The 69,602-nt window shown below is 59.3% G+C and overlaps 1 protein-coding gene across 18 annotated transcripts; it reads right to left on the reverse strand.

Annotated features, from left to right (window-relative positions):
- Window positions 1–3,957: 3,957 nt before the first annotated feature.
- BIN1 (bridging integrator 1) lies at window positions 3,958–59,595 on the reverse strand. 18 transcript variants are annotated; one of them, XM_033860296.2, is made up of 19 exons: window positions 59,367–59,585; window positions 31,023–31,103; window positions 25,493–25,547; window positions 25,173–25,267; window positions 24,617–24,712; window positions 23,470–23,577; window positions 22,530–22,622; window positions 18,617–18,702; window positions 18,345–18,420; window positions 16,912–16,994; window positions 13,898–14,045; window positions 12,494–12,622; window positions 9,349–9,456; window positions 8,775–8,798; window positions 7,773–7,880; window positions 6,931–7,020; window positions 6,601–6,711; window positions 6,254–6,355; window positions 3,958–4,608 (listed from the first exon to the last, which is right to left on the reverse strand). In XM_033860296.2, the coding sequence occupies exons 1-19, from the start codon at window positions 59,448–59,450 to the stop codon at window positions 4,501–4,503; spliced, it is 1,785 nt and encodes a 594-aa protein (XP_033716187.1). In that variant the 5' UTR covers window positions 59,451–59,585; the 3' UTR covers window positions 3,958–4,500. The 18 variants fall into 18 exon arrangements, with proteins under 18 accessions (XP_033716187.1, XP_073663916.1, XP_073663917.1 ...); XM_073807815.1 differs by lacking the exons at window positions 8,775–8,798; window positions 22,530–22,622 and adding an exon at window positions 15,565–15,609; XM_073807816.1 differs by lacking the exons at window positions 8,775–8,798; window positions 22,530–22,622; window positions 59,367–59,585 and adding exons at window positions 15,565–15,609; window positions 49,555–49,683.
- Window positions 59,596–69,602: the final 10,007 nt, after the last annotated feature.

Here is a 69,602-nt window from a genome sequence, read left to right on the forward strand (position 1 = left end):
ACTCTGCCCCATAGACCTCCCAAAGTAAGAATGGGGCGTCACATCAGGCTTCCAAAGGAGGAATGCCACTGCCTCCATGCTGGGATGGTCTCTATGTGCGAACCTTGGCCCACCACGAGCTTATCACCTCTTTGGGGGAAGAGCTGGGCCTCCTTCCTGGTCACCCCGGCAGTTCACACAAGGCAGGTCACTGTGGGGGTGAGATGAGCCTCTGCCCACCCTGGGATTCCAGGACTTGGCATCCGTCTCTGCCCACTGTGCGTTGACCTTGGCGGGCTGGGAGGCCAGGAAGGTCTCTCACCCCCTCCCCCATCAGCAGTCGGGCTCCTCATCTGTAATCAGGGGCTGGCTTCCTGCCTCATTGTTAACTATCCTTCTTTATTATACCGAGAAGTGTCTTCCTCAGTGATTTGCTTGTCCGAACAACCAGAGCCGGGCCTAAACGTTGTTGTTAGTGGCCTGCCCGTGTTCTCTGGCAGGCCCACGGCAGCCTCTCCCCGGAGCCCCGGGGACCCAAGAGCAGCCCAGGCAAGGCTGTCTTGACTGCCCTTCACATCCTCTCTGGCCTCACTGGCCACAGTGGCTTCCTTTTTTTTTTTTTTTTTTTTGCGGTATGCGGGCCTCTCACTGTTGTGGCCCCTCCCGCCGCGGAGCACAGGCTCAGGACGCGCAGGCTCAGCGGCTATGGCTCACGGGCCCAGCCGCTCCGCGGCACGTGGGACCTTCCCGGACCGGGGCACGAACCCGCGTCCCCTGCATCGGCAGGCGGACTCTCAACCACTGCGCCACCAGGGAAGCCCCACAGTGGCTTTCTTGACCAGGGAACTCTTCTTAAAGGAAGGCATTTCGCAACTCCGTAGCATTCTGTGCCCGCAAAACTTCTTCCTCCCTCCTCTTGAGGCTGTGCTCAGGCCGCACCCCCAGGGCCCTCCCCCTCCCAGGTGCCCTCGTTTCTCCCCCGGGCCATCTCCACCTCGCTGCCCCTCAGCCCAGACCTCTCTCTTGAGCTCCAGGCCCCCTGCGAGAGCCTGAGCCCTCACAGGCCCCTCCACCTCCACTGACCTCACCCCCAGACTCACCTACTCTTCTGCCCGCTTCTCTCTGCCTGAGGTAGGCCCCCCAGACGTCAGCTCCTGGGGACCCCCGTTAACTCTAAAGGCTCAGCGCAGACACCCCCTCCCGTGTGAAGCCAGGTGGTGGCGCCTTTCTGTCTCTAGAACCTTGGACTCACCACCACGAGAGCACCTGTTGTGGTCTTAACTGTACCCGTCTGCTTCTCCCCAGACTGAGCACAGCGGGGTAGGAGCTGCACTGAATGATCTCTGTAATCTCCTGTGGGAGATGCGAGGAACGAATCAGTGACCGGATGAACAGTGAATGAACAGTCAGGAGACTGGATCTATGCAGACACAGGCGCATCCCCAGCCACACGTCTCCAAGCGGCTGGGGAAGGTCACAGTCTACACGGGTCTCCAGTAGTGGGACAGGTCCTATCTCCAGCGGGAGAGCGGGGGACGGTCGGTGAACATTACTCCTGGAACATGGAGGAACAGCCCTGCGTGGGTTGTGTTCACCGGTCACACACTGACCTTGAGATAGATTGGATGTGGTGAATAAAGCCAGGGTCTCCCAAAGGTCACACACATACACTTATGGTCTCCATCAGGTACGTTCCCTGGTCTCTCGGCCCTTTCTGGAAGCCACCGTGGTGTGCACAGTCACTGGTTCCAGTTCCTAGAAACCATCCCTCTTCTCCTTGGAAGCTATATCCAAATTTTTGTTCAGGTGTCCTCTCTCCCCAGCCCCCCAGCCCAACCCCACCTCCATCTCAAGGCCTTGTAAGTTTGGGGCCAATCCTGAGGTCCCACCCCTGGCCACACGGCTGATTCAGCACTGGGGACCTGACCCAGTTCTGGCCAATGAGACAAAGGAGCTTTGCTGAGGTGCTTCTGGGAAGGAAGTCCCCCGCCGCTCTGGGTGGGGTGTGCAGACATCAAACCTGAAACTGTTGAGGATGCAGCCCAAAGATGAAGCTGACCCTCAGGGCACAGGGGAACCGGGAGCATCTCGGAGGGCCTGAGCTGCAGCCCAACTGCCCACCCACCTCAGGCGCTGAAGACTCTACCAGCTGAGGTTTGCTGAGCCAACAAACCCAACGTTCGGTCACAGAGTCCCTGCATAGAGCCTGGTGTTTGGGGTGGTGAGGCTAGAGGTGTGAACACTTGAATTCCCAGAGGCAGAGCCGAGGGTCTGCAGGCCAGTGGAACCAAGAGAAGCAATGCCAGCCTGGTTCCCAAATCCAACCGAGGAGGAAAAAGAGGAGGCCAGCCGGCAGGCTGGACAGCGTCCGAGTCACTGTGGAAGGCCTCCTGGGGAGCCGGCCGGAAGGAGGGGAGGCCAGGGGAGTCCATGAGATGAGCCAGGGGCGTCTGTGGCCTCGAGGATGGGGAGGGGAGGCCGACAAGGTGTGAGCTGACTGGCTCTGAGCTCTCTTGGACTGACGCACACCTGGAGATGTCCCAGCTCCCAGACACTCGGCGCAGCCCAGGCCTCGAGCTAGCTACTTATTCGCTTGGGCTGGAGCTGTCCCTGCAGGGCCGGCTCCCTCCCCACACCCACAAGGAGCTCCTGTCCCTGCAGGCCCCACCCGACACAAAGCAGGGCTCTTCCTGCCAAAGTGCCCCAGCTGCAAGGGAGGGGACCCCCTTGAGGGTCAGCCACCAGCTGATACCTCTCTGAATCTCACCTTGTGAGAAATCTAACGCAAATACTTTCTCCTGAATAATGTCTTTAAATTTCTCATCATGAAATAAAAGTGAAGCCTCTCGTGTTGGCACCGTGGCTGCAGGCCTCCACAGACCCCAGGGCACACACACCCCAGGTTTGGAAGCTCAGTGGAGCTCGCCTGGTCTGGGCTTCAAGCTTGGCTCCAACAACAATGATCTGAGTGGCTTTGGGCAAGAGAATTAACCTGTCAGCCTGGAAGGGAGGGAGGGAGGGAAGGAGGAAATGCTAAAGCTTGCGAAGCAGGGGCAATAGAAATCAGCTTCCTGTGCCCCACTCTCACAATTTCCTTGCTCATAGAAATTTTGGTTGACAGAGCAGACACTGTCAGACACAGGACAAGGCAGAACCACGGCAGTGACCATCCCGCCACCTGAAACAAAGCTCAGGAGTTATATCCAAAAATAAAGCTAAGACTCCAACATTCAGCCCTTTCACCTGCTTTTTCTGCAGAAGAGATTTATGCAGAGATAAATCCTTGCCACCTGGAAGTCCAGGCTGGTCCCTGAGCCCAAGAGCACAACTCCAGCGGCCCCCGGGAAGGACCCAGGCCACTGCTGCATGTGCCACATGCCACTCAGAGCAGCCCGCGTCCACTGATGGAGCTGGAGAGCCGGGCTGCGTGCAGTGGGGGCCTTGATGCCAGAAAGAGAGGCAGGTGGGGAGCGGGGCGGAGCCAGCCCGTCAGGCCTTCCCGCGCCCGGGGGCCAACTGCTCCGGTTCAGCCCCTGCCCCTACTCCCGCCCCTGTCCCACCACTCACCAGCAAAACCCCCAAATCCCTCGAGCCTGACTCCTCACCTGTGCAATGCTGCCCTGGTACCGCCCCCGAGTTCTCACACGCACTAAATAGGGTCACTGAGGGCGGCACCCAGCAGACTCCTGGGCACAGAGCTGGCTCTTCGAGCCCCTTGTCTGCCCTTCCCGTCACCTGGCCCCCATCTCCTGCATCCCCACCAACAGCCAGTGAAAACATCACAGAACAGGGCCGAAGCCCCTGCCGGGTCCGGGCCCAGATGAGCCCCAAAGGACATGGAGGTCACGCACGGGCAGGGGTGCTGGTCAGGGCAGAGGGCCTGCTGGGTGGGCTGTCTCAGGACAAAAGCACAGATAATCGCGGCTGCACTGCATAGCAGACAGAAATGGAGGGACACACACACACACACACTTTGAGTACTTTTGTCATTTTTGTTTGTTTCATTTTGTTTTGAACACTAAGATTTATTTTCAAACAGCACACAGACGTCTGCGGGGCAGGGCCAGGCCAGGCTGGTGTCTGGGCCCGAGGTCTCAGGGGACGCTGGACGCCACCCGCGGCAGCTGCCAGGAAAGGAGGGCCCCGGCCCCGGCGGCCGGCCCAAGCTTCAGGCAAGCGCGGTGCGCGGCGGCCCCCAGGACCCGCCCCGCGGCCGGGCACCCAGGCGGCGGCAGTGGCGCCACCCAGCGGGCGCGGGCGGGGGAGGCGGCCGGGAACTCAACTAGGGGATACAGCAGCTTCAGGAACACTGGCGATTCCGCCGGACTCGCCGAAACCAGGCTCTTTGGAAAACCACCTCATCTTTGGGAAGACACCTCCTGGCTTAGGTCTCTCCCCTCAATTTCCCTTTGCTTTTCAAAAGTTTAAAAACAAAAACGGAAAAAAAAAAAAAGAAACACACATTTTTCGGGAAAAGGTGCTGCTGTTCACGCATCCGCAGCACCACCAGCCGCTCTGCTCTCACTGCACCCTCGCGGTGAAGTTCTCGGGGAAGACGCCCCGGCACTTCTCCAGTTCCTTGTGCAGATTCCAGTCGCTCTCCTTCACACCCATGAGCCAGCCTTCATCCTGAGGGGAAGCCAGCGCGTTGCATGGGGCTGGGGGAGGACGACGTCCACCCCGACAGGGCGAGCCCTCCTTCTGGCCGCTCATTTCCTCTAGACCGTCACACCCGCCTTAAAGGACGCCTCCTCCAGGCAGCATTCCCTGCTCTTCTCTTGAGACCCAAACCGGGCACCCCAGCCCAGGAGCCATCCCTCCCTGCAGTAGGTGCATTTAACTCTTTATTGTTTGGTGAGTCCTCAGGCGGGAAGGCAGCCTGACTGCTGCACTGGTCCAAACGCCTCTAAACGACTCCTTCAATCCCCCACCAAAGAGCTTCCCACCAGCTGGTGCCCACAGAGGCCACATCACCGAGGAGGACATCAACTGTTCTTCCGGCCTTCCACAAACAATGCCAGAAAGTTCTGCTGAGCACTGACCACTTGAAAGCTTCTAGAGTGACCTGAGGCCATCCCACCAAGCCCTCGGAGTCGAACCTGACCTTTGCTTTAATAGTGACCCCTCAGAGGGCTCATCTACCCAAGCCGTGACAAGCCCTGACCCCTGGGCCTGCAGTGACCACACACCCCCTGCCATTGCTGCCCCTGCAGCGGGGCTATGCCTGGGACCCACCTGCAGGATTACCTGCCTTGTCCTAGACCCTGAGCCACTTCCACCCATCCCAGATGGCTCCCACTGTGGGCTGGGAGACCAGCAGTCTGCTCCTACAAACCCCACCTAGCCCGGGGCTGGCCCACTGGGGAGATCGGCGGGGACCTGGGGCTTTAGGAAAATGGGCTGATTCAGCGCCAGGCCCAGGAAATCCTTGTCACTCAAACCTCCCAGCCCACGGTGGCCTCAGTAAGTACCTGCTGTCCTCAAGCCCCAGCCCAGGACGCCCCAGCCAGGTTGGCCTCACCCCAATCCAGCCCTCCTCCCACCCTCGGCCACTCTGACAATTCCACCACAGGGACATGGTGGTGACTGAACGGACTAGAGTCCCACTAGGTCCCCTCTGCACTGTGGCTGCCACCTGGATACCCATGTGGGCAGCCCCACTGGACCGCCAGCACCCCACAAACAGGGGCTCCTGCTGCGGGGCCCCAGCGACCTGAATAAAGCAGCCCATCCAGACCTGGGGGGGAGGAGAGGGGGCAGTTCTGCTCAGCAAAGCCCACTCTGAGGACCTTCACAACAAGGAGAGGCCACAGCACAAGAAGGGTCTGCGAGGCACAGGGTGAGGACCAGCTGGGGACAGGGCTGTGGACTCGGGGGTCTGTCACATGGGCAGGGAAGGGCGGGGCCAGCCTGGAGGGTGGCACCTGGGGCCAACAGGAGGCTGCAGAGCGGCGGGTGGGGGGCAGCCTGGGATGCAGTCCTGGAGGAGGGGGGCCCGGGTTGGGGGGGCCTGGAAGGGAGAAGGGGCCCAAGGAACTAGGATGCAGAGAATCGAGAGAAAGGCAGACAGAGGCTGAGGAAAGGAGGAAGCAAGAAGCAGGAAGTGAGAAACTGAGGGGGGCAGACAGGGTGAGAGCAGAAAAGGGGAACTGTGCCGGCCGCAGGGAAGGGAGGCGGAAGCAAAGGCGAGGCCGTGGGGAGAGGCCGCGGGTCGGCTGGCGTGGCTCTGCTGCCCCCTGCTGGCCGCGCCGCCTCCCTGCAGACCGGGCCTCACCTGCTCCTCTGGGTTCTGGAAGGGGATCACCAGCACCACGTCCCCAGCTTTGAGCTGCAGCTCGTCCGTATCAGTGGCCGTGTAGTCGTGCTGGGCCTGCACCTGCAGAGGGTGGGGAGAGCTGACACCCCTTTCCTCGGCAGCCTCTGTCCCACCTGCAGCCCCGTGGGCGCCGGGAGAAGGTGAAAGTAGCAGGAGCGGGGCTCGGAAGCCACCTCGCGGATCGGGGAGCAGAGGGCGGGTAGTCGGGGAGGGACGGCTTTGGGCCCCCCACATAGCCTCGGGCCCAGCGTCCTCCCCCCCCCACGGAGGCAGCCGAAGGCTGCGGGTCAGCAGGCCAGGCTCACCTTGAACATGAACCCCGGGGGCAGGTCCAGGCGCCCTGCCCCGCTGCCGCCCTCCACAGTGCCGTTCACAGCTGCCGAGAAGGTCTCCACCACCAGCGCGGGGAGAGAGCTCTGGCGGGAGGGGGCGCAGGTTAGCGAGGGCGGGGAGTGGGTCCCGGAGGGCGGGGCCGCGCGGGCAGAGAAGGGGGTGTCTGTGCCCAATGCCAGACCAGCCTGCCTCCAGGTTCCTCACCAGGAACCATGACCTGGACCAGCACAGAGCAAGACACGGGGCTAGGGAGCCGCGGGCGGCGGGGAGAAAAGACAGGGCCTTGGTCCCTGTCATCTTACGGAGGCTGCTTCACTCGCTGCCGTCTCCCCGGGCTCCTGGGCTCCAGCCGCAGGGTGGGTCCCACACGTCACCTCCGAGGCCTCTGCTGGCTGCAACATAAATGGCAGCATGGGGTCAGACACAGGATGGGGCGCTGAGACCGGGACAAGGAGAGGGGCCACGGAGAGCCAGTGCCTCTGCCTGGTACAGGGAGCCCCTCAAAGAAAGGCTCCGGGCACGGAAGCGGCTGGAGAAGGTGCTGGCAGACACACGGACCCCGAGTGACATGCTGCTGAGAAGCCCAGCGCAGGCCCCTGGCTGCCACCCCTGAGCCTCCCTCACAGGCCCTGCCCTCTAAGCCCAAGCCCTGGCCAAGCCTCGGCTTCCTGCCACCCGCCTGGTCCCGCTGGCCCCTCACAGGTGGCTCCCGTGGCGAGGGCCCAGGCAGGGCACCCCGGACGCTGCCCGGCTGCAGTCAGGCTGCAGCCACTTCTGAGCTCTGGGAGCAATCACTCGGCCCTCCCAGCCCCCACCTCCTCATCTGCAGGAGGAAATGTCTAGGTCAGGCTGCAGGTTAAAGAATTCTGGAGAGTGCCCACCATGGACCTGGAGGTGCTCGAGACATGCCTCCCTCCCACCGTGGGAGTCCTGAGCTGGGAAGCTGGGGCGGGGGTCGGCGAGCGGGTGAGGGGCTGACCTGACTGAGCCACAGCCCTGCCCCGGGGCCTCCTGGCTCAGGGCCCTAGCCTCACCCTCAGTCCCACGGTGGCCTTGTCCGTCCTGTGCCCCCTCCTCCGGGCTCTTCCTCCATGCTAGACCCCCAGAGGCCGGGGGCGGGTGAGGGGCTGGCGGGGGCACTTACTTGGGCAGGCCCCGGCTCGGCCGTCTGGCTGGGCCAGGCCACGGCAAAGGTGCCCTCGGCAGCGCTGGGCTCCCTGGAAGGCAGGCTGCCAGCTGGACTCTCTGTGGGCTAGTGATGGGCCACCAGGGAGAACAGGGTGGGAGGGGCGGGGGGCGGGGGGGGGGCGGGAGACAAGAGAAGAAGGTCGTGAGCAGCCCAGCGTGGGCCCACGGGAGCAGATGGGCACCTGCAGCCTGGCCGCCCCACGGGGCACAGACAGAGACTCCCCAGAGGGACACCTCCTCCCACCACTGCGCAGGGGACAGGAAGGTGTGAATGTGTCACACGCAGCTCAGCACGTGGCTCTCTCTGGCCTCCTCCAGGGAAATACCCTGGAGCTTGCGAGCCCCGGAGCCTGGGCTGCAGGCGCCTTCTCGCCAGCCCCTCCTGGCCCTGCGGGAGCCGCGTCACCAGCTGTGGGGTACCCCGCGTCCTCCCTGAGGGCGTGGATGTCTGAGCCACCAGGTGATGGCAGCACCTGTCGGGCAGGCGCCTGGCCTCGCTCTGTCTGTCCTGTTTCTCGAATCATCTCTCCCCCCTCCTCTGTCCCAGCAGCTCTCTGGTGCCACTGCCCTGCGGGGCCCCTGCTGACAGAAAGCTCCTCGGAGGCAAGGACCCTCCACCCCAGGGCCCCCCTACCCAGCAGGCCTTGGCCCAGCACGGGGACACCCCATCCACCCTCGGGGACCAGTTGGTCACTGTCTACGCCACTCACAGGCCCTGACAACTGGGCTGCACCACGGGGGACTCTTCAGAGGCTAAGCTGAGGAGCCTTTTCCCACAGGGCCTGGCTGAAGGCCCAGTGTCTCCATGGGGGGGGGGGCCGGGGGGGGAAGCAGACGAGCTGGAGGCCCGACAGCTCCCTGTGCGCGTGGGCACGGCCAGGCGTGCGTGTGCGTGTGCACCTGTGAACCAGCCAGGTGCAAGACGAGGCAGGGTGGGCACAGAGCAAACACAGCTTACCTCCCAGAGGTCCCACGGAATTGACTGAGCACAGCAGAGGGGAGAAGGACAGAGTTAGCACGGAGGTTAGAGGCGGCGGCAGGCAAGCAGTCCCCAGGGACCCCCACCCCGCACCCATCCCAGGGCCCTCGAGCCCAGCAGGCACAGGGCAGGCAGAACAGAGCCGGGCTCTGCGGTCCCCAGAGCACCAAGTCCTGGACACCTTCCAGGCTACTGAGACCCCCAGGCCAGGGAGTGCCCGAACCCGGGGCTGCCACCATGAGAGGGGCAGGAGGGTGCTGAGATGGACCGTGTAAGCTGCCAGGTGAGTGTTCAGCTGACCTTGTCCCGAAGGTCCTCTTGCTGACCTGTGTCCGCCCTCTTCCCTTTCCCATGGTCAGGACCAGGGGAGGTGACAAGAGCTGGGGACCAGGGCTCCAGGGGAAGGGCAGTGAGTGGGCGGGGAGCCTGGTGACCCCAGGACCCCCAAAGGCCTGGGCCTAGATGGGCCCACGTGGCCGGAGGACAGACATGAACCCAGGCCCCGGGGCCCAGAGGCCGGTGGGCCCGTGGGCAGTGGTGGGCTCACACCAACCTGACCAGAGGGCGTGGGCGCCTTCACAGGGCTTGCCACAGGTGGGAGGGGGTCAAAGTCCAGGTCCAGCAGACTGGCCTGCTCCGAGAAAGGCCCCGGGGCCTCAAACTTGGCAACAGCGGCAGAGAAGGAAGGCAGTTAGTGCCAGGCTGTGAGCACTCGGCCAGGGCAGCACAGCAGGCTCCGCTCCCAGACACACCCACCAACACGAGGACACGCCCCACACCACACCCCCGGCAAGGCTCCGCCCACACGAGGACACACCTGGGGCGGGGCCAGCCGCCAGGCAGCCACCCGCCAGACCAAGGCCGAGCCCCCAACTGTCTCGCGTCTGTCCCATCCTGCAGGCCGAGGAGGCCTCCCCGGGCCTGCGCCCCCCAGCAGCGGCCCAGGCCAAGGCACGGGCTGGACAAGACCACACTGAGTCCCCCGGCTCGGAGGGCCCCTGGACGGGTACAGGCCTCCCCTTGCTGCCACAGACTGAGAGGCAGTCCTGTGGTGACACCCACCCCCAGCCAGCTCAGGGCCGAGCCAGCACACAGAGCCCAGGAGCCCCGTCGTAACGGAGGGGGCGGGGGGGGGGTCCCCAACACCTGAGCACCCGTGTTCACACTGCACGTCCCTCCCCAGCGCCCCCAAGTTTCCCATTCAGCGGGGCTGAGTGCAGCCCTGGGATGTGCACGTAACAGGAATGGCCCCAGGAGACGGGCCGCAGTGGCCCTGTCCACACTGTGAGAAGCCAGCCCCTCAGTAAGCTGGGCCAGACGATCGTGGAAGAAAAGCGTCTTTCCCAGAGCCACCCTGGAGGGCAAGCCGCCTGGCACCAGTGCCCAGCAGACACGCTGCCTTCCTGGGAGGAGGGCTTGCTCCCCTGTGGCCCCATCTCGCACAAGGGGCTTCCCTGGGGACACGCCTGCCCTGGCTCAGCCCAGGGTCCTCCCCTCAGGCAGGGCTGGGAGCGCCACAGCCCCGCAGGCCCAGGCCAGCCAGCTTCCCTCCCCACGCCCTTGATGGGGCCCAGAACTGACGGAACACACTCTCCAGCCCAAAGCACCCGAGGTCCTCCATTTAGAAGGACCCGAGACCTGGAAGCATGGGCAGAGGTCTCCAGGGGGGGCCTTCCCACCTGAGCTGCGGCCTGTGTGGGGAGACCCAACACCCGCACTCCTGAGAAGGGCTGGTGCCGCCAGCGCACAGCTCAGGGGATAAGACGCAGAGCGCAGAGGGCCCAGGCCCAAGCTCAGGGGACTCACTCCCGCCCCACACTCATCCCCAGCCACAGACTCTCCTTCAAGTCAAGCCCTGTCCAACGAGCCTGGGAGGAAGGTCACTGCCACCTCTAGGGGACCGAGTGTCCGGGAGGCCGCGCAGGCTGGGCCTGGGTGCCCTCACCGGCTGCAGGCAGCATTTCTCTGCCCCTCACGGCCCCACCACCCACCCCTCTAAGAAGCCAGCCAGGCCCAGGCAGCCGCCGCCCCACCCACCAGACTCCAAGGGTACAGGGTCACCAGGCCAAGGGCAGACCGCGCACGCTCTGCTCACCTCCCAGCAGGCCAGCCTCCCACCATGCAGGCCCGGAACCGGCCTCGGGGGCAGGCACGCAGGCTACTCACCACAGCCCAGCAGAGCAGCGCTGTCGGCACAGCAGCCTGGGGGGACCAGCCCACCCCAGCCCCATGCAAAGCACCCTGGCGAGCGCTCTCCAACCCCGCTGGGCGGGGCCCCGGCTCCGAGGAGTGGGCGGAAGGACAGACGGGAGGCATGCAGAGAGCACGGAGGGGCGCAAGGGCCACGCTCAACGGGCAGCCTGGCTGCAGGTGAGGCCCTCAATTCCTCACCTGTGAGGTGGGGACAGCCCCTCCCAGAGGGGACTGAACCAGGCCCTGTAGGTCAGCGGCTGGCGCCACCCCCTGCACAGTGTCTACTAGCCCTCAAGTGCACCCCAAGGCGAAGGTAGGCTCCAGGCGGCAAGCGTCCCAGCCACAGGCTGCCCTGAGGCCACAGTTTCCCCAAGGCCCCGGGAGTGCCCGGGGCCAGCCTCAGCCAGGCTCTCCAGGAAGGCTCCCTCCCATCCCCCGAGGCAGGGCAACCCCCGCCCTCCCCCAGCCGCCCTGCACTGAAAGTTCCTAGCTCCGACCCGAAGTCCTCCCATGGGGGCTTGAAGCCCACTCACCCCACGGTCCCTCATCGCGGAGAGCACGGTCCTCCGCTCCTAACTGCCTCTCCCCCGATGTGCCAGCCCCAGCCCTGCCCCTCCCTGCAGACCTCTGAGCTGCACAAGGCAGGACCCGGAGACCCGGGCAGGACAAGCCCACAGCAGTGCTGCAACGTGGGCCCAGCACAGCCTGGGACTAGCCAGCCTGCACGAATGGCGAGACCCGGCGAGGACAGGGCAGCCCGGCTGTGAGGCCCGGAGGCCAGGCTTGGAGTGGTCGGCGCACTGCGGCCTCTGTGAGCTGACCCGACCATGTGCGGCCCACCCCCCTGCCACCACAGTGACCTCCCCTGCTCCGCCCTCCCTCCGTCCCCCTGGGGATGGGCATTACGTGCCTCCTAGGGCATGGACAGCAGGAGCCGGGCTCTGCGGCCCAGCCACAGCCCCGGCTCCAAGTGGGGTCAGCAGCTCTGGGAGCTAAAGTCTCAGCGCCTTGCAGGTGTTCCCAACCCTGCGAGTCACCTCCTCACCGCCGCCCAAGCAGTGCTCTCCTGTCGCGCACGGAACTCGCGGCAGATCCTGAGCCTGTCCCTCACCCGTCCTGACCTACACGCTCGCACGCTACCACCTCTGGCCAACGCACGGTGTCTGCTCGTAGGCAAACGTCACCTGCTCCAGGAAGCCTTCCATGATTGGCCCAGGTCCTCCGTGCTCCCTGCCCCTTTTGGCCACAGCATCAATGGAACGGAGAGGCCACTGTGCAGCTGACGGTCTCTACTAGGACTGTTTGCCCGTGTCCCTAGGTCTGGCCACGTGCTCAGAGATGAGGGATGACGGGTGGAGGGACGGAGGGACGTGCGAGAGAGAGGCCCAGAGCCGACCCCTGCTCCTGAGGCAGAGGCACCGGGGGTGGGAGGGGGGGAAGGTCATGCGCACCCTGAAAGAGCGAGAGAAGGGAGAGAGAGCTGGGCCGCGGCGGCCGCGGCTGACCTGGGAGGGGGTGGTCACGCTGATCTCAGGGACAGTTGTGTCCTCAAACAGGCTGAGGGTCTGCTGCTGCTTGACCTCCGTGCACGGGGTGTGTTTGGGAGGCGGAGGGACCGGTGGGCCTTTCCGGAGCTGGGGGTCGGCAGCAGTTGGGGGGCCGCACAGCAGAGCATGGGGGCCAGGGAGACAGACAGAGACAAAGCCACGTTAGTCACACCCCCAGCCGCCGAGGAGGACGAAACAAGGAGAGCCACTGCTCCCCGAGACACGGACACCGAGACCACAGGGGCCCCCGGGAGGGGCCGAAGCAGGCGGTCGGAAACCCTGTGCAGAGAGAGGGGAGGGCGGAGGGCGAGGGAGCGAAAGAAGAGAGAAGAGGAGAGAACAGGACAGAAAAGAAAGAAAGAAGGGCCTGCGGGGCCGCCAGGGGCTGGCTTCGGAGGATCTGGCCCTCACCGCCCTCGGGGGAGGCTGAGGAAAGAAACAGGAGCTGAGAGAGAGCCGGGCGTCCAGCCCCCTGCCTCTGCTCCTGCACGCCCGGGCCCTCTGCCCACCCCAACCCCTGGAGGAGCTGCAGCCCAGCCGCTGGCCGTCACCCCCGAGGCCAGCACACAGCCAGGGCCCCGCAGAGGGCCACGCACCTGCCCACTCGGGGACCTCAGCAAGTCACCCCCCCGCCCAGGCCTGGGTTTCATCGCTTGTCGTTGGGGTGATAACAGCGTCTGCCTTACAGGCTGGTTGTGAGGACAATGAATGAAAATACAGAAAGGCTGGCGCGGGGTCCGGCCCCGAGCAAGTGCTCGAGTCAAGTGCAGGCTCTCAACACCCTCTTAGCGTCGCTCTCCTAATCAGCTGTCCAGCGGGCCAGGAGCCGAAGGGCCAGGGGACAGCCCAGCAGGGCTCAGATGGTCCTGCCTGGCGGACCCCACCCCTCCTTCCTCCCTTTGCAGCCCCTGGGGACGCTGCAGAAACCTGGAGAAAACTGACGGGGGGAGCGGGCTTCCCCCTCCCTCTCCCCTCACTGAGCCCCTCCTCGCGATGCCCCTTTCAGAGTCCCATATGGCCCCCCGCAAGGAAGAAGGCAAGGAAGAGGGGGAGGCAGCCACCTGCACGGATCTGGATGCAGTCTCCCCTGGAGACTGTCTCGGGAGGAAAGGAAGACGGAGAAGGTCAAGCAGCCCAAAGGCCAGGGGAAAGGAGAGAAGGGGATGCTACAGCAGGTGCAGGTGGGGAGACACTTAAGGAGGAGACAGACGGTCACAGATGCCCCTGTGACCCTGGCAGGGGCCGGGGCCACGGAGAGGAGCCAGGGCCAGCAGGGACAGGGGACGGGGATGGAGGGGAACGGCGGCAGAGCAGGAGGCAGAGGAAGGAAGGGAGGGACAGGCCACCGAGACACGTGCCTACCTGAGACGGGGATTTGGGGAGGGCGGCCCCGGGGGTGGCCGCAGCAGCCGGCTCGGGCTCGTGGTTGACTCTGATCTCGGGGGTGGCGGCAGGGGAGCCATCAGGCGGAGGAGAGGGGCTCTTGTTCCCTTTCGCAGGGGCGTTGTCACTGCGGAGGCGAGACAAGAGAGGGGCCCGGATGCAGGGAGGCCGCGGCGTCCAGGAAGGTGTGCGTGTGACAGGGTGTGTGCACGTGCCAATGCCCCGGGGACCCGTGTGTGAAAATGTGCACGCACGTGTGTGTGTCCACGTAGATCCTGGGAAACTGAGGGTGTGTCCAGACTCACTGGAAAAACGTGACGCCCACGTGTGCACAAGTGTGTGTCCCTGTGCACCCACGTGTGAAACTGCACATTCGTGTGCAGAAGGACAGGTGGAAATGAGGCAACACAGGCGTGAGCACTGGGAACAGGCAGGTGTCCGCAGCAGGGCCTGCCCTGGACAACCACAGTGACAACCACACCCGGAGCTGAGGTCTGCGGGCCCCAGGGGTGGGGGTGGGGGGGAGCTGAGATCTGCGGGGCCCCGGGCGGGGGGACCAGGGCGGGAGCCGGGAGCCGCAGCCAGGGGCCGGCCAGCCTCCCTCAGGCCTCCACCAGGTGCAGGGGCGCCGAGCCCCACAGCAGGAGAAAGCCACGCATCCTAGAAGCAAGGTGAGTCTCACCCCCACGCGTCACGCAGCAGCCTCTGCGCTCAGGGCGGCCCCGCTCCTCAGCCTGAGCCCACGGGCCTCCGGGCCAGCTTGCCTGCCGTTCACCCCTCACGCCAGCGCACAGCCAGCCCCGCTCCCCAGGCCCCGAGCCTTTGCTCCCACGGGTCCTCCCGGGGAACCCGGGGAACCGGCAGAGGCAACGGGCAGAGGGGGTAAATAAACGGGGGGGGGGGTCTTCACAGCGGGGACGAGAGGGTGAGGCCCCCAAGTCGAGTCTCAGTACCAACAAGGACAAACGGTGTGCACGGCCCGCTACTGGGTGCAAAATAAAAATCTACGCTGTACTTGCCTAAAGAAACTGTAGAACAGTGCTGACTGAGACCAGCCACGAGCTACAGGCGGCTGTTTAAATTAAATAAATTAAAAATTCAGCTCCTCAGTCACCCTGGCTACATTTCCAGTGTCCACCAGCCACATGAGGCAGGCGGCCACTGTGCTGGACCGGGCAGGTCTAGAAGGACAGACAGAAACTAGTGACCCCATCACCTGCCCGAGCATGGCGGGGGGCCAGACAATGGCACAGATGCGTGGGAGACTCGCTGGTTCCTTCTCACCTTTACTGAATGTGTTTTATGGGAACGTCTTTGCCTCCTTAAAGAATACACATACATCCAGCATATGTACACACACGCACACACACAGAATTCCTACACACCGCGGGGCTACAGCAGCCCTCTCCCTGAGCCTCCGGACCTCCCTTCCTCCACTCCTGGTCAGGCCGCAGCCCAAGAGGAACGTGCTGAGGCGGTCTGCCCGCCCTCCGTTCCCACCGACACCCCTCTGCCCCCCAACACGCACACCACACACAGGAAGGCGAGTTAGGGGTTAGTGGCGCCCTGGGCAGGGCCAGGCGCATGCACAGGGGCCGGGGCGCTGGCCTCCGAGGCCCCCACCACACAGCACTCACTGCCGGTACCTGTTCTTCTTTCTGCGCAGCCGCGAGAACAGTTTAGTTTTCTTTCTGTGGGGACGGGCGGGACGTTGAGGCCTTTGTTTGGGGGAAATGCAGGTGTGGGCCCGGCCTTTTCCCTTCCCTCATCGGCAGCCCCTCTGCTCAGAGGAGGGCTAAGAGCAGAAGCCCTCCTAACTCCCGGAGGCCGGGAAGAGGGCCCAGTCCTGCCCACGGCCCCGGCTGTCCCGTCCTGGGGCCCCCGCTGGCCTCCGTGTCCTGCCAGGCACGCTGAGGTGGTGCCCACGGAACAAGCAAAAAGAGGACGCTGCCCTGAAGCAGGACCTGGCGGGCGGCAGGCGGCTCAGGCCGGGACAGCGCTGGCCACCCGCCCTGCCCGGGGTCCAGCCACAGGAGCTCTGGGGCCCAAGAAGGACCGGGGTCAGTGGGGGGCCCTGGGAGAGGTGGCAACCTGGCTGCCCGCTTTGCTGCAAAGGGGGCTCACGAGCCTCCAAGGCCCTTCCTCTGCCCTCAGACCAGCCCTTTCCCAAGGCGGCCTGGCCCCCGCTGCCTGCACTGCCCGGGTGGGCGGCGCCCTCCACCCCCCTCACCCATCCTGGACGCGCCACCATGACCTCCAGGCCAGGCGGTGACCTGGGAAACACGTTTTGGCCTTTATTGCCCCCAGGGCACCCTGTGGGCCGCCCCCTCCCTCACACATACTGTGTTTGCAGGGGACAAGAGGGACAGTGACGTTCGCTGAATACTGACTGCCTTCCTCCTCCTAGGGGACACCCTAATTACCCCAAGAACCAGATGCAATCACCCGCCTTGTAGCCGAGGAGGGCGAGGTGCATCGCTGCTCTCCACACTGTGCTGCGAGGCAGGGCAGCTCACGGACGGAAAGGAAGGGGAATCTCAGACTTGCCGTGGTTTCCCACGGGCCACGGCCGAGGCCCAGGCGTTTCCCCTCCTCCCTGGAGCTCTCCCCCCAGGAAGCAGGGCTCCCCTCTGGGCAGAGGGCAGGAACAAGGGCACCCCCCCTCCTCGCCATCCGGGGCCTCGGATAAGGTTGGGACCAGGCCCCCGCTCTACGAGAAGGCTCCCTTCCCATTGGGCTGAATCATTTAGTCCCCGGGCCCACCTGCAAAGCTGCACAGATAGGGAAGCCAGGCCCAGGCAGGGGAGCTGCAGGCTGCCCGGGCAGCTCCTTCCCAGAGGGGACACGGGGTGGAGGAGGAGGGGGGCCCTCACCTGCTCCCCTGAGCACAGGGAGGCCCAGCCAGAAAGGACCTCAGCAAACAGCCCAGCCCCAGACCTCACCTCCCTGAGCCCCCAGCGGCCCTCGGCAGGGGAGGGGGGGGCATCACACACCTGGGCTGGGCCTTGATCGTGAAGGTGTTGCTCCCGTGCTGCTTCTCCAGGCTGACCAGCACATCGTTGAGGTTCTGGTTGAGCTGCAGGAGGGACAGCAAGCCGGTTGGCTGGGGGCCACCAAACAGCCCCCCTCTCCCTAACAACATCCCTGATTCTCTTCCTCCCCACCAGCCCCTCCCCTGTGCCCGTGCCCCAACCAGGAGCAAGCTCTTCTCTTCCCATCACTGGGCGCAGGGAACCAGCACACCTGTCCCAGAAAACCCACAGGAAAAAAGGAGGAGGCAGTGGGCTGCCCTGAGAACAGCTACTGTTTCTGGGACCACCTTTTTCTTCTTCCTACTTACGGGGCGTTTCTTAAAATGCCCCATAGAGCTTGTACTGTTTTTAATTTTTTTCAATTGTTTTGGCAAATTAACTGTTGATCCTAATTGCTGAAGTCACTTGCCAAGATGCTTTCAGGCCACGTTACAACTGCCAGAGGTTTCACCAAAAGCCCGGGCAAGACGAGGGGCTTACCCCATGCACCTCGTGATTCTCTTTACTGAGTATACTTCCCTCTGCTTTAGCCACTAGGAAGCCCAGAACTGAATTTTCCTCCCACCTTACATAAATGTTTTCTTCCCAAAACACCTCTCTCTGTCTTTTTAAATTTTTTTACAAGTTGTCTCAAATCTTTGAAGGGAAGAAGAAAAAGTAGGAAGGAAAGGGAAGGCCTACCAGGCAAGAAACCATACTGAGGGTGGTCACTCAGGACAGGCCCCAAGCTGGCAAAAGCCCTCCTCCTGCCCTGGGCCTGGAATGCCCCACAATCACTTCATTCCTCTGGGCCCAGGAGACAAAGTCAGGTCCACCCAGGGCACAGGGAGGGAGGGAGCTGCCAACGCCACGTTTCTCCAACGCAGCTTTGCAGCTTAACTGCCAGTTCAATCAGGATGAAGACAACACAACATAAGAATTTAAGCTAATCAGACCCAGATTAGCTTGCGCCGGATTCTGTAGGTAGAGCAAACTTAAAACATTTTTTTAATTGGGAAAATTTTAGTAATTTATTTCTTATCTGCCTACAAATTAGGAAACTGCCACCATTTTCTGACACTGAGCTCCCTGGGCCAAGGCTGCCTGAGAGCACGTTTCCAGTTTGAGGGTGGTGGGCTCCACCCAGGCAAGGAGAATAGAACTGGGAGCTGGGAGGGGGCCGGGGCTGGACCCCTGGGGCCCACTCGCAGCCTCCCCAGAGCACCCAGCAGCTCCCACTGGGCCCTGACACTCTGTTCCTTGAGGACTGGGCCCTGACACTGTTTCTCAGGGGCCCAGAGGATCCCCCTGTGGTCACCAGCATGTGTCCAACCCCAGCAGGGAAGAGGAAGCTCGGCCCACCCATGCCTCTGACCCTGGCCCTTGGCAGGTGGAGCACAGCCCAGGGGCACTACCTTACTCATCTCCTTGTGGAAGTTCTCCTCCAGGCCTGCGATGCTCTGAAATGTGTTGACATAGAAACCCACACGGCTGCAGGGGGGAGGGAAGAAGGGCCAGGTGAACTGCAGACCAGGGCGGGCAGCCCAGGAGAGCCACACGGGCTGCTTCGCCTCCACCCTCACCGGACCCAGCCCTGGGAGGGCACGGAGCAGGGCACGCAGAATGGCCATGCCGCCTCAGGAGGGGAGGGCGGCCGAGGCTCGGCCCGCCACCCCCCGCCCCTCACCTGTTCCACAGGGACGGCAGCTCCTCCTGCAGATCCACATTCATCTCCTCAAACACCTTCTGGGCTTTGACGAGCTCCTCCTCGGCCTGGAGGGCGGGACGGGTCATTCCCCTCCGCCAGGCCTCCGTCCCAGCCCACCCAGGCTAGGCCACGCCCATTCCCAAGACCCGCCCCCCCCCCCCCCCCCCCCCGCCCCAGTGCACGGGGACCAGGGCTCGGGCAAGATGGAGGTTGAAGTGGATGTGGACGCCCGGGCAGACCTCCCCATGCAGCCCTTCGGGCCCCTACAGCCAAGCCCGTCGGGGGCATTCCGGGCAGAGCAGCCACGGCCAAAGGGAGAACCCGCCCCGCCCCCCCAGCATCTGGCCCAGATGCGCCAAGATGGAGGTGAGAGGAGCACAGCAAGAAAGCATGAGACAAGGGACAAAGGGGGCTGGGGCACAGGAAGGGCAGAGGCCCCAGACCCAGCCAGGTGGGACCCTGCTCACTTCCAGGGGAGCCTCTCTCAGGCGAGGAGTCCGCATGCCGCCAGCTCTCGTGCCGGCCCCTCTGACTCTTCCTTCCCTCCTCTCCCAGGTCTGGCCCCTACTCAGCCTCAACCACCAGCCTGACTTGGCCTCCCTGGGAGAGTCTTTCCTACCCTCTCCCGACCCCTCTCTCCTCTGTAACCCTTCCCCACCAGACTGAGGCCAGAGGCAGCAGATCGGGCACATCCACGAGAGGCAGGGGAGGAGGGAGCCGGGCTGCTGGGCAGGGGACCGGGCGCCGGCCGGGCGCCCTCCAGGCCTGCCCACACCCACCAGGCGGTGGCGCTAAGACCCCATCATAGAGCCCAAGAAAGGAGCTTGGCGAGGGCTGAGACGAGGGTAGGGGTGAATCACAGACCCCGGCCCCAGAAAGGGCTCGGCTAACACATTCCGAAGGACGCTGCAGGAAACAGTGACTCAGAGGGGGTGACTTGGATTCAGGCTCTGAGTCACAGCCCAGGAACGAACGTGGAGGCCCCGCCCAGGAGAAAACTCTCCTCCGGCAGCCTCACGTTCGCAGGCCAACTGGCCGGAACCGCCAGCTGCCACAGAGCACACCCAAGCTGCCCCATCCAACCTGAGCCCCCCCAGCTGTCCCATCCAGCTTCAGGCACCAGCATCAGCCCGAGTCAGGGCCTACCCGCCGCTGTGCCGGGGCCGAGCCCTGGTGAATGTGGGGGTGGGGTTTGGAGGGAAAAAGGGCCACCATGCCCCTGACTACATGGCCTTCAGGTTGCTGGAACTTGCTAGAGTGAGCAAGGGCTCCTCGCCTCACTTTTTAAAATCTCATTTAAAAATTAAAGGGAGTCCACAGAATACTAATAAAAACAAATATTATCAAAAAAAAATTAAAGGGCGAATAGGAAATAAAAGAAACGTCTCTAAGCATGCATGCCTCAGGCCACTCCTGGAATGGGTCAGATCTGCGGTGCCCTCCAGGCCTTGGGCCGCATCATCCCTGCTTTAGTCCTCTGAGAATCCCAGTGCCTGATGGGGGGCCACTACCCATACTTCCAGCCTCCAGCACCTCGCACTGTCACGTGGGCCTCCCACCCAAGTACCCACAGGCCAGCTCAAGTCCCACATCCTCCAGGACCACCTTGACCGCCCCGGCTCCTACAGCCACAGAGACCACCACTCCGGTCCCCACGATGCTCGTCCTAACTCCCCAAATGGACAAGCGTAGCCAAGACGGTGGCGGACAGCACAGCAGCTCATAGCTGTGCACCAAGCGCTGTTCACACACCCAGCAATGCTGGAAAGGACAAGGTGGCTCCGTTTCAGAGTTCCTAGAAGTCAGGGCCTGTGTCTTTTATTCCCTTTGAGTCACATTCCTCATATCCTGGCTCTTTCAGAAACACTAGGGGTGGCAGGAGGTGGGGGGAGACCCTGCAGCCCTGGCGGCTCCACTACACGCCGCTGGCGGACATGGAGAGCAGTGGGAAAGCTCGCCATGCAGCAGGGCCCCGGGGCCCTGCAGGCAGGTTTGGGGAGGCCCCAGCACACATGGGGAGCAGCTCGGAAGCAGCCCAGGGGACATCCGGAGCTGGCCGGCTCAGGAGAGCACAGCCTCAGGAGGTGGCACTGTCTCCCCAACGTCAAGTTAGCCAGCAGGGCAGCCCCGGGACCCCAAGTGCCCCAGCTCACTGCCAGCCAAAGGCCTGAAGGCTCCCCAGCCTCCAGCCAGGCGTGAGGCAGGGTGGGGCAGAAGGAGGAGAAGCTCAAATGAAAAGGATCCAAATGGGAATGTCAATTTGGCCGAAAGGCGAAACATCTGCAATCCAACATGCAAAGATGAGATCCCAGTGCCTTGGCCTGCCCCGGCCATCCTCCAGGACCGATCCTCCAGGGCGGGGGCTTGGGGGCCCTCCAGCAGGATCCCCAACCACACCCATCCCGGGAGCCCCAAAGCGGCCACGGCCACCACCCCAAGCCCCACAGTCTCCCAGGGGCTTCTCCCACAGAACAAAAATGTTCACCTGGCAACTGTGCCAAACCCATCTCAGGGAAAATTATGCAGAAATCCTGGCTCTGGGTGAGTGGCCCCATTCCCCCTCCAGCCAGAAGTCCTGAACTCTACAGGCAGGACAGGCCACTCCAGCCCCTCGGCCCTCCTCCACCTCCTGCAGCAGGGGAGGACACGGGCCTGTCCAAGATTCCCCCGGCCATTTACCGCAGACCCTGGAGAGGTAAGGCTGTCAACAGCTCAGTGCCTCCAAAGTCGGCCCACAGCTTTGGCCTAAAAGACATCGGGCAACAGGTAGCCACGAGCCCACGCGGAGCCCAGAGTTCTCCATATCACAGGCATTCAATACGTGTGGGCTGAAGGTGAGGAAATCAGAAGGTGGCCCAGATAAAAGGGGGCAGCTGCCCAGAGCGAAACCCCACCTCCTGGGTGGGGCCTCTGTCACCTGCCCCCACCCCAGGACCACGAAGGGGTGCTACAGCCTGGTCAGTTTCACCGGACTGAGAACCACGAGGCCACCTCTCCCAGGACACTGCATCGTGGTCCTCACCACACTGTGTTCACCCAGGGCCCGGCCCATTCCGAGGTATTGCCAGGATAGTAGTCATCACTCATGACTTTCGTACAAAGAGCCTCCTCCAGGAAGCCCTCAGGGACCACTGTGATGCGGACTGTTTGCCCTCCATGAAATTCCCAAAGAGCCAATCCTCTCGGCCCCAGGTCTCAGCATCCCAGCCAGGCTGAAGAGCCTTCCCGGCGTCCCCTCCAGGGGCACCATGGGGCCTACAGGTCCACTTACAAGGGTCACCATGACTCTGGCCAGCTGTGGCAGGACCACCCACATGGAGCCCCGGGCCAGGGAGCCAGGATAATGACCCAGGGCTTGAGTCGGGTGAGCCCCAACTCAGACACTAAGCGGCTCTGAGACCCTGGGCAGGAGATTCTGCCTCTCTGGGCAGGTTTGTCTCCTCTGTACATTCAGGGCAACCTCACAGTTCTTATGAAGCTTGAAGGACAATGCATTAACGACACCACATCCCTCCCCGCAAGAGCCCTCACAGAGGACAAAGGTTCCGAGGCTTTCCTGGGCTCCTGGAGGCTAGGATTTCAGAGTCGGTCCCAGGACGACCAGAGCCCCGGGCACCACGCAAACAGAGGTGGGCCCATCCCAGGTCAAGCAGAGCCCCCAGCCTCTATCCGCTTCCTGCATTGGACCTCAGATCTCAGAAGCAGGAGCTCTCGCAGCAGAGACATAATGAAAACAGCCCTGCCTCCCAACCCGGGAGGAGCCCGCCCCCGCCCCCGCCCCTCCCCCCCCCCAGGGCGTCTGGGCAGATGGGCGCCCAGCACCACCCAGCACCAAGGACAGGACGACAAACCAGAAGGCGCCAGCACGTGCAAGGTTAGAAGCCAGTGTCACCTGATTTCGGAGCAGGTTAGTTTGAGCTACGAGATGAGCCTGCAGTTTGCCTTGGCACCACTGGGGGGCGGCTTTCTCAAGCAGCGAGACAGGCTGGGGGGGGAGGGGAGGTCAAGGTCAAGGCCAAGGAGCGTAGAGAAACAGGAGGGAGGTGGGGAGAAAGAAACAGAGACACAGACATTAAACACCACGTCCAAACAGTCTCCAGTGCAGTGACAGACACCTGCCACCCTCCAGAGGGCCGGCCCCCCAGAGCAGGTAAAGGCCCCGAGGCTGAGAATTAAGGGGTGCCCCGAGCGGGGCGGAGAAGGGGGTGAACTCCAACTGCAAAGCAAAATGTGAGAATCGTTAGCAGGGGCAGAGGGGCTCAGCAAGCACAGTCCTGCCCCGGGCTGGGCGGGGGGCTCCGCCCGCAGACCCTCACCTGGAGAGTGTGTGTGCAACCTCCGCCCCACCCCCGCCCGGCTTGTTCCAGCTGTGGCAGGGTCGCTTGGGATCCGGTGAAGGAATTCCAGCCAGAGCGCGCCAGGCCGGGAGGGGCCGGGCCAGTGAAACCCCAGCCAGGCCTGTTCTCATCTTGGAAAGCAGCCTCAGAGCAGGCGGAGGGGCCAGGGGACAGGGCGGCACTACAGGAGGGGCCAGGAGGGGGGCCTCGCCCAGGGGCCCACAGGAGCCTCTCACTCAGGCCCTGGGCCCAGCGCCGTCCCCACCCCAGCTCTTCGGCCAGACCTACCGGGACTAGTCCCCAGCCGTGAAGCCATCTGGCAAGGGGGTTGAGGATGCCCACGGGCCAGGGCGCAGTGACAAACAAGCCCGCCAAGGGTGCGGTGAACGCAGCACAGGAAGCAGGCTCCCCGGGGGAGAGCTTGGGACCCCTGCGGCCCTGCTGCCTGCCACTCCCTGAAGACTCCCCGGCAGCACCCAACACCCCCAGCCTTACCTTAGCAATTTTGGCTTCATCCTTCTTCTTGGCGGTTTGGAGGGACTCGTAATGGTGCCGGGCACTGTCGTAGTCAACCAGCTTCCGCCCACGCTTGGCGATGCGTGACTGGGGGACAGAAGGAGGAGGGCGCTGAACAGGGCCTGGCGCCCATGCTGAGATGCTGACCCGGGGAAACTGGGTCACGGGCACCATGACCTAGATGCACCCAGAGGTCTCAGGGCAGCCGACTCCAGGCTCAAGTCCGTCTAAGACGTGCCTGCGACTGTCTCTCGGACATTCCTGGTGGCAAAGAGCTCACCCTTCGAGGCAGTCCGTGCCCTCTGCGGTCCTTTCTTCTCTGGAGGTCCTCGCAACAGTGAACCATTTTTGTCAGTTCCTGCCAGCCGCGTCCGACGAGCCCCCTCCCTTGGCCCTCAGCTCCTTAAAGAGGCCTCCTGGGCCTCGGGCTTCTCTCCGCCCGGGCCACCACCACCTGCCTCCCTCCTACTCTCCCCGTAAGGCACCTGCGGGAGCCTGAGGCATCTGCACTGGGTGGCCGAGGTGGCCAGCGTGGACCGGGACCCCCGCACCCACCCACCCAGGGGATCGGGTCCAGCACTACGGTCACCACCTGAGCTCCAGACAACTCTGCCTGCATGTCCGGAGCACCTGGGGTCCCAGTCACCTCGGCGGCGATCCTGGCACACCGACGGGTCCTCACTCACCCAGGCCCAGCAAAGGCAGCTGGCTTTTTGAACACGCGAAGTCGCACAAACACACCCAGGTGAGAGGCGACACGCACAACTATACACCTTCCCTTCCAAGCACACAGAGCCTAACACGGGGCACACATACCCAGGCCTTCCAGCCCCCTAATACACCTCGTCAACCCTACAGGCACTCCACAGGGACACGGCCACACACTTACATGCCCCATGAGGTCTCTTTCCATAGTCTGGAGACCCAAAGGGACAGGGCTTCCAGCTCAGAAAGGCCCAGGTCTGGGGGCTGGCAGGCTGGTCTCAGAGGGAGCAGCCCTGGAGGACAACGTGCCAGGCGAGTGGGGGAGGCCTGCCTTCAGGCCGGGGCTGCCCTCTCTCCCTCTCCAGCTCCCCGACACAGGCTGCCAGGCCGCAGCAGGGTGGACAGACCAAGCGCCTCTCACCTTGATGTCAGGGAACTGGCCCAGGTACGTGTCCATGGTCAGCAGCGCCTGGTCCACCAGCTTCTGGTGGTAATCCACCCAGAGCAGGTCATTGTTCTGCGGGAGACGAGAACACAGCAGCGCGCACCAGGGGAGCCGGCCCACAGCCGGTCCGGCTCTCACCTCCCAGGGACCCGGGGGCCAGCTCTGCCCCATTGCTTCACGGCTGGGCGGCTCCTCAGAACCTCAGTCCCCTTATCTATGAAATGGGGTCACACCTCCTGCCTTTTCAAAACGTGACCCTGAGGATCAGATAGGCCCAGGGCTGGTGGGGCCAGGGAGGGAGGCTTCCCGAGCCGGGAGACACAGCGCAGAGAGGAGAGGTGCCTCAGGACCGCATCAGGAAACCCATCTCAGTGCGAGGGCTGTCAGAGAGGGAGGTGGACTTGTCCAAGAGCACACAGCACGTGAGGGCCAGAACGGCTGGTCCCAGAGGGCGCCGCAGGGTGCGACGGGCGGCCAGCTGAGGTCAGAAGGGCCCTTGGGGAAGGGCCCAGGCCACCGGTCCCGTACTCACCTCAGCGATCTTGTTCGCTTCATCCCTGCCAGGCCAGTCAGGCTCGTACACCTCCTGCAGACACTCGTTCAGCTTCTTGGAGGCCTCATGCATGGCTGTGGGGCAGAAGGGCCATGCTGCAGCTAGGGCCATGGGGACCCCTGATTGGGGGTGGTGGTGGGGGTTACCCTTGCCCCACCCCTGAAGTCCCAGGAGGTAGGTGGACATCCCTGACAGCCCTGCTGCCCCTTCCCAGCTCTGCGCCCATCAGCTCCACGTGGGGAGGGCCCCCTCTCTGCGTCCCAGGAAGCCCGCCCATCCAGGCCAGGTCTGCCCCTTACCTTTGACCGAGGCCAGGTAGGTCCGGAGATCCTTCTGCAGCCGGGTGCCCTCGGTCTGCAAAGAGGCAGACGAGAAGAAGGTGAGGGCCTGGGGCACAGCCCACACCTGCCCTCTGCCTCCTGCACCTCACGGACACCTGCCACGGATGGGCTGTCCACGGCAAGGCACTGGGGGCCTACAGGATACCGCGCCGGGGCACGGCAGCTATCTCCTCTCTGGCCACTGACACACTGAGCTCCCTCTCGGGAGCCTGTGCCCGAAGGAACATTCACCCAAGGGTGTCAGCACCTTCTCTCTCAGACAGTATTCTCAGCCCTGTAAGGAAGGCAAGAAGACGGAGACCCCTCCACCCTGGACGAGACACTGGAGCACGGCCGAAGGACACACACACGCACAGCCCAGGTGTAGGATGGGACCAGCGTGTGGCAGGCCTGCCCTCGGGTAACCATGAACCAGGCGACCAACAAGCCCAGGAACACGACCGGGGGTACAGGAGCCACCCAGCACCTTGTCCTGAAAGCTTAGGTGGTTGGTACCTGAGGCCAGCCGACTCCCACTGCATCCCACCAGGGTCAGGAGGGTTCTGATGGGGAGAGGAGAGGTCCGGAAGGGGAGGCCTTTGGAAGGAGCGCAGAGAAGTATGGGGGTCATGTCCAGGCCTCTCGGGACACTGGCCCAGCTGAGAGGGAAGATGCAGGAGGAAAGGGTGATGAGGGAGAATGGGCCAGGGAGTGAAGCACCCTGAGCTGGGAGGGCAGCTTCCGGGGCTTCCTGGAACAGCAGGCAGGGCCAGCAGAGAGGGTGGAACCACAGGCACAGCCTCAACTCCCTCTGGCCATCAGCACCGCAGAAGGCAGGAGCAGGACAGCTGAGCTCCAGGTGCGAGGAGGGGCGAGCAGGCCGAGGCCAGCGGGGAAAGTCTGAGACCACCGCCAGGGAGATGCTGCAGTTTTCAGAAGCCGCGTGGAAAGTGGGAGAAAGCACACAGAGGCTTTGGGGCCGTGAAGACCCAGCTCTGTCCCTTACTAGACACGTAGCCTCTCTGAGCCTCGGTCTCCTTGCCTGCCAACTGGGTCGAACGACCCCAGCCTGGGAGACCACAGGCACATGTGCGTGGAGTGCCTGCAGGGGCGCCTGGCACATCACAGGCCTTCAGGGAAATGGCTTAAGTGAGCTGGGCCGGGCCCGAGGTCGTGAAGGCCAGCCTCAGGAAGTGGGCTGTACACTGAGAACAATGATGGGGGACCTAGGGGGACACAGGAGACCGGGGCCTCTGGAGGGCCGTGACGGCAGACCTCCTGGGCTCTCCCTACCCTGACACCAGCCTACGCCTCAGCGACACCTTGTTTTGAAGTCCCTCCCCCTGGTGGAGGGTTAGATAGATGACAGCATCGAGCCACAGTCCCAGGAGACCTGAGTCCCTACAGAGCTCCACCCGGCCAGCCTGGAGCTCCCGCAGGAGACGGAAGGTGGTGGTCCACCCCTGCAGGTCAAGGCTCCAGCCGAGGGCAGGCAGGGACCCAGCCCCCCTGCACAGGCTCACCCCCAGCACCCTCAAACCTCTCCTATCCCCCTGCAAACAGGCCCCCCCTCTTTACAGCCAGAGCCCTTTCCTCCTGCCCTGGTGTCCTCAGAGCTCTGGGCAGCAGCTCCTCACTGGGGCCGGCACTTTCCACACACCAGCTCTCAACACCACGGTTTCCACCTAATGAAGGGGAAACTGAGAGGTTGCATGACTTGCCCAGGGTCACACAGGCACTGGGAGAGCCGGCGAGAACCCCCAATACCTGGCCACTCAGGCCCCAGTCTGCCGAACGGGTCACGAAGGGGCCGGAACAGGCAGCTGCCTGTTCGTTATGACGACAGCAGAGACACTGTGCGAGGAGGGTTTCAGCACATCGCATTTCAAAGAAGGAAACCCTGGCCACATATCATCTTAGGAACATCCAAGTTTGAGGTGTGTGCTGATTAAAGTACGAAACAAAAGGCCAATCCACAAGCATTCAAACCTCTCTGGAGTTCCCTCAGGGATCGCATGTGGACCCCATGGGACGGGGGAACGAGGAAGGGTCCACCCCATTCCTGATGCAGCCTTGATGCACCCGCCCCCAGTCTTCACAACTCAGTGCTGTGGTGGTAGAGATGAAGACTCGAGTATGTTTGTGATGTGATGTTATTGTGTTCATCTGATGTCACAGAACCTTCCAGACCCAGCTTAGCCTCCATCCCAGAGGCCTCCCCTCCCCAGAGTCCCCCAGCGTCTGTCTCCAATGCACCCTGAGAAAGGGGTCGCCCGTGGGGGGGGGGGGGGTTGCCACGCTTGCCCAGGCTTCAGGCCGTACCAGGGCCCCTTGTGCTTCCCAAACAAGGCCACGCTGTGAGCAGGCACGCTGGGTACAGATGTGCAAGGCCCGCCCTGTGCCAACTGCAGCTGGGCCCAGGGTCGACGCCCCCCGCCCCGGGGCCCCCAGCCAGCTGTCTCCTCAGGCGGGCGCCCAAGCCACCTCCCCTCCACGCTGGCTCTGACAAACAACTCGGCGGAGGCTCCTGGGCGCTAACAAACGCCCTGCAGAGCAGCTGGGGAAGGATAAAGTCCTGGAGCCCCTGCCCCTCAGCCTGCTCTCCTGGCTCCGCACTTGGGAGTCTCGGAAGGGCACCACAGCCTGGGACCGACGGCAGGGGCGGCTCCATGGGGCGGCCAGCAGGCAGCCCATGTCCCCCGAACCTCCCTCCAGAGGCTCTCCCTGCCTCCCTGACGTCAGCCCCCATCATCCCAGGGAATCCAGGGGGCAGGGAAGTCCTCCCCCGCACGGACCTCTCTGGCTCCAGCTGACTCTTGCCCCTCTGCAATCAATGCCACAGGAGTTTCAAACGACAGATAGCCAGCAATGCCCCCTTGGAGCAGAGGCCTGGGTGGATCCTGGGGGATGAGAAGGAATCAGACCCGCCCCACCTCAGTGACAGATACACAGCAATGATGAGCCCTGGGGTGCAAGGTCCAGGTGGCTCCTAGGATAAAGAGCTTGGGCCACCTGGAGGACCCAGGATGGCTTCCGGGAGGGCCTGAGCTGGGTTTGAAGCACTCAGGTGGGCGGGAGTGTGAGTGGGCCCTCCAGGGTTTCACAGTGCAGGGACGGGACGCAGGGGCAGGGATGTCGTAACTAACACTGAGCAGGCCCAGAGGAGCTATGTAAACTGGGTCCCTGTGAGAGCAGGTGACAGCAAGGTGACCGACACCCTCTCCTAGGACCCACCTCCATAGGAAGGGGTGGGAGATTCACTTCCTTGAAGCCCAAACTCCCTGCCATCCTGAACTCAGCTAGGGCTGGCCCACCAGGCCTGGTGTTCCCAGGTGAAAAGCAGGGTTCCCTGTGCTCAAGCTTCACCTGGCCTTTCCCAAGCCGCCCGCCCCCGCCCCCCGCCAAGCCCTGCAGCTCCCCTGAGAATAGTGACCCTCACACCTTTGTAAATCCTGAACCCCACCCCCAGGTCCTAGTCATCTCCACACACCCATCAAATCCAGAACTGCCCAGCTGCCCTAACTCCTACGGGAGGGTTACCCCAAGCCTCAAACGAGACCTTCAATTTGCCCGCCCTGCTTCCACCCTTGGCCCCTGAGAAGGCGACCACCCCACCCAGCCTGAGGGCAGAGCACCAGCTCAAATGACCGCCCATGTCCACAGCCAGGGAGCCACCAGCACTGGCTATCTTTAGCCCTGGCCTCACTCCCCAGCCCCTCTGGGCAAAGATCAGTGGGTGACTCCTTGCCCAGAGCCAGCGACCCAGAGGGAACCTCAGCGTTCTTGTCCAAACCTCTATTTTGCAAGTGAGAGATGTGAGGCCCAAGGGGCAAGGGCTCACACAGAGTCACACAGCCAGCAGACGTCTCTGTTCTGGGCCTTGAAACGTTCCTGGCCTGGGGGACAAGCAGCCATGGGGGCTCCCAGCCCTTTCTGGGGAACCCCTCAGTTCAGCTTCTCTGGCAGGTGAGGGTAGACTTGGTCCTGGGCCCTTTCCCAGCTGGCACCCCGGCCCTCTCCCAGCAGGCTCCCCGGCCCTCTCCCAGCTGCTCCCCTGCCCTCTCCCAGCATGCACCCCTGCCCTCTCCCAGCTGTTCCCCTGCCCTCTCCCAACATGCTCCCGGCCCTCTCCCAGCATGCACCCCTACCCTCTTTCAGCTGCTCCCCTGCCCTCTCCCAGCATGCACCCCTGCCCTCTCCCAGCAGGCTCCCCGACCCTCTCCCAGCTCCTCCCCTGCCCTCTCCCAGCATGCACCCCTGCCCTCTCCCAGCATGCTCTTCGGCCCTCTCCCAGCTGCTCCCAGCCCTTGGCCAGCGGGCTGTCAAGAGTTTTCCAGAGGAGGCCCCTTCCGCCAGAGGTTCCATTCCAGCCGCAGAGGCTGTGGTGGGTACCTTCCGTGCTTTCTGAGGCGTCAGGTGTGGACAAGCAGGAAGAGGCCTGGGCCCTCCCAGCCCCTGTCTAGGCCCACCTGGCCCCTTTCCTAGCAGAGCTGAGACCCTGACCTCACTCCCCACAGCCATGCCCATTCCTGTGGCCTCCTCTGGCCCCCATCCCCCTCTGTCACTCACTGGGGCTGGTCTGCAGAAGCCACAGAGCCGTGGCCCAGCTCTCTCTCCCTGCCTCCTTGGCCCTGCCCAGTGAGGGGACACTTGCCAGGGTCATTTCATTCCCCTCTTCTACTACACTCAGACACAGCCACCAAAGTAGCTTATTCTAGACTTAGCAGACCTGAGCGGGGAAGGTCTCAGGTACAACCCAGTCTGGGTATTTAGAGCCCTTTGGTCAGGAAGTCCTCCCTTGGATCTAACCACTGCCCCCAGGCTGCCAACATAATTAAGGCCCTCCTGTCACCGGCCCCTGGCCTGTAAAAGGAATTGCTAAGGATGCCCTTCAAGTCCCTTGCAGTTTTTGGAATCAGACAAGTATGGGTCTGAATCCACTCCCAAAGCTGGATGGCCTTGGGCAAATCACCCAACTTCTCTGAGCCTCAACTGCTTCATCTGTGAAAGGGGCACAGTGACACCAGCTGCCTTACAGGGTTGTTACAGGCACCCACAAGCCATCTACAAATGGCCAGGCCTGGAGCTTGCCACTCAGCCAGGCACGGTCGACACTTTGATCGAGGTGCCCAAACCTAAGCCAGTCTGCTCTGCTCCCGCCTTAAACCCTGCAGCTACCACTCTCCTCACAAGAAGCTTCTGGAGATCCCACTTGCCTTGACATTCAAGGTTTCCCAGAGCCTGGGCACAATCTAACGCCAGCTCCCACCCCAACCTGAAGTGTTACCAAGGACCTAAGGTATACCCCTGCCCCTCCTTCCTCTCCCCCACGGTCCACACCCAGGGCCGATGCTCCCTCTTCCAAGAAGTCTTCCGTGACCTCGCCAGCCCACACTGACGCTCTTCTCAAGTTCCCCTAGCCCACAAATTCAGCTCTTGACATTTTCCACCTGGCAGCCGCAGTTCCATTTTCACAAGCTCCCTGAGGCCAAGGGCCACCCACACTCACCAGCTGCTTGTTGAAATTCTGGACGCACTGTTCAAACTGCTCATCCTTTGTCTCATCCGCCTTCCCCAGTTTCTGGAGGACCTGCCGAGGCAGAGGGGGAAAGAAAGTGTGTTACTCTGAGAAGGGAAGTGGCCAAACCAAGAGGGCCCTGTCACCAATACCGCAGACCCCTCCCCACCCCAGCCAGGGTCGGGTCTGGGAGGCCCATGGCCAACATCACCCAGCCCAGGGCACCGGGACCATCAGAGGTCTTGTGGCTGCTGGGACCCCCAAGGGCAGGACTGAGACCCTCTTCATCCTCTACACAGGGCTCACCCATCAGTCAAGAGGAGGAACTTAGGACAGACTTGCTGTAGTAACCGAAACAGCAGTATGAGGGGTCGGGCGCCCCTCCTAGCTGAACTTACACTGCACCCCTGGGTGCTCCCCCCCAACCCTGGCAGCTGAACATGAGGGGGCCAGTAGGGGCAGCCCCACCTCCCCACATGACTCCTTTTCCTGGGCCCAAGGCTCATAAATACCAGACGGAGGGGCAGGGAAGTGACCGCCCCAGGACCAGGAGGGCAGGGAGGGTGGCTGGGCGTCAGGCTCTTGCGGTCCCTGGGAGTCAGCTCCCAATCTGACCAGAGTTTCAGTTATGACCCATTCTAGCCCATATCTAGACTCCCTCCCACCCCTGGCACTCACACTGGCACACGTGCATTCACACACACAGGCACACAAGTGCACACACACGTGGGCTCACGGCCACACACTCTACTCCCCAAATCCCAGAGGCAGACTCGCCCCTCTGTGAGTCACAGCTGTCCCTTCTCAGCTGTGTCAGCAGAGAGGGCATTGAGGACACAGATGGGGAGGTGGGTGGGTAAAGGCAGAGAGAGAGAGAGAGAGAGAGACCCAAGGCCGAGAGAGGGGGGAAAGATCTAGAAAAAGAGGGAGCCGGACCAGGAGCCTGAGAGGAAGCCCTGGCCCACCAGGTTCTCCCAGCTTCTGTCCCTCCAATCCCAGAGTTCTCTATGGGCAGAGAGAGAGAGCGACAATAAAGAAGCAAGGAAGGGTGAGGGCAATGGGAAGACAGCAGAGAAAAACATGAGATGGGGGTACAGGAAGAGGGAGGCAAAGACGCCCCTCCACAGGCCTGGGCAGGCAAGCAAAAAGGACAACACCGCGACGATGGTCGGCAGAGACGGCGGCCAAGACCCAACAAGAATAACAAGTAAGCAGGTGGTAGTGGGTGAGGGTGGCAGGTGGAGGAGACAAACAGGTGGGCCCCTGGCAGGGATGAGTACCAGATGGGGCTGGAATGTCAGGCCAGGGTCCTAGACCGAGGGATGCCCAGTCCCAGAACACAGCCTGGACCCTTCCCACCCCTGACTGACCCTAGGATGGCCTGTGCTGCCCCGCTCCCCCTCTCCCAGCTGCCCAGGAGCCAGGGCGAGGCCAGTCAGCTCTCAGACCCTCTCTCTCATCATGCAATGCATTCGGCCATCTCTTGCCAAACGCCCGCTCTGTGCCCAGCCCTGTTCATCTCTGCTGGGTCAGCAAATCATTCAGACGTGTGCCCAGTCCCAAGAGAGAGGGAGGTACATGAGTCTGCGGGAGCCCAGGTTGGAGATCCTATCCAGGTCGGGCAATCAAGGAAGACTTCCAGGGGGAAGGGGCAGCTCAGAAGGAGGGGAGAGCTTGCAGCAAAGGCGAGGAGGACCAGAAAGATGAGGTCCATTACCAGGGAATTTCAAGTCGCTCGAGATGACTAAAGGTCGCAAAGGATGGAGAGGAAAGGCGAGAGTGGCGGGTGCGGGGGCAGCGGCGCACACTGGGGAGCAGCCCGCCAACAACTTTGTGCTACAGCAGTCAGGACACTCCATGGGTGAAGTGCAGCTGGACGCCAAGGGCCGACAAGGGACTGAGAGGAGACAAGCAAAACCACGCGCAGGAAAACAGGCACTTGGGAATTCCCTGGCAGTCCCGTGGTTAAGACTCTGCGCTTCCAATGCATGGCGGGAGCGCAGGTTCGATCCCTGGTCAGGGAACTAAGATCCCACATGCCGCACAGTGTGGCCAAGAAAAGATTTTTAAAAGGAAGAAGAAAGTAAAAGAAAGAAAACGGGCGCTTCCCTCAATCCACAGGCTCCCCATTCCCCTGGCAGCCACATCCGGCTGGCCCCATGGGAACAGGGTGGAGCTGTGGGGATGCCCAGCCCACTCGACACTGAGCACAGGTAGGTGACTCACCCCATCAACGCCCACCCCACAGCCCCGCCACCTCCAGAGAAAGAAATGGACCACCAGGTGGGAAAGAACCTGCAGAAGTCAGCAGGGGCCACTGGAGCAAACCATCAGGCAGGAGAACTGGAAAGTGAGCCTGTCCACCCCCTGCCTCTCCTTCTCCCTGAGGAGATGCCCTCCATCAGTGGAGTCACCAGTGCCCGCCCGGCTATCAGGGCTCCTGAGAAGGCCAAGGCCCCGATGTACACACAGACATGTACACCTGGCCCCAGGCATCCAACACAGCTGTGGGTTTCCCCCAGCCAGCGGAAGCCACCAGAGAGAGCTTCAGGCCTCGAGAAAGAGGCCAGCCATGGTGAGACTACACCAGGTGGTGAGAAGAACCCTGAGAAAAGGGACTCTGACCACGTCTCTCAACCTCAAGTGCCTTGTCGGAAAATAAAAAGGACGTTAGCGGGCTTCCCTGGTGGCGCTGTTGTTAAGAATCCATCTGCCTATGCAGGGGCATGGGTTCGAGCCCTGGTCCGGGAAGATCCCACATGCCGCAGAGCAACTAAGCCCGTGTGCCACAACTACTGAGCCTGCGCTCTAGAGTCCGTGAGCCGCAACTACTAAGCCTGCGTGCCACAACTACTGAAGCCCGCGCACCTAGAGCCCGTGCTTCGCAACAAAAGAAGTCACCGCGATGAGAAGCCTGAGCACCTCAACGAAGAGTAGTCCCTGCTCGCCACAACTAGAGAAAGCCCGTGCACAGCAACAAAGACCCAATGCAACCAAGTAATTAATTAATTTTTTTTTAATAAAGGACATTAGCGCCCACCTTAAGGCTCATGTCTGTAAAACATCTCTGTACCTGGCCCATAGTAGGTACCCAAGTACAGGTGATCCCCTAAAAGACTTTCAGAACAGCCTTCACACAGTTGATGGCTGGACCTGACACAAACCCACCCTCCCAGTCCAGACAGATGGCATCCCAAGATGTCAGACAGAAGGCATGCATGTGCACACAGCAGACTCCTATTCATCCTCCAAAACCTCGCTCAGGCGACACCTCCTCTGTGAAGCTGCCCCTGCCCTTTCCCTCCTCCACCCCACTCTGTACCACTTAGGGCCTGTACCAACTCTCCTCATTGCCTGAGTGTCTGCCTCTGGCCTTGCCCAAGCCTGCACAGCCTGAGAGCCAGGACAGTGTCCAGCCCTCTCTGTGTCCCCAGCTCCGTTACAGGGCTGGGCACAGGGTCGACACAAAACTCGTTCTCATCTGAGCTTTGAACTTTGAGATCAGAGTCTTGAACTTGAACAAAACAGTCCACTTCTCAGTTTCCTGTTATGCAAAATGAGAGGGTCGTGTATGGAAAGTCCTCAGCCTGACACGCAGAGAGCTCACCATGAAGGTGGCTGTTAGGATCAGGGTGAGATCTGGCATTCACACGAATTTGAGGTCTGGTCTTGGGTAACGTGTGTTGGCTCCAGTGGGTCCCAGCCCTGCAAAGTCAGTGTGGAGGGCGGTGACCAGCACGGCTCCATGTGACCTCAGGCTAACTGCTTAACTCGCTACACCTCAGTGCCTGCCTCTGACACGGGAGTAACTGTACCCACGGCACCGTCGAGGCTCAGGGCATCGCCCAGTGAGTGTGTGCTGGCCTTGGCCTTGTTTATGGCTCACTGTACCCATCCCACTTTACAGACAAGGGGAGGAGGGCACACAGCCTGGGTCCTCGTCCTCAGGGGGAGCTCCCAGTGTGGCTACTGGGGGAAAAACAAGCTGGGCACCTCCTGCCCCAGGCCAGGGACCAGGACAAAATTTGTTGCAGTACAGCTCCACAGCACCGATGGCTACCTGTTTGCCACCCTCCATAGCTGGGCCTCCTGCCACGCCCCAGACACTGGGGAAGAGGCCTTTCTGACCAGCCTCTGGGGTGCCCAGACTGCACCCGATCACCCTGCCAGCTAAAAGCCGCTGGGCCATGCCCGATCTGTCCCCACCCCCACAGAGGCCCCAGGGTGGCTCTGTCCAGCCCTCACATACACAAGCTCACAGCCCTCTCCTCGCCGAGAGCGGAGCCCCAGACTCTCCTGTGTCACGCTAAGCACACGCTCATCATGCATGTCTCCCCTGTAATAAACAAAGGGGAGCCTTTTGGACGATGCGACAGATGACACCAAGGTCGCAGTTGCTCAGCCCAAGCCCAGCGGTCCAGGAAGGCTTATCGGTGCCACCCCGTCTGCTCTCACCACATCCTCAGTGCAGCTAGATAGCAGAGGGTATGGAGAGCCTCGGAAGGACCAGCCCCGGGCAGGGCAGAAAAAGGGGAGCTGGTGGCAGAACGAACCTCCCCGACAGCGTCCCTGGGTCAGCCTGTCCGGGCTGGGCCGTGACCCAGGGCCAGTGGCCCCTCCCTGGCTGGGGCAGGAGGCTCACAGGACACGGCTGAGTGCCTCTAAGTGCCAGGGCTCAGCGACAGCTTCCTGTGGCGGGGGTGCTGCAGGGGGAGGGGGCGCCCCTTCCCCAGCCCCTCTCACGGCCCAGAGGCCTCGTCCGGGCCATCTCGCCAGGCCACCTCCTCTCCTCCTGGATGGCCAGTGGCCCCAGGGGACAGACCAGCTGTGCCACACACCCGGCCACCAAACCCAGAAGAACAGAAAGGGCACCCGGGGCCAGTCTCGTTCGAACTAGGGACCAATTATCGCTCACTGCCCGCCGAGCACAGCACTTTACAGACACCACGGGCCCCCTCCTCACAGGGAAGTGTCCTTGGCTCCACGCGACAGATGGCAGGCAAATCAGGACACACAGCCTAGGGCCTCACAGTCAGGCGTGAGCACAGGGCTGCTCCCAAGCTCCAGACTGGAGGAGGGGCACCCAGCAGACCTGGCCCCCTCCAAGCCACCCCAGCCCAGCCAACACAGCGCAGGGGAGCAAGCGTGCAGGCACTCACCCCTCGGCTGACCCCAGGGGTCCCGCTTGGACCCCTCCCTCCTCCCAGAGCGTGGCCCGCCCCCTGCATGTGTGGGACACATGCCCACATCTGAACATGCAGCACAGGGCTGGCAAGAAAAGCCCAGCCCAGGGGCCCAGGACGGAAGCCCTGGTCCCCAGGCTCTGGACCAGGCTAGAAAAGCCCTTCTAGAGACCAGCAGAGATGGAGACCTCCTCCCGCCTCCCCCAGCACCTGGAGCCCTCACGCTCACACACACAGAGGAGCGTTCAGCTCCCCCGGGCACCCACCACCCAGCCGCTGAGACCCCAGCAGGCCTTCACCTTCCTCATCATCTCCTCCGGCACCTCCACGGCCACGGCCTCAGTTGAGGCTGGTCACGGAATGAGCTGCGCCCGGGCGGCTGGGCCTCACCACTGCACTTCCTCCTCCGGGCAGGGCCTGCGGTCAGGGGACCACAGCGACAGGATGCACGTCCTTGCAGCCTCACAGAGGCTCCCGGGCAGGCAGGGGCACACAGACAGACATGCAGATGGGCAGGTGGAAGGCCAGGTTTTCCCAGGGGTCACACAGCAGGGACCCATTCGGATGGAGACACGCCAAGAGGCAAAAATGAAAAGGTGGCCATCAGAATTGGGCCAAAGGCCACCTGGTGGCTGGAGCTGCCCCCTCCCAGGATATTCTGCCCCAACTTTCCACAGCCTCAGGGTCTCTGGCTCATTCCCCGACACCCTGGGGTGACCCCCTGACTCCTGCCCGACGGCTCCATCCTCTGTTCCAAACAGCGGGATGGGCTGGCTTCATGGTCCTCGAGCCCAGATGCTGCCCGGGCCCACCGGGCCCCCTGTGATGGACGCCTGTCCCCACACTCCTCCCAACCCTCTAGTAACCTAGGAGCCAGGTGGGCAGGGCCTCAGCAGAGCAAGGAGGGAGAGGGGAGAGGTAAGCCCCAGCCCACCAGGCACGGCCACATTGCATAGGCCCCCTCCTGACTTCTAGTTTGAAATATAACCCACATAAATGGCAAAACAAGTTGAAAGAAGAGTACAACAGACTGCTCTCTGCCCTTCCCCAAACTCACCAATTGTTACCACAGGCCACAATTTTTCTCTCTTTCTCTCTACTGAAACAGTTTAGTTCGTTTGTTTGTACGTCAGCCCAACCACTGGAAAGTAGGCTGCAAACATCATGACTCTGTACCCCGAGTCCTTCACCCCTAACGACGTCGGCACATTTACGTCGGCACATTTCCAAGAATAAGAATGTTCTCCTAAATCCCCGTGGTACCATGGCACCCCCGATGTTTACTCTTTACTTATTACTATTACCCAATATACGTCCATATACAAACATGCCTAGTTGTCCCCCAAATCTCCCTTAGGTCTGGGTTATTTGTTTTTTGATCTGGGATCCAAACACAGTTCATAGTTCACACATTGCCTTTTTTTTTTAATTGAAGTATAGTTGACTTACAAGGTTGTGTTAATTTCTGCTGTACAGCAAAGTGATTCAGTTATACATATGTATACTTTTTCATATTCTTTTCCATTATGGTTTATCACAGGCTATCGAATATAGTTCCCTGTGCTATACAGTAGGAACTTGTTTATCCCTCCTTTATATAATAGTTTGCATCTGCTAATCCCAAACTCCGAATCCATCCCTCCCCCTCTCCACCCTGGCAACCACAAGTCTGTTCTCTATGTCTGTGAGTCTGTTTCTGTTTCGTAGATATGTTCATTTGTGTCATATTTAGATTCCACATGTAAGGGATATCTCTTTCTGACTTACTTCACTTAGTACACACTTTGCTTTTTCTTGTCATGTCTCCTGTCTCCTTTAGTCTAAAATATTCCCCCACATACCTATTCCCTGTACATATTTGTTTCTCTTTCAAGATATTGACATTTTTTTTATTGCAGTACAGTTGATTGACAATGTTGTGTTAGTTTCAGGTGTACAGCACAGTGATTCAGTTATACATATATATCTATTCTTTTTCAGATCATTTTCCCTTATAGGTTATTACAAAATACTGAGTATGGTTCCCTGGGCCACACATTTTTTAAGAGTACAAACCAGTCCCATGGAGCATGCCCTACACTCCAGATTCATCTGCTCATTCCCTCATGATTAAGTCCAGGTTAAACATTGTTTTGGCAAGCATACTACAGAGGTAATGTGTCCTTCAACAGCATCACCTCAGGATGCCCCCTGCTTCCGGTGCTGAGCTTGACCACTTGGTCGGGCAGTATTTGCCTGACCTCTGCCGTAGAGATGACTTGTCCCTAGATGATTGACTAGTCATCTGAGAGGCGATACATCGCCACTGTGTGACTGTCCACGGCCAATAACTTTTTACCCGATGTCTTTATGTCCATTTAATACTTTACTACTCAAAGTGGGGTCCACGGACCAGCGGCATCACAGCCCTCTGGGAGCCCGGCAGAAATACAGAATTTCAGGCTCCACCCCAGACCTGCTGGATTCGAGGACGCATTTTAACAAGTCCCCTAGGGCTCTGCGTGCATTAAAGTCTGAGAAGCTCTGTGCCTCTCATCTTTGCCTGAACCAACTGTTATCGCGGGCTTCTATCACCTCCTCTATATTACCTCGCGTGCTATAAAGAAGTCCTTCCCCTGGTCTCGCCTTTATGGGGATATTGTTATGGACTCTTGCCTCCGTTTTGCATTCAATGTGCTATAGTCTATTACCATCATTATTCTTTTTCACGCTCAAACTCTCCTAAATTCTGCCAGTGGGAGCCTGTGGACACGCCTCCACTAGTCTTTGAGCACTTCCTTGCTTCCTGACACTACGAGATGCTCCAGGCTCAGCGGGTCCCTGCCCCGGCCCTAGAATCAGCCATTTCTCCAAGAAGCCCAGGGTCCCTTTAGGGGAGACGTGTGCTCACTGCTTCTGGGCGACCGGTTCCTAGGTCTTTCTTTTCATCTTTATGCCAGGCCTAGAGCTATGTATTCTCACCACCACTTTAGAGATGAGAAAAGGAAGGAATTTGGCCACAGGGCAAAGAAGGAGCAGAGCCAGGACCCCGTGGCTGAGCAAGTGTGGCCCAGATCTCGTCTGCTGTGGAAAGTGAGCTAGACTCAAGGCCCTGCAGCTGCCCACTGGGTCCGTCCCTGCTGAGGCCGAGGCCACACCACCCAGTGACTAAGCCCTGGGGGTGCAGAGGCGATGGGCTCCTCCGACAGTCGACCCTAGCCCAGGGATGCCCTGCTGGCCTGGCCGAACCCTTCTTGGCACTGTGCAGCCGTCTGGACCCCTTGGGCCTCTTCTTCCAGTGGGCCTTGGCACCCCCATTTCATGAATGAGAATGAGACAGCCTGGGACCTGGGACCCTTTGCTGCAACGCTTGCACCTGGACATACCTCTCCACGAGCAACAAAATATAAAGAAATTATATGGGACTAAAAGTAACTGCGTGCATGCACAGTTGGGGCAAAATTATGGACAAAAGATACAAAGAGACCAAAAAATCCAGCTGCCACTTTTGAAGAGCCCGACGCAAAAGCAGGGGGTCGGGAGAAAAGCAGGGTACTGCGCATGCCCCCTGCACACAGCACCACCAAGGGGGAGGGCAAAGCACCTCAGCCACTCCTCCGGCCAGACCCCTGGACACACCTCTACCGTCACCCCATATAAGGAACAAGCTCTCCCCCCTCAGGAAGCAAGCGAGCAAGGGAAGCTGTTGTGTGTTCTCGCTCCCACCAGCTGCAGCGGAGGGGGGTGGGGGGAGGGCCCGTAAAGCCTTGCCTGAATTTCTGGTCTGGCCCCAAGTCAGTTTCTATTGCTTGCGGAAGGCCAAGAACCCCGGTCTGTATCAAGGAGACTGTGGGCTGGCCAGGACTGGACCCAGGGCTCCTGACTCCTGGGTCCTTTTCCCTGGCTGCCGCTCCTGGGCTGCAGCCCCTGCCCCCGGCTGGCCGGTGACTACACCAAGGCTGCCTCTCCCGCCGAGGGCCCGTGAACTCACTCACGCAGACGCATCAGGCACCTCTGCCTCCAGAACCACAGTGCTCACGCCCAAGGCTGGCGATCTGCTGGCCAGTGTGACACGGCTACAGCCCCAGAGCGGCCGCTGCACCCTGGCGTTGGGTGGGCACCAGGCAGAGAGCGGCTAGAATGAGGGGTCTGGCCTCCCTGGCCCGGCTGTGACCGGCAGCGGTGGGGAGCGGCTCAGGCTCCTGCCTGGGAGCAGAGCCCAGGGCCCGGAAAGCCGGTCCAGAGCACAAGGCTTCCAGAACACATGGCAAGGGCCCTCCAACAGCACTCCTCAGCCCTCCCGCGGTGCCAGGCTGGCCGTACATCAGGCCCAGCCTGACGACTTCCCCAACAGGCGATGACTTTTTAAGAAAGATAAATGTTAAAACGCCGGCCTTGGGCAAGAGCCAGGAACAGCATTCCAACCCCAGCAGGCAAGAATGCCCCCCAACGCAGGCCCGTGTGCACACTCGCGTGTCCGCGTGCCGGTGCTCGCCCATGCGTCTGCACACAGCCCCACACACGCTCCCGGACACGGCTCCTGCCCCAGCCCTTCAGTCGTCTCCGGACACAGGAGGAAGGTGGCAGGAAACACACGGAGGCCACAGAGCCAGGCAAGAAGCAGAGTGGAGGCCAGGAGACGGTGTGGAAGAAGAATCCGGAATGCAGAAGGGAGCTGGGGAGAAAACCAGAGAAAGGGAAAGCAACAGTCTCCCAGGGGGGCAAGCCAGGCTCCAGGGCCGGCGGATCTCAGGAGAGGGCGTCCCAACTCCAGCTCCCTCTCCCCAGCCCGGCACACACGCAGGGCTGCCCCCAAGAGACAGCCCCCTTCCCTGGTTCCTCTGTGCCCGCATCTTTGCTCGGCACCTCCGTCACTCCAGGCTGGCTGGAGGAGGTGACAGGAGAGGCTGCCACCCGCCTTCCTTTCAGGGGAAGTCTGTGAGCTCAGCTCACCCCCGGGGGGGGGGGGGTACCCCTCACCATCGGATGTCATCTCCCAGCCATGCACCCGCCCAGCCAAGCTCCCCATGGACTGCATCTGCCCCTCCTTCGAAGCTCCACAAAGATCATAGTGCAAGGCATGACCCCAGGGAGCCCTGGCCAAGGACCCAACTTGAGGGGGGCCCACCACCCCTGACACTGCCTTACAGGTGGGCTCATATCACCAGGACATCCCAAGGTGTGACTGTCGGTCCCATGTTACAGATGAAGAAACAGGCTCAGAGAGGTCACTCAGCTAATGAGTGGCAGAGCCAGGACCCCGAACCTGATGGATTTCAAAACCGAAACCCAACTTGTGATTCTTTTTTTTTTTTCTTTTGGCCGCACCACTGGGCTTGCAGGGATCTTAGTTCCCCAACCAGTGATTGAACCCGGGCCCTCAGGGCAGTGAAAGCTCGGAGTCCTAACCACTGGACCGGAGTCCTAACCACTGGACCGCCAGGGAAATCCCTCAACTTGTGATCCATAAACAGGGATACAGAGCCGCCTGGGGGTAACAGGAAGCGTGTCTGTTTACTACAAAAGATTCCTGCTCCACCTTGCAGCGTTCCAAAGATTTGACTGGTAAAGAAACCACTTTTGTAACATAAGCGGCACAGATTGTGTATTAGAATGCAAAGTTTGCAAACATTTTTGCAATGAAATACAAAACTGAAAAACATTTCCAGGTTCCCCTCCCAAGCCTCCCTGAAGCGCCAGGGCCTCACCCCACTTGGTGACCTATTTTTCTTCCCAAGTCCTCATGTTCTGGAAGTCGCTATCCCCTGACACCAGTCCACAGAGACTCATGATCCTTTCCTGTGGGCCCTGGTAAGAACGGCTGACCGACTAAGGAAGCCAACGGGCCTTTCTTGGGAAACTGTCACTCTAAAATTATCTCCTTCCTCTTTTAGTGATTCTTCCTTTCCTTTAGAAAGACTGGCGAGAGTGAAAAGTGATGTTTGGTTTTCTTTTTTTACGTCCTTAACTGGTACACAAACACTTGGCCGCCATGTATGTCAGACCCACAACAGCGCCTTGAAATACGACAGTCTGGTCGAAACCAGTTTACTTACTCCCAGGTAAGGAGTTTCCAGATGATTCCAGCCAAGAAACCCTGCCCTCCTCTCCTCTCTCCCCTCCCCTCCCTGGAAGCCTGAAATTCCAGCCTGTTCAGCAGATAAGCCAGTGGCCAGAAGCCAGAGCAGGGCCACCCTGACCCCAGAGGGAGCTAGGGTGGGCTGCGGTGGGTGCAGGAGGCTGGAACAGCCCAGAACAGAGCACCGGGGAGCAGAGGCAGCAGGGGCCAAAGTTGGGATGGGGAAGGGGTTGGGGGGTGCTGGGAGGGGCGGGGCTGGGCTGGGCCTGTGCAGGGCGGAGGCAGCCACAGATCAGATGCAGCCGCTAATCCAAAGGCGTCCGGAGAGCCTTACAAGCATTCGCTAAATCCCATGAGAGGGAGGTATTCAGATGAGGAAACTTGAGGCCTGGGACTTCCCTGGCGGTCCAGTGGTTAGGGCTCCACGCTTCCACTGCAGGGACCCTGGGTTCCATCCCTAGTCGGGGAGCTAAGATCCCTCATGCCACGCGGTGTGGCCAAAAAAAAAAAAAAAAAGGTATTATAGATAACTATCAGGCAGTAAATTAATAAAAATATGTTGTAGAAAGAAAAAAACACCAGAACTTGAGGCCTAATGCCCCTGGTCTCAGGGCTAAGTAAACAGGAGCTAGAATCTGAACCTGGCCATTGGTTCCCACACAAAATGGCTCTAAAGGAGCCCCTTTCCTCGCAGGGAGGACCTGGGAGGGGGTCAGCCCACATGGGGTGCCCTGGAGCCCCAAGGGGGCACAGGAGGGGGCCCAGGCTTGGTCATGACTGGCTCCCCTCTCCTCAGGAACCACCCACCAGTCTGAGCCCATTCCTGGAGGTCCACAGAACCAGAACCAGAAGCAGGCCTCCATGTGGGTAGGAGGGCTTCTGGAAGGGCCGGTGCTCCAAGGGGGAGGCGTGTCCAGTGGCGATGGAAGTCTCTGAACAAACACACAGCAGGGCACGGAGAGGGCGGGGCTCAGGGATGTGACCTCTGTGACCTGATGAAGGAGCGAGGGCACAGCAAGTGCAAAGGCCCTGGGGTGGGAAGAGCAGGCCAGAGTGTGAAAGAGGGCAAGAGGGCAGGTGTAGGAGGAAGATGCCCTGCACACAGGTGCCGAGCCCTTCGCATGGAAGGAAGTACTATTATTATCCCCACTTTGCAGACATGGAAACTGAGGCACTGCCTTAAAAACTCCCCAGGGTCACACAGCCAGCCAGCGGGGTGGTTAGGATCCAAAGCCCGAGCCTGGCTCCAGAGGCTAGACCCTCCAACCACTGCACAAACTGCCTTGGCAGCCAGGGCCAGGCCGCAGGGCTTTGAAACTCCAGCGGGGGTAGGAGGCTCTGGAAAGCTGTGCCCAGGCGGCTGTGTGGGAACAGACTGCAGAGCAGGTTGGAGCAGGGAGCCCACTTGGCTGACTACAGTGACCCAGGTGAGAGGCAATGATGGTTTAGGGCCAAGACAGGAAATGGCGAGAAGTGCTCAAGGATGGGGGGACAGGGAGAAAACTGAGGGGGACGCCAGGTTTGAGCGACAAGAGGGAAGGAGCCTGAATCACCCGAGGTGGGGACTCCTGGGGGTCACAGTGAGTCTGAGGTCCCCAGAGGTGTCGGAAGGCAGGTAGGCGGGGCCAGGGGGCCAGGGCTCACCTTTCTGAGCCCTGAGCCCCATCAGCAAACCCAGCCAAGACCTCAAGGGGGTATAAGGATGAAGTGGGGCTGTGAGGCTAAGAGGGTCCAGCACAGAGCAGGGGCTGGCTTCCCCCTGTCCCTTTACCCCTATGTCGACCTGGGATTCCTCCCACCCAAGCCAGAAAGCTCTAGCAGCCGCTCCCACCTCGTTCCCTCACCTCCACCACCCCTCCGGCCCACACATCCCTTTCCTGTGCCTGGTGCCTGGCGCCCCAAGCACCTGCTCGCCATGACTCACTCGGGATTACACACAGCATTGCACGGCAGCCAGCCCACCTCCCGTTCCTGGTCCCACCGCCCTCAGCAGCCTCCTCCCCCTGGCTCTGCAGGGGCCCTGCCAGCCCCACCACCATTACCCTGACCCCCGGTAAAAGGGTAAACTGGTAAAGGCCCCCTGGAGCCCAAACAGCGGCTCAGAGTACTGGCCTCTGACGACCCACAAGCAGCCCTGATGGGCCTTGCTATCTGACATACCAGCGCTGAGCCCAGGATGCCGCCCACTCTACAGAGGGGTCAGGCAGGGCTCCCAGCCACAAGGTCACCCGCCGGCCACTTGCTTCCGTGCTGGGTGGGGCCGGCAGAGGACGCGCACAGCCCCGCCCTGCGCCCAGCCCTCCACACCACCTGTTCTGAGACATCAGCTCCACCCATCCCAGCCACCACCGGCCCACCTGTCCCCTCCATGCGAGTGTGGGTGCTATTCTCAGCCCCAGGCGCCACGACGCCGGCCATCAGCAGAGGGCTGGAATCTGCCCCTCCAGCCCAGCCACCTCCCACCAGCCCCTCATCAGCTGCTTGCTGGGCTCCCTGGGGGAACAGCCTGTGTGGAGAAGCAGCAAAGCACGAGCCCAGCCCCCAACTCAGCAGAGCACAGAGCCAGAGCCAGGCCAGGGGAGGTGAAGGTCTCGCCTCCACCCACCTGCCTGGGGCCAAGCAAAGGTCTGACGGGGCAGGACCACGGCCACCTCCACGATATTCATCGGGAAACCACTTCCCTACTGACGCCAGACCAAGCCGGCCCTTCACATCACCTCCTCCAGGCAGCCTTCCCTGACCCCCACCCCAGGCACAAGGCTTCACTCATTCCTCTGAATGCCCTCGGCCCTTTGCCTATGTCTGTTTGGCCTCAACGTGCAACCAGGCTATTCATTCATTTTACCACTCGGAATCCTCCATGGCCACATCTGTGGACCTGGAACTATTAAAGAGTACCTAAAGGGCATAAGACATGTGGTATTTTTTCCCAGCATGTTAGTGCTTTTATTTTGGTTATTGTTGTTATTTTTGTCACTCAAAGGAGTTGATGCCCAGAGTCAGCTTTAAATAGCTCCACCCAGTCCTGCCAAGTGCAGACACATGCCCTGCCCACAACACAGCACGGGGGAGGGCCGGCTCCCTCCCCCCTCGCCCCACCTCTCCCCACCCGGCCCTGTGGTCCCTCCCAGGCCCTCGGCTGCCCCGGAGCTGTCCTAAGGGCTCCCCTAACACAGCCCTGGCCTGCTTCCAAGTTGCCACTACCTGTGAGGACCCCCCACTTTGCAGATGCAGAATCAAAGGCTGGGGACTCACTGGTACAGGGCCCCAGAGCAGAAGAGGGGGCCAGGGCCAGTGCCACTGCTTTCCACTAGGCTGCGACGGGGCTGGGAGGGGCTGGAGGGGAGCACAGTCAGAGCAAGGGCGAAGACCAGGGTGCGGGAAACAAGAGGGGCCCAGAGTGGGAGTCCGGCGGTGGCCCCGCCCCTGGCAGAGGCGCTGACTGTCAGCGGGCAAGAGGGGCTTTCCCAGGCTTCCTCCTGCTAACCCTGCACAACTGGTCTTGGGCTGCGGCGGGGTAGAGAGACACTGTGGGCAGGGAGGGGACTGAGGGGGAGGCACTGGTCCTCCCAGCCCAGCAGATGCAGGAAATCAGCACACGGTGGGCAGGAGCTGGGGCCTCCCCCTGCCAGCCCGGAGACCACAGGGGACAATGCAGGGGCCGCCAGAGGTCTGGGCAGGTCCCCACCCAGGGTCCCACCTCTACCCTGAAAGGCGGGAGGTAAGGGAGCGCAAAAGGCCCCTCCACCTCTGACTTCCCAGGGTTGGGACAGAGCATCAGCCCTGGAGTCCATCTTGCTAAGGAGGTCTTCAGGGTCTGACCCACGTCCCTCCCTGAGAAGAGCTGAGGCAGTGTGGACACGGAGGGGTAGCAGAGACTCCCCACACCCACCCACAAAGAGGGCCCTGGCCCCCAGAAATCACAGCCAGTGCCAGCTCACCGTCTGGGCCTGCTGCAGAGGTTGCTCACACCCACCTGTCCCTTTCCTCCCCCAGGGCCCGCTTTCCCAGGAGAAACACAGTTCAACAGTAAGGGAAAGCTGAGCTGGCAGTCAGAGTTACCCACTTCCTTTTTAAAAAAAAACACAAAATCACAGCAATGTGCCAAAGGAGGAGAGCAGAAAAGAGCAGTGCAGGGCATGGCCTGGGGTGGACGCCCAGCCCCAGACCCCAGGAGGTCGGCTCCTGGCCAGCCCATGCTGCAGCTCTGGACACTTCTGGAGCATCTAAAAGCTGGAAGACACTCCTGCTGCTTACAGGGAGACGGAATAGGGGTCAGGGGAGGCCTAAAAGTGGTGGGAAGGGGTCCACGGTGTCACCTGGCCCCTGCCGGGCCCTCTCTGGGCAACACGTTCCCCTTCCTTCCTCCCACGAGGCCTCACCATCTGGATCGCAAGCTGAGCCTGGGTGGCTCCACCACTGCTGGGCCAAGGCTGGCCCGGACTTGGGCAGGATGGCCCAGCTGGACACACACGGAGGGCATGGGCACAGCTGAACATCCCACATCCGCCAAGGCGCCTCAGTACCCCCACCCCACCCGAGAGCTGGAACCCCAACCTTCAGTGTCCTCGGCTGTGAAATGGAGACACCTCTTCCCCCGTTAAATCCTCACATGCGGGGAAACCGAGGCTCAGAGGGGACAGGTAACTTGCCCAAGGTCAAGCGCTTGGGAGGAGCAGGGCTGGGATTTGAACGTGGGCCTTCCACCTGCCACGCTATGTAAGCTGCTCCGAGAAGCCTTTTCCATCCCTCGTGCACGGGAGCCTCTAAGTGCCTACTGTGTGCGGGTGTCAGGATCACACATTCACAGCGGGACCAGCCTCCACCACTGAAGACTCGGGTCTAGCAGGGAGGACGGTCATCCCATTGTATGGAGGAGCAAATCGAAATAAGAAGGCGAGAGTAACTGGCCCAAGTCCCCAGTGGAGGGGAGGGGACAGGAGCTCGGATCCGGGCTGCAGGATGTGGGTGTGGCCTCTCCTGGTCTCTCACCTCCACCAACAGCGCACACAGTGGGACAGCGTGACCCGACGGTGCACTGACTCAAAGCTGGGACGCAGGAATCAGGTTCTGTCCTGCTGCTGACCATGGGTTTCCCAGGGTGCTGACTCAGCTCTCCCAGGCGGCCCTGCAGCCCTGCACCCACGCCTCAGCTTCCTCAGTGCAGTACCAGGATGGCCCCCACCTGGTCCACCAGACCCACAGGAAGGGCCCAGGACCCCCCTTGGCTGTGGCCCCTGCCAGGCCCATGGTCCCCTCCACCAGGAGGCCTGGGTGGCAGGGACACACACACACACACACACACACACACACACACACACACACACCCCTTATAAACTAGCTCCTGGCTTAGTTTATATTTCAAACCACAATATTTCATCCTGTCCCAGTTTCAGCAAATGCACCCAATTAATTGTGGATTCTATTTCTCCGTTTAGATCGACTCCACTTGTATTCCTGGCCATTAACTCCTCCTCAAGTCTCCCCTCCCCTCCCCCGCCGTGGGATTCCCCTCCCTCCCCAACTCTGTTTTCAATCTGCACTCAGGTCTCTCTCTACCTGAGGCTGCCCCTGGGAGTCAAGTCAGGACAGTTCCTTCCACATCCGACCCTGACCCTCTGGAGTCCCGTGATTCCTGCATGAAGCCAGGTTCCCCCACCTGCCTGGTGGAGTCATGGGGGATCCCCCAGGGGCCATGTGGAAAGTCCCAAGGTGGCTCTGCAGGGTCACCTTCTCCTCTAGCAGGCCAGCCCCCCGCCCCCATACACACCACACACACACACACACACACACAACGCTCCCCAGGTGTTCGCCCCACAAAGGCAGCCCCCACCCACTGATTTTTTTTTTTTTTTTTTTGCGGTACGTGGGCCTCCCACTGCTGTGGCCTCTCCCGTTGCGGAGCACAGGCTCCGGACATGCAGGCCCAGCGGCCACGGCTCACAGGCCCAGGCGCTCCGCGGCATGTGGGATCTTCCCGGACCAGGGCACAAACCCGTGTCCCCTGCATCGGTAGGCGGATTCTCAACCACTGCGCCACCAGGGAAGCCCCCCACCCACTGATTTTTAATGGAAAACATTTCAGCATTCACATTTGCACTACAATAATCTCTTCCAAGCATCCTCCAACCACCCTCTCCCAGCTCAGGGATGGCGGTGGCAGCTCCCAGGAAAGGCCAACCTGGGGCCAAGTCCAAGACTGGGAGGGAGGAAATCCCAGGGCTTCCCTGAGCTCCAGTGTTCTCATCTGCCAAGTGGAACCATAATGCAGTCCCGCCGACCTCATAGGTCACTGAGAGGAACAAATGAAAAACAGCAAGTGGGAGGGTTCTCAGTAAACCGCAAAATGCCACGGAGATGCTAACCCTGACCTCCCCTCCAGAATCATCCAGACCCAGCGGGACCCAGCAGAACTCAGCTCCACCATTATCACTTACAGGAGTCCTGGAGTTCACCTTCCCTCACTGGGAGGGGCATCTCATGCTTCCCAGGTCCTAGGTGGGCAACTGAGGCTCGGTGGCCGAGCCAGGGTTCAGCCCACATCTCTCAAGCCCCAGCTCTCTCTGCTGTGCATTGGGTTCCTCGAACGAACGAATGAATGAATGATGGGAGACCCCTCACCTATGTCCCCAGGTCCCTCCCCTCATTAGGCCCCTCAACCCAGCCCACCTGGAACTGTTTGCCCTCGCCCCACCCATTCAATCAAGCTCCGGCTCAGGGGGGCTCTGGCTTCCCTCCTGGGGGAGGCAACACCACCCCTCCCGATTTAGTGTTTTCAGCCTATGCAGGAAAGAAAGGAAACAAAAATGCACTGCAGTTCAATTTCAAGAATCCAAAAGCCAGAACGGTCCCTACCTGCGGGTTCCCAGGGGCTCCCCAAGATGCTCCCTGGAACAGAACCTGTGCGCCCTCCCCGCCAGGCACTGATGGCGTCACTTCCGCCACCACCACCAGGCACTGGGCACTGATCATGTTCCTTCCTCCTGGACCCTCTCCACGAGCCCGTGGGCAGGAACTCCCATTCCCGTTTACAGAGGAGGAAATAGGGGCTCAGAGAGGGCGTGACTTGCCCAGGACCCCAGAGCAGGTGGGTGGTCACTGGGGTCATGCTCCCTTCTCTCTGTCCAGGTCTGTTTTTCTCCCGCACTCACCCCGACCTCCTTCCTCCCCTTCCCTTGTTCAATCTCTCTTTGACTCTTGCCCACCTGCCAGGGATCCTGGGCCCAGTTCAGCACCCTCACCCTCTCCATCACCCACATCTGGCCCCGAGATAGTTACTGACAGGCTGGAGGACACGACTTGAGAGAGGTGATGCCGTCTCGGAGCAGAGAAGTAGGGGTGGCCACATGGGGCTGGGGTGGGAGCAGCAGGGAGACCCCTCGGGCCAGCTTTCCCTGGGCCAGGTCTGTCCTCAGTGCCCAGCGACGGGACCCAGCTCGCCAGGGCTCCAGCATGTTGGTCGCAGTCCTGGGGAGAGGCCGAGGTGACCAAAAGGTCCAAAGAAAGTAGCAGCAGCTGTCGGAAAAAGGGCTGGCAAGGCGCTCCCGTCACCCCAGCCGCCTTCCAGCCCCACGGCCCCTGCAAAGCTCCTCAAGCAGAGGCCTGGGTGGAGCCCTGGGCCCCTCACCAGCCAGCCACTGGCCCTGAGACCATGCACACAATGCTGCCTTACGGCCGTGCACTCCTCACCCTGCAGTCTGCACTCCGAGCCAGCGTTCCCACCAGCTGGCATGACCCCTCGTCCTCTGAGGACCCTCCCCGGCTCTGATCCAAGACCTAGGGGACGCCCCACTTGGCCATCTGGTCTGGCCTCAAAGGGCGGAGCACACTGGGGTGCCTTGAACAGGGGTGAGCTGGCCCACTGACCCCTCCCAGCTGTCCAGCTCGACAGGCTTGGCAGTGTCATCCCCTCCGCAGTGTCACCTTGTGGCCTCAAAGCAGAGAGAAGCAGGTTTGCACATACTGGGAGGAGGTACAGGATGTTCAGCAGCCTTTCCAGGAAGGCTGTGACCCCAGCCCTGATGGAGTGGACTCCAGGATGGCAGCCCTGCCCCAGACCCCTCCCCCCGTACCTTCCTGGGCACAACTGGATTCTAACCTAACCCAGGTCACTCCCTCAAGAGGAGATGCCACTTCCTCCAAGCAGTCTTCCCTGACTGCTCAGGCCTGATGGGAGGCTCCTCAGGACCCCAGTGTCCTTCCCGTCACCTCCCCCCAGTGCTGTGATGGGCACTGGGTGTGGGGCTGGGAGCTCCTGGAGGGCAGGGGCCAGCTCTTCTCCTCCCAGTGCCCTCAGCCCTCAGACCTCAGCCCTCTGGCCCACAATGGGCAGGCCACGAAGGAGAGAATGACAAGGGGAAGAGGAGCTAATTCGGCGCCAGAAGTCCAGGCATCTAAAGCGAGGAGCCAGCTCTGATGTCCCTACAAAGGTGCCCTGGGGGCTCCAGGATGGGGGTGGGGGGGCTTGCAGGGCCTCTGAGGGCCCGAGAGCCCCAGCTCCACTGGCAGTGACAACAGCGACAAGTCCCTCCCCCCAGCACTGCGGTGGCTGCTGCTGGCTGCCGCCCACTCACTCCCAGCCCCTGGGGCTCAGCCCCCGCCTTACTGCGGCCCTTGCACTGCAGAGGCAGAGATGTCTGCAAGCTCGCCCCCTGTCCACAGAGCAGGGACAGCAGCAGAGACCCAGCCGGTCACCCCAGGTACAGCATGGGGGGGACAGGGCACACATGTCCACTCCCAGGGGCACCATGGACAGGTCTCAGCACCCAGGGCCGATGCCCACCCCCAAGGCTCCAAACCCACCCTCCACCAGCGCTGTGGCCCCAACCCCACCCCCTCTGCCGTGGCACTGGGACCTGGGGTCAGGGACTGGGGCTGAAGGTGAGGTCCAGGAGGCAGAGGGAAGAGGCCCAGCCGACAGCAAGCCCCAGTGGGTCTGAGGGCAGCAGCGAGTCTCAGGTCTAGCAAATCACACAGACCCCCAGGTCAGGGATCCCCGGCACCCCGATCACTTCAAAGCCTTCTCAGGTCAGAAGGGGACCCCTGCAGACGGCCCAGGCCAACCCTTCTTTGGCATTTGGCCCGAAGCCAAGGAGGGCTCCCCAGCCTTGGCTCCCAAGTGGGCTCCCCAGCCCACTCCTGAGAACGCGAGTGTCTGGGCCCAAGCACTGCAGCCCCAGGCTCAGGGTAGCACCATCACAGCCCCGAGACGTTTTACTGCCGGAGAAGGCTCTAAGCAGCGATGCCCAGGGGTCCCTCGGAATGGCCTGTGCCAGGGCCGGATGCGCCCCCTGCACCTGACCCCAAGACCTGGGCTCTGATGCCTCCTGTGCTCTCTGGGGGCCTGAAATCCAGCAGCCACATCGCCCTTCCCCCTCCCACCCTACACCCTGAACCCAGGGCCTCCCGGACCTCTGCCAACCGTCCGCCTGCCTCTACCTGCCTGAAGGATCCAAGCATCCCGTCAACAAGGAAGCACTGAGCACCTACTGTGTGCGGAGCTGGGGGCACCATAGCTACTGCAGCAGGCAGGACCCACTCTTGTGGAGCAGATATTCTAGGGGGCTTGCCCCAGGCCACCACGGGCCTGCTTCAAGCCTGGACCCAGGAGGGCAGCCAACAACACCCTGGCTCCAGGCGGCCAGTCCACAGGGTGGGCAGCAAACTGCCCCAGGGCACTGGGCCCCAGACTTTTAGATTCCACACCAGGAAAATCTTCCCTGTGTGTGTGTGCGCGCGTGTGTGTTTTTTCGGCCAGTGTGTATGTGTGTGTGTGTGGGCGTGCCTGCGTGTGTGTGTGTGTATGTGTGTGTTTTGCGGGAAGGGGGGGTGCGGTCAGCATTATGACTATTTCCTGCCCCAAAACATTAAGAAACCACCAGAATTACCATCATTTCATAAAAGAAACACTGTTGCAACAATATGAACAAAAGTAGATACAATCTCAGGATAAAGGGTGTTCCTTCATATTGAGTAAAACAGATTCAGCTTTCATATTTGGGAAAACACACACACATCACCTCATTTGTCCTCACTTGCAGGTATGAACTCCTGTCCCTAGACTTGCCTCAGGAAACCCCAGGCTGTCCCCTCACCCCAGGGCCCACCAAACACCCCCAAAACAGAAAGGCCACATCCCAAAGTATAAGCTTAGACCCCACGTGGGGACCCAGGGGCAGACAAGCAGCCCCAGATCTAATTTAATGGTGGGGAACATCTTGGGACGAGAATCTGTCAAATGACACCCCGCCCCCCCAGACAGGCCTTCCCTCCTGGATAGAGATCCGCATCTTATTTGCATGATCTGGGCCTTCCCCCTGGCCTGAGGGCCTACTCACCAAGGAAGAGGTAGCACCCCGGACAGTGGACCAGGACAGCCCATGGGCAAGTCACACCACTGCTCTGAGCCTCAGTTTCTTCATCTGCTGAATGGGTGTCATAATGACCTCCCCTGCTTGCAGTGTGGATGAGAATTTTCACCAAGCATCTGGCACTCAGCGGGTGTGCAACAAACCAGGTTTGTTTTTTTTTTGTTTTGTTTTGTTTTGTTTGTGGTACACGGGCCTCTCACTGTTGTGGCCTCTCCCATTGCGGAACACAGGCTCCTGACCCACAGGCTCAGCGGCCATGGCTCACGGGCCCAGCCGCTCCACGGCATGTGGGATCTTCCCGGACCAGGGCACGAACCCACGTCCCCTGCATCGGCAGGCAGACTCTCAACCACTGCGCCACCAGGGAAGCCCCCAAACCAGGTTATTTTTAAGTTAATATTTGACAAAGGCTTCCCTTGGGACAGGAAGAGCCTGCCTTTCTCTTCTCAATTCCCCAGCCCTGACCCCTGCCAGCCCTTAGCATTAAGCCAGCTTCGCTGCCCGGTCCAGAACCATGTGGCCTCTTTGGGAGGTGGCAGCCTCTTTGGGGAGGCCCCAGGAGCCCCAGATGCCAGCCAGGTCCCACGAGTCATGCCCCATCCCCAGTACAAGAACCACCAGCCCTGCCCTTCACTTGTGTCCATTTAATCCACACAGCGTTCTCTGTGGCTCTCACCACTGACTTCCGCTGAGGAAACTGAGGCTCAGAGAGGTCAATGTGACCTGCCCAAAGGTAGTAACGTGTGGGAAGGGATTCAAACCCAGCTCCCTAGAGAGTGGCTGCCACCACCCTGAGTCGCTGCTTCATGTGAAAATCTTTTAAGTGGTCCTCCCCGGGATGGGCCATCTTTGGTGTCTCCCTCCTCCTCTTTTATGGGCCCCTCCCACCTCCTATTACATCCTGGGTGAGAGCCCCTGCCCACAAAGAAGCCCTGGCCTGCACTGTCAGTGCCTTCAGCTCTGGTGTCCTTTTCTTTGCATTTTTAATCCCAAAAGGAGACTTGCCAAAAAAGGAGCTTTAGTGACTTCCCTGGCGGTCCAGTGGTTAAGACTCCATGCTTCCAATGCAGGGGGCACAGGTTCAATCCCTGGTCAGGGAGCTAAGATCCCACATGCCACGAAAAAAAAAAAAAAAAAAAAAAAAAGGAGCTTTAGAAAACCACATAGCAGGGTGACATCAAATAGGAAGGCATCATCCCCCAGAAGCCCTCTCACCTGGAGCCAGAAGCTTCCGCTCAGCCTCTCCCCAAACCAATCCCTTGCACCATGTGAGCGCCCGGCCCTGGAATGCTCAGGAAGGGCTGATCTGACCCATCACATTCCACGGAGGAAAACCTGCCCTGCTCTTGTATCTACCTGCCACCAGCCTTTTTGTTTCCTGAGTGTCTCCCCCAACGAGACATCAGGCAGGCAGCAGCTTGGTTTTGCTCAGCCCTGCAGAACCAAGATGGTGCCCAGCACACAGTGGGTTTTTCAAGTAAATGAAGAAGCAAACCCCCTGATCACTTTACAGATGGCCGGAGTGAAGCCCAGAGAGGGGGGAACACTTACCCAGGGCCACCGGACTTACGTGCAGATGAGTCCAGTTCCCGCCCCAACCCCGGAACTGTGCAATTCCCTCCCCCTCCACACGCCGCTCCCCTGCACACACACACACAGACACGGACACACACACACACACACACACACACACGCACACATATCACCCTGGGCTGGGACAACATTACAAACCCTGATCCTTCAAGGGCTCAGCAGGGATTAGCTGTCTGCAGAGGCCTGTAATGGACACTGCAGGGAGAAGGGCTGGGACAAGGGCCTGGCAGGGACGGAGGTCTCTTGGTCATCGTGCGGCTCTGCCCACTGAGCACTTGCTGTGTGACGGGCAACTGTCCGAGGCCCTACTCTCCACAACGGGCGTGTAAAGGGGAACCAGTATTACAAATGAAGAAACTGGGCTCAGGAGGGTCCTGCCATCTGCCCAAGGTCCTGGCTGGTCAGGGGAACCCAGGATCCCCACCTGCTGCCTGCCGAGCCCATGCCCGGGGTCTGTCTCTGACACGCCCCTGGGTAGGACCCAGGGATTCTAGAACCTCATGGCAAAACCCAGGCAAGGCCGGGCTAAGGCAGAAAGGGGGGGACAGAAGCACAACTTGGTGAGGGGCGAGCTGGGCCGAGATCGCCTCATCCAGGCGCAAGGGCCTGGGCAATGGCAGAGAGCGAAGGTGAGAAGGGGACACAGCGAGGTCATCTGCGGAAGAAGGAGGGTGAAGAGTTGAGGCCTCAGCCTCTCTGAGAGTCCACAGGATCCACAGATCCTACCGGCATTCAAGACTTGATCACATCCAACCCAAATCGACGGCCCAGGCACCCCTCTCCGCTCCCGACACACCCCACCCCTTCCCTGGGTGACCAGCGGCTCACTCCCCCACTCCACAGGCACCCTGACCCACAGCTGTTCCCCCCCGCCCCCGGGGAACACCTTCCCCAGGCCCCAGACAGCCCAGTGAGCCGACCTGGGCGAAACAGCCTGCTTTGGGCCCTGCCACAAGCCAGCAGGCTCGATGGAGTGGGGTGAGGCCCAGCCCACCCCGGCCCGCCGGGGCCCGGGAAGTCTGGAGGTCACGCTTGCAACCTCCCCACACCCACAGGCCTCAGCTAAACGTCCACCGAGCCCCCAGAAACACCCCACCCAGAGATGCCGCCTAGCTCAGGAGCCTTCTCTCCAGCGCCGGCAAGATGAACCATCTACATAAATAACTCGGGTTCAGGGAGCAGCTGATCCCAGCCTGGAGAGGTGCAGAAACACTTGTGTAAGCTCAGAGGAAAGAGACACAGCGCAGGGAGGTACAGAGTGATGGAGGCAAAGCCAACATGGGAGGGGACGAGAGAGAGGACACTCAGGGGCGAGACAGACACCCCGATGGGGAGGACAGTGGAAAGTCGGGGCCGAGGAGAGCCACTGCTGACCAGGGCCCGGGGCCTCAGAGGCCGTCCAGCAGACCCGGCGGGCTCCCTGCCCCCTGCCCTCTGTGTGGCGTGGCTACTCTCAAGGCCACCGTGAGCGTAAGAACCGGTTGCAAAGGCCTGGCTCCTACTGAGGAGGCCTCCGTGGCTACGGCCCGGGAGGCCTTGACCACCCAGATGAGCGTGGCCCCATCATGGCCATGTGTCGGGGTCCCATAGATAACTGCCACTGCACCTTCCCTCTAGGGAGCATCTGCTGTGACACGCCAGCGCTATTCCGTGCTCGGACAGCCCCAGGCCCTGCCCCTCGGGGCCAGGCCTCCCCACTCCCAGCAGCGCGCTGGGCCAGTGGCGGGGTGGCGGCGGGGGTGGGGCAGACAGTGGGCAGAGCCTCCTCCCCTGCGCCCTCCGTGGGCCCGGCTCCACCAGCACAGGCCGGCCTCTCTCATGCATGCCCCGTGAGGACTACTGGGTAGTGGACCTCGGGGCAAGCAGGCCAGAGCATACCCCCACCTCACCTGTCCCTTCTCCCCAACCGTCCCATCACCCCTGGGACCCAGCCCACCAAGCCCTAATCTTCTCTGTCATCTGACCCAGGCTCCACCCCAACTTGGCTCTGGTCAGCCACCTACCGAGGCCCAAAAATGGACAGAGTCATTTATAGAGGATCCGACAAGCCAAACGCGACGGGAAGATGACCTCATGGTACCTGGGTCCGAACTCCAGGCACATGCCCTGCACCCGAGCACCCTGGGGGCAGCTGGGGACTGGGAGGTGAGCGGTGACCGTGCCATGCTTGGCTGGCGGACCCCGGGGAGCCCTCCGCTGTGGTCTCACACCCTCTCACACCCTCCTCCTCCAGAGGCCTCAGGACCTTACGACAGTAAGCTCCACGCCGGCCAGAGCCACATACACCCTGCTCCCCGCAGCACCCCGGGTTCAGCCCAGGCTCAGGCACACAGCACAGGTCCAGGCGCAGGCGGGATTCGCTGAATGAGGGAAGGCCAAGGAGCACACATGGGACAAATCAGCTCACCCAGAGCCTGCATCAGGGCTCCCAAGCCAAGCCCCCAAACGCCCTTGTTTTTTCGTAACGGTCACTCTGCACCTGCTGGGGCCAGGTGAATGCTGGGTGCCCACGCGGATCTGCCCAAGCCCCAGGGAGCACCCAGACCGGTGGTGGATGCTGCCGGGTCAGTGGGCAATGCCAGGGTCCAGCGGGGAGTCACTGAGCTGGGGGACAGGAGAGCTGGCTCCACGGGCACCAGCGGGCAAGCTGTCCCACACCTCACCGTCCCCCTCTGAATCCTGGTGGACGACTGGGCAGAGAAGACACGGGGGGAAATGGAGGGTGCGGAAAAGAAGAGGAGAGATGGGGGCCCTTCCTCCTATGCAGATACAATCTAGGCCCTCCACCCAAGCGCCTGCTTGTCCCTGCTCAGGAAATACCCTGCCGTGGCCACAGGACCACTGGAATTGCCCCTTTACTCATAGATTTGACCAAGGCAGGGTGGGGCTGGGTGCCTATGAGACCACTGCCACTGCGAGTTAGACACGGTCCTGAGGGCCACCTGAAGATGCCGAGGAGATAGCCAGGTCAGCGGCACCGAGGCGGCATCGCAGACTCTGAGCCTCCGGAGGGCAGAGGAGAGAGACTGGTGTGGGTCAAGTCATCGGGCTTCCTGGGAGGGGGCTGCAGCTGGGCCGACAGGGGAGGCTACTTCCCCAGACTCGGCCAGGACGCCCGTGGTGCCCCTCTGGCTTCCGCTGGGGAAGACCTCCCAACCAGAGCCCACGGGGCAGAGAACAGCAAGAACGCTAAGCAACTCCAGTCCCATGAGGCCCAGGCTCGGGCAGGGCCAGCCCTTGGCCAAGGCCAGCATCCACAGCTGACCAGCTGTCCGCCAACTGCCCACGGCCACAGAACAGAGGCTAAGGGGGGGGGGGGGCGCTCAGTGGGGTCAATGATGACCTCTCGCCATGTACACGGAGGGGATACAGCCCATGCCCACTGCCCCTGAAATTACTGAAAGATGCTGCTGCAGAAACAAGGCAAGTAGGGCAACGGGGACACAGCAAAAGCAAAGGGGAGCCGGGGAAGACTAAGGTGTCACTGGATTGGGGGCAGGGAAACTGCCTCTGCCTTCCCGAGGCTTCCCATTCATCTTCCTCAGCCCCTCGGGGGCAGGAAGCAGGCTTAGACCCAGAGCTGCCGGCTCCAGGCACCTAAATGGATTACCCAGCCTTGGGAGGGGAGCAAGGGCAGAGGCATCTGCCCCTCCCCTCCCCCCAACCTGGGCAACTGAAGCCTTCCCAGCCCCCAGCCAGCTATCTGTGGTACTCTAATCCCTCGTCCCGCCCTGGGGAGGGGAGGAGGACAGCTGGGACAGGCCAGATCTGGAGTTTGGCTGAGGGCCCTTCCCTCTACGCCACCCACCTACCTCCTTAGCCCGGGACCGCAAGGATGAGCTGCAGGACTCGGAGGGAAGCGCGGGGGAAGCTCCAGAGGCCGCCGCCGCTCTCACCCCGACCCCCACCCCCACTGTCACGTGGCTGCATCCTTAGGGAGCCCGCAGGTCTCGGCTGCAAAAGTCATTGTTTATAAACAGCCAGAAGCCTGGCAGGGGAAGGCCAGCCGGTCTCCGGGATCGGGCGGCAGAGGGGACAGACCCGGCCAGGGGAGCACTGGGGGGCCACCCTGGCAGCAGCACTGATTCTGCAATCTCAGATTTCAGAGTTGGAGTCGGCAGGGGAAGTGGCGTCAGCAGCTGGCGTGATCCAATTCAATAAACCAGAGGCGGCTAGGGATAGCAAGCCGGGCGGGCGCGGACCCCTGCCGCCCAATCCCCCGTTTCCTGCACAGTCCGAGGGCCACGGGAAGCCCCGGCTGCAAACAGTGGCTCTCCGAGCCGAGGGGTCGGGTCTCCTGCGGGGCCCTCCACACCCCCGGCGGCTTGCCGCCCCTCCTCCGGGCCGGCTCCCCACCCCGGCCGCGGGCTCCCAAAGCCAGAGCCGCCACCCTCTCCCCCCGCGGCCGGAAACACGAAGCCCCTGCTCCGGCGAGGGCACCTCTCGAGGGGTGCGCAGCTCTCTGCTCCCCGGGAGCCGGGCCGGAGCTTCCAGGCCGCAGGCACCTCTCGGGAAGGGAAACCTGACCCCTCCCTCGGCCCACGGGGACAGAAGGTGGAGCGGCGGGTGGAGAGGAGGGAACGGCGAGCGCAGGAAGCGCTCAGAGGCCTGGAGTCGGCGCGCAAGCACCCGCGAGCGGAGGGGCAGCCTCGGGATTCCCGGAACTAAGCGACCCTGGGGACAAGGGGCAGACCCTCCTCGCCCCAGCGCCGGCCCCGCCCGCAGGGCTCAAGTGGTCCCGGAGGGCTAGGGGCGCCACCTCGCCTCCCAGCCTCTGGGCCTCGGCCTCCAAGGCGGGATGAGCCTGGACCTCGCGCCCGGAGAAGAGCGGGGGCCGCCGCTCCTCTGCAGAGGTGCCGCGAAGATACAAAGCGGCGGCGGTGGGGGGGGTGGGGGTGAAGGGACAGCTGCGCCCTCTCCTGCACCCCGCCGGGGGTGAAAGGAGACGGAGGACGCGGACGGCAAAGGGCACCCAGAGCGCCGGGGGGCGCAGCCTGTGTACCCCCGAAGGCCCTCGGCAGCGCTCGTCTGGAGGTGACAGCGCCCGGCCCGGGGTCAGGACCAGCCCCCGGCGCAGGGGTTGGGGACAGGTGTCCGGACGGCGCGGCTGCAGGGTCTCGGGCTCTCTCACCTTCTCCTGCGCGCGAGTGAGCTTCTTCTGCACGTTGCTGGCGATCTTCCCGGCCGTCACCCCCTTACTGCCCATCTCAGCCATTGCGGCTCAGGCTTGCCCGGTGGCTGGCGCCGATCTACCCAGCCCCCAGCCCCGGCCCCCGGCCGCGCGTCCGGCCCGGGCTCCCGCTCCACGCCGCGCACTAGACCGCCGAGCCGACTGGCGGAGGCGGAGCGTGCGCCCGGCAAGCGAGCTAGCGAGCGACACGGGGACCGTGGGAGGGACGGACTGGCGGAGGGAGGGGGAGGGAGGGGGAGGGAGGAGGGGCCGGGCCTCAGGCGGCGGTCAGCGCCCCCCGCCCGCCCCCTCCGGACAAGACACGGCCTTTTAAAGGGCCACCCGGGCGCCGGAACCGCTCGGCCGGCGAGGAGGGAGCGGCGCCCACCGTCGCCGCGGCTGAGGTGGCGAGCGGGACTCCCGGGACCCTCCGATGACACCGCCCCGGGGCTGGGACGAATACGACAGGCCCAGGTCCGGCGCCGCCGCGGGCCGTCTTTCCTTTCCGCAGCCCCGGAAAGGAGGCCAGATGGAGGAGAAGGGTGCTTTCAAAAATCAAAGATAAAGTGTGTGGCGATCAGGGAGCCCGGGCTGGAGCGCGCAGCCCAGCCGGAGCCGCCTCTCCTTCCCGGGGCTCACCTCTGGCCCCCCCTCTCGACGCTCGGCCTCCTCCTGGCCTCTAGGTTCACCCTTCTCGACCTGGGCTCTCAGGGCGCCACCTGTGAACTGTTCCCCTTGCCTAGTCCCTTGCCAACCAGGCGCTCGGTTTTCTAATTTGCAGATAATTATTATAATAACAGCAGCCTAACAGTACTGAGCCTTCCTGTGTGCCTGGAACTCTGCTAAGTGCCTCATCGACAGGCATTATCTCGGTCCGTGTCCAGGACAGCCCGATGAAGTAGGTGCTAGTATTTCTCCCGTTTTGCAAACGAGGCACAGAGAGGCCTGGAGTCAGACCTCTGACTCCACATCCCAGGCTCTCCAACCACTATACACTGGGTGGTCTCCTATGCCCTGCTGGAAGAAAAATGAGTAATTGTCATTATTCAAAGAGAAGATATGGTTATTGCTAACCGACCGATGACAACTTTGCCAACAGACCAATGACACTTGTTCAAAATTAATAAATATGCCTTGGGTTTACTGATCCCACCCACACCCCTCCCCAAAATCATGTCAGGGCCTTGGAAGGACGCCACAGCACTTTGCTGTCCTGGAAGTCAGGGTGTGTCCCAGGAATTGTGGGCTGAGTTGAATGCTGAGGGGAGTCCTGGAGGCCCTGTTGAAGAGGACTGGACATGTCCAGCACCCAGGCAGGAGCCAGGGCAGGGGTCCCCTGGAGGCTTCTGGGAGGAGCAGGAAAGGCTCTTGCAGACCATACACCAAGCCTGCCATACTCATGGAGAAACCGAGGCCCAGGAAAAAAAGGTTTGGCTTGTGCTCCCCGGGAAGGCTCCTCTGCAACCTCTCTGGCTACTCCTCTGGTATTTCCCCGAGAGTGCTCAGGACTTCAGTCCTCCGGGCCTATTATGATTCCTTTTTGCAGAAAGACAGACTGAGGCTCTGCAGCTGCTGAAGGTCCAAGAGATAAGCAGAGATTCAGACCCAGGCCCTCCAGCACTAAGGCCCTCAGCTGATACGCAGAACTGCATACCAGGAAAAGCACCAAGCACTGCATGAGGGGAAGGCATTTTGTCAGAATTATTATTGTAATAAACTCATGGCCGAGTCCTGAGTTACAAGAACAAAACCTAAACAGTGCAGTTTCTAAGGCAGCTTTCTCCTAAAAGCTCACCAAGCTTTCACCTCACGGTCCCTCTCCTCCTAATTTTATGTCTGGCATTCTTCTAACCGTTCTCTAAGAGCGATTTCTTCCAGTCCTCCTCTGAGGAAAGGAGGAAATGAGCAGAAGTCAAATCATATTACAGTCAGCCTCCAGGGAACAGTGGGAGATTCTGCTTCGCTGGACTTTGGTGTTTCAAAATACCACTTGACAGACACATTGGAGGCAACTTAAATGGTTATCAGCAGGATAGGGTTAGCTAGACAGCGCAGTGACCAGAGAGACCATTAGAGGATCATTTTAAACAATTACAGAGATTGTGTAGCAACATGAAAACAATGCTTAAGTATAATTATGAGTGAAAAGGAGATGATAGGAAATCGTGCATGCCCTCTCCCTGCAACAACATAAAAGTAAGTGCTCATGATAAAAGACTCGAAAGAACCAGGCACAAGGAAATAGATGTGCTACAATCAAGGCGTGATGGCTGATCTTTTCCCCTTAATTTCCTAACTATTCTGTAATATGCTATGTTGCCTTCATAACTAAAAAATACGCACAGCTCTTATCTTTAAAAAAGATAATTCTTTATCCGATCTCTAGATTGGAAAGACTTTTTAAAGCACAAAGCCATTGGAGGAAGTATTGACTTAAAAAAAACGCTTGTTTGAGGGTACGCAAAAATTCAATTTTTTTAAACCTCAAAAAATACCGTCAACACACAGGATAAAAGTTTGGAAGGAAATGCTCAAAAAATGTTAGTATAGGCCAAAGGGTAGGAATGTAGGCGATTTTTACTTTCTTCTTTATGGTTTTCTCTAGTCTTACTTTTTACCAAGATAGTCCATTGTTTTCACCATCAGGAAAAAAATTATTTCCGTTTTGAAAAGAAAGTTGACATAAAAAATTGAAGTGTAAGAAACTAAAGAAATAACTTTGAAAATAAAACAGAACTCACAATTCATAAGAAAAACATTAAGATTTCTACAAATAAATGGGCAAATGGCACAAATGGACAGTTCACAAAATTGGAAATTCAAATGATCAATACATAGGTATTAAAAGTTCAGTCTTGGGCTTCCCTGGTGGTGCAGTGGTTAAGAATCTGCCTCCCAGTACAGGGGACATGGGTTCGAGCCCTGAACCGGGAAGATCCCACATGCCACGGAGCAACTAAACCTGTGCACCACAACTACTGAGCCTGCGCTCTAGGGCCCACGATCCACAACTACTGAGCCCACGTGCCACAACTACTGAGCCTGCACTCTAGACCGCACGAGCCACAACTACCGAAGCCCGGGCGCCTAGAGCCCATGCTCCGCAACAAGAGAAGCCACCGCAATGAGAAGCCCACGCACTGCAACAAAGAGTAGCCCCCGCTCGCTGCAACTAGAGAAAGCCCGTGTGCAGCAACGAAGACCCAACACAGCCAAAAAAAATAAATAATTTTTTTTAGAAGTTCAGTCTTACCAGAAGAAGAAAAAAAAAAAAAAACTGTCCATTAAATCAATGAGATACCGTTCCTGCCCTCACTTTCATCAAATCAGCAAATCGTTTTTTAAGTTTTAAGTTAAAACCAGAGAGACAGATACTCTCACATACTGCTTCTGAGAGTATAACAGATACAGAATTTCTGGAAAGTAATCTGGCAGTATATATTAAGAATCACCAAAATACCCATATTCTTCAACCCTAGAATCCCAAGTATAGGAAATATAAAATTTTAGCAAAGCTTTCATCACAAAGATATGCATCCCATTGTAATAGTACAAAATTGACAATACGTTGGCTATTATTATATTGTTCTTGTTACTCTTCATGTTCACTCTCTCTTTCAGTCTCCAGATGTTTCTGAGCACCTACTGAGTACCAGTCTGGGCTCAGCTCTGCCAGTAGTGCCAGCAACGAAGCCCCTCCCTCGAAAGTTCACTGTTGCAGGGGCTTGATGGGGTCTGGGGGTGGTGGAAGGCTCTTTGAGGGGGTGACGTTAACAACCTGAAGCGGGCATTGACAGGAGAACAGGGAGGGGAGCCTGGTGCCCAGCAGAGCCCTCAAATATCGAGGCAGGAATAAACGAGCAGACAAGCAAATATCTGACGGATTATTGGTATACCTTCCCTTCTGTCCTTTTAGCGCAGGCCTCCCAGCCCCTGCATCCCTCCAGCTCTCCAAAGCCCAACCCCAGGCCTCTGCACAAAGGCCTATTACCAGCTATGATTAAACTACAGTATGGGCAAACATGAAATGTTTACCAAAACAATAACACTTCTACTTTTTCGTGATGGGGAAATGCTCTAATGTGTTGTTAATAGAATAATACAGTATATTAAATTCTACAACAGTATAGTCCCAACTGATATGCAAATGTGGTTGGTACACACCATGCACAAAAATAAACTCAAAATGGCTTAAAGGCTTAAGCATAAGACATGACAGCATAAAACTGCTAGAAGAGAGCATAGGCAAAACATTCTCTGACATAAGTTGTACCAACGTTTTCTTAGGTCAGTCTCCCAAGGCAATAGAAATAAAAATGAAAATAAACAGATTGGACCTAATCAAACTTACAAGTTTTGCACAGCAAAGGAAACCATTAAAAAAAAAAAAAACTAAACTAAAAGACAGCTTATGGAATGGGAGAAAATAGTTGCAAATGAAGCGACAGATAAAGGCTTAATCTTCAAAATATACAAACAGCTCATACAACCCAACAACAAAAAAAACAAACAACCAATTGAAAAATGGGCAGAAGACCTTAATAGAAATTTCTCCAAAGAAGACATACAGATGGCCAGTAAGCACATGAAAAGATGCTCAACATCACTAATTATTAGAGAAATGCAAATCAAAACTGCAATGAGGTACCACCTCACACCAGTCAGAATGGCCATCATTAAAAAGTCTACAGATACCAAGTGTTGGAGAGGGTGTGGAGAAAAGGGAGCCCTCCTACACTATTGGTGGGAATGTAAGTCTGTACAGCCACTATGGAAAACAGTATGGAGGTTCCTCAGAAGACTAAAACTAGAATTACCATATGAGCCAGCAATCCCACTCCTGGGAATATACCCAGACAAAACTATAATTCTAAAGATATATTCACCCCTATGTTCATAGCAGCACTATTCACAATAGCCAAGACATGGAAGCAACCTAAATGTCCATCGACACATGAATGGATAAAGAAGATGTGGTACATGTATACAATGGAATACTCCTCAACCATAAAAAGGAACGAAATAATGCCATTGGCAGCAACAAGGATGGACCTAGAGATTATCACACTAAGTGAAGTAAGTCAGAAAGAGAAAGACAAATGCCATATGGTATCACTTAATATGTGGAATCTAAAATATGACACAAATGAACTTATCTACAAAACAGAAACAGGCTCACAGACATAGAGAACAGACTTGTGGTTGCCAGGGGGGAGAGGGGGAGGGATGAACTGGGAGTTTGGAGTTGGTAGATGCAAACTATTATACAGAGAATGGATAAACAATAAGGTCCTACTGTAGAGCACAGGGAACTCTATTCAGCGTCCTGTTATAAACCATACTGGAAAAGAATATAAAAAACTGTATGTGGATAACTGAGTCACTTTGCTGTACAGCAGAGATGGGCACAACATTGTAACTCAACCACACTTAATTAAAATTTTTGTTTTAATTTTAAAAAAACAAATGTGGTTGCTATCTCTGGGTGGAGCAGTTCGGCATGGGTTTGGTCTTTTTTTCCCTTCCTCCTTTTTTATTTTGCAAATTTTTTTGTATACTATTTTTGTCATCGGAAAGAAATGCTATTAAAAACACAAATTGAAATGAGGAAACTGTTCCCTGGGACACTGGTTGGGAAACCACACTGTGAAAGAGTGTGTGCCGTACGTGCTGGTCTGCATGTCTGAACGGTGAGGTCTGGGGAAATGATTTTTTAAACCTGAAGGACCCAGGTGGGCAAAGGGATGTCCTCCTGTCCCTTGGAGAAAAAAGAGCACTGCGTGATGTTTTCCCTCTATCCTTCAAGAACTGAGTAAGACGCTCTGAGATGGCACTATGACTCTTAGCATCACCCGCATCATTCTGTCTTACAAAGCAAGATTTTTGCTTCATACTCTTTTGACAGTCAGAGTAATCCTGTGTTCAGTAGCAGTAGAACTTTGTGCCATTCTCTTACAGGTGGAGACTTGAAGAAGACAGGTTTACCCAAAGGCTGCTAGGTCCTGTGCTGGGATCACCTAGCACCTGGCCATCTCCAGAATGGGGAACAGACCATCTTCATACCTTCCTCCTGGGATAGCAGGCTTCATCTTTTAGAGAGGCAGGGAGGATGCAGAAGAATCTACAGGCAGAACCAAAAGGGGATATGTCTTTCCAGAAGCATTATTTCAGGCAGCATATGTGTGATATGGTGTCCAAGAAGGGCCCCTGGCTCAAATTATCCTCACTCCCTCCAAGTGTAAAATGTCACCATGACATTGTAGGAGGGCCAGTCAGATCTAGAGTCAGAAGTCAGCTCCTCAGTTTACCACTTGCCCATCCTTGGGTATGTCATTTAAACTGTTCAAGCATCATCTGCCATATGCAGGTATATTACACTCTTTAGATTGTTGTGGAAATAAAGAACAATATATATAAAGCTCCTGGAATATTAGAAGTGACTGTAAATGGTGGCTCTGTACAGTGAGTAGCAGATGCTATAAATTTACTCTGCCCAGCTAATTGTCCTTCTTTTTTGATGCTGCCTTGTCCCTTGCACCATGATGCATACATACCCCAGGTGAGCCATTCACCCAGGCCATAACCATTGGCTCAGGGATGAGCACATGACCCCAGTAGAGCCAATAAGAGTCTTCCCTGGCCTTGTAGGAAAATATGCCTGTAGGACACAGAAGTTCCTTTTTCTGCTGGGGTTGCTAAGACACGAGATGTAAGTGTGGAGCCTCCAGAAGTCAGCTTGGTCACCACGTTGAAGATCCTGCCTAGCAAATGAAGTCAACAAGAGTTGAGAGTTGGAGAGACGGAGACAGAGAGAGAAACAGAGGCAGAGAGACAGACATAATGATATTGTTTGAGAACGTGGTTTCAGTCATGCTTGAATCCTGCCCACTCCCCACCTCCCACTATCCAACTAAACCAACCAATACATTTGTTTTCTCGCTAAAGCCAACGTGAGGTCACCTGCAGTTGTCATGACTGATATATCGTTATCAAAATAATGTCCTTCTGAGAGACAACCCTGGTAAATCCCTAACGCAAGTATCCTCAAGTTAGAGTTTCTCTTGAGTGCCTCTATCTGGCCCATCTGAATTAAGGTGAAATGTCCAAACTTGGATAGTTTTGAGGGAAAGTGGGAAAAAACAATGACACTGGGATATTAGACCTAAACCAGGACTGTCCTGGGCAAATTGGGACGTTCGAGTACCTAGTTAAGGAGTAGGCGTTCAGAATACAGGTGGAAAGAAGCTAAGGACATGCCATTCACAGCCTGGGCTCAAGCTGGTCCTCAGTGCTGATACCCATCTGTTCTCCCGGGCATGTCCACTATCCTGGAGGGGACCTTTGCAGAGATAGGAAGACAGCCCTCCAGGGGACCTTCTGAAAGGGGACCTGTCTCCAGGCTCCACCTACTTGCTTCCAAACCTAATGACCCAGATGGTCAGCTCCAGTTATCATCCATTTTAACCAAGACATGCAGGAGGGGCTGGGGAACAGGCCAGTCACCGGGCCACCAACCAGCCCCAGGATATCTCCAAGGCTTCCAGCAAAAACCAGTAACTCCCTTTGGCCACCGGCAAATGAAATCTCCAAGAGCAAAAAAATGTTTAAGATAATAGACTTCCCTGTATTCCTCCCCCATGTCTTTAAACATTTGTTGACCTGTGTGTGGTCTATGGTGTGGCTGAAAGGTAATAGACCAAAAACATGACAACAGCAACATAGGCTTCAGAGCCAAAAGGCCCCAGCTCTGTGATTCTTAGTGGTGTGAAACTGGGCCAGTCACTGCTCCTTTTATCTGAAGCAAGAATATCACCAGGCAAGGCTGTTGCCGAGGATTAGAGGTAACCTAGCAGTCCCTGCCCGGGGCTTAGTGGCCTCAGCAAATGGTTACTATCATGACATCCTGTCCTGAGAGTCAGGAACAGTGTCTCTGGTTGGTGGCCCTCTTTGTTAGTGAGACAGAGTAGGCTGACCTTTGCCAGGTTTAGAGATGGGTCAACAGAGGTACAGAAAAGCACATAGCACTTTGCCCAGCAATCCTTCAAAAAATCATGGCTGAGTTCCTTTAGAAGTAAGATGCCAGCCTTTGGAAATGCTCACTGGAAATTTATTATAATTGTCTTTGTATTATCTAGGGGAAAAAATGGTTTGCTAAACAAAGTGTCGTGACAAGATCGCACATGTATGTTTTTAAGCATTTCTAAAGTTTCATTTATCTATGAACAAACTAGCAAGCTCTGGGAAGGAATACTAAGAGGACTGGCCAGTTCCTTGAAACTGGACTTCATTTACAGTGTATGAGGAACCCTTTAGGAAAGCATTTTCAGAGTGTATAACAAAAGCTTTACAAACCCTTGCACCCTAAGATGAGTCTGAGACTATCCTTGAAACAGTTAATAAGTACAATGACATTCCTTACAAGAAAAATAATGAAAAGTTGGAAACAGCCTAAATGTCCAAGCATGGGATCGTTAAATGAGTTAATTTCTAAATTTTGGTATGTTTTAATATTAATCTACCATTAAAAATTGATAGGGCTTCCCTGGTGGCGCAGTGGTTGAGAGTCCGCCTGCCGATGCAGGGGACGCGGGTTCGTGCCCTGGTCTGGGAAGATCCCACATGCCGTGGAGCGGCTGGGCCCATGAGCCATGGCTGCTGAGCCTGCACGTCCAGAGCCTGTGCTCCGCAACGGGAGAGGCCACAATAGTGAGAGGCCCGCGTACTCCAAAAAAAAAAAAAAAAAAAAATTGATAAATAGAACTTCTTTGAAATTTAAAAACTCTGCTCTTCTAAAGACACCATGACACTGTATGAAAATGAAGAAGTAATCCCCTCAGATAAAAACTACCCATGATACGTATATCTACCAAAGGACTCGGATCCAGAATATATAAATAATTACTGTAACTCAGTAAGAAGAAGGCAAACAATCCATTTAAAAAAAAAAAAAACATTAAAGAAAAAACAGGAAAAAGAAAGGCAAATGATTTGAAGAAACCCTTGGCCAAAGAAGGTGGTAATAGGCACATGAGAAGACGCTAAACTTCATTAGTCTTTAGGCAAATGCAAATTAAAACCACAATGAGCTAACACGACACACTCCCCAAAATGGCTAAAACTAAAAAGACTGACAGCACCAATCTTTGGTGAAGATGTAGAGCAACCGGAACTCTGCCCAGAACCACCTCTTCCCTTGCCTCAGATTCCTCCTCCTTTCCTCATGGCAAATTTTTCTTTTTCTTCCTGTCTTTTCCTCCTACCTCTTCTTCTACTCAGGTTCATCGTATATGCCTAAAAGCTAATTGTGGGCACAGCTGCATGTTTCGCCTCCTGAGCATACTGGAGGCAGACAGACACCTGAATGGAGAGGAGCTGCCCAGCTCATCCCACCCATGCCCATACAGGCTCCGACACGCACTGGAGCTTTGAATGTGTCCTTCCTGAGGACATGTACAGACATACCGAACTTTCCTAGCCTAGTTTCCTCACCTGGCTACCTGACAACCCCTCCTCACCCTTCAGACCCAGCTCACCTGTTTCCTCCTCCAGAGAGCCTTCTTCCACCCATTGAATTCAAGCAGGGTTAAGTGACCCTCCTCTAGGCTCCCCAGAATCCTGTGCTTGCCTTTCTCACACACCTAGCACCCACCCCCCAAATGTCATTCTGTAATAGTGAAGAGAAGGCACTCTGGGACGCAATTCTTCACTAACTCAGCATCCACTGTGTTCCTCCTGGCCGTGGGGATAATAGGAGCTGGGAGAGGAGTTTATGATCCTTTGGGGGGAAGAATCAATCACTTCTTGCTCAGACCCCAGGTTGAGAAGTGACAACACCTGCATGGAATTGTGGTTGCCTTTGAGTGGACCTGATGCTCAGTTGGAGAACCACAGCCTCCAACTGAGGTTCCTGAGGGGCAGGGACTGGGTCTGATGAGCTCTGACCCCCAATGCCCTCCATCAGCTGGGCACAGATCAGTCACTCAGCGTATGTAACCAGGATGTGGCCACTGCACTTGGCCCTGGGCATGATCCCCTCCACCCCCAAGCTCAGGGAAGGCACACAGCACCAGAGGACGGAGACCTACCTGGAGAGTAGCTGGAGCTGATGGCTTATCAGTGGGCAGGCTGCACTCATTCCAAGGCACCTGCCCTTTTGTCTTTTCATATATGCCCCACCCTTGTCACCTCCTCTCTCTC

This window comes from Tursiops truncatus, chromosome 7, assembly GCF_011762595.2.
Source record: "Tursiops truncatus isolate mTurTru1 chromosome 7, mTurTru1.mat.Y, whole genome shotgun sequence".
In the NCBI taxonomy this organism is placed as follows: domain Eukaryota; kingdom Metazoa; phylum Chordata; class Mammalia; order Artiodactyla; family Delphinidae; genus Tursiops; species Tursiops truncatus.

Bases quoted from the DNA above. Each gene is read 5' to 3' on its own strand.
- BIN1 (XM_033860296.2), bottom strand. From the start codon at position 59,450: ATGGCTGAGATGGGCAGTAAGGGGGTGACGGCCGGGAAGATCGCCAGC. The intron at 31,104-59,366 runs GTGAGAGAGCCC...CTGCCTCGGCAG, and splicing joins TCACTCGCGCGCAGGAGAAG to GTCCTCCAGAAACTGGGGAA. The intron at 24,713-25,172 runs GTGAGTACGGGA...CGTCTCCCGCAG, and splicing joins AAGCGAACAAGATCGCTGAG to AACAATGACCTGCTCTGGGT.